Source organism: Mercenaria mercenaria, unplaced genomic scaffold (assembly GCF_021730395.1).
Source record: "Mercenaria mercenaria strain notata unplaced genomic scaffold, MADL_Memer_1 contig_682, whole genome shotgun sequence".
Taxonomy (NCBI): Eukaryota; Metazoa; Mollusca; class Bivalvia; order Venerida; family Veneridae; genus Mercenaria; species Mercenaria mercenaria.
This window is the reverse complement of record NW_026463573.1, coordinates 106-65,100: the sequence shown is the minus strand read 5'-3', so window position 1 is coordinate 65,100 and position 64,995 is coordinate 106. Positions and strand designations below refer to the sequence as shown.

At 36.1% G+C, this 64,995-nt stretch overlaps 1 protein-coding gene and 1 long non-coding RNA gene across 4 annotated transcripts; one reads left to right on the top strand and one right to left on the bottom strand.

The window, feature by feature from the left end:
• Positions 1 to 9,938: 9,938 nt before the first annotated feature.
• LOC128554720 (uncharacterized) lies at positions 9,939 to 62,304 on the top strand. 3 transcript variants are annotated; one of them, XR_008369677.1, is made up of 7 exons: positions 9,939 to 10,005; positions 42,914 to 42,993; positions 45,565 to 49,302; positions 50,160 to 50,194; positions 57,858 to 57,915; positions 59,044 to 59,238; positions 62,072 to 62,242. XR_008369677.1 is itself a non-coding variant. In XM_053536032.1 (6 exons), the coding sequence occupies exons 3-6, from the start codon at positions 49,102 to 49,104 to the stop codon at positions 62,287 to 62,289; spliced, it is 672 nt and encodes a 223-aa protein (XP_053392007.1). In that variant the 5' UTR covers positions 9,939 to 10,005; positions 42,914 to 42,993; positions 45,565 to 49,101; the 3' UTR covers positions 62,290 to 62,304. The 3 variants fall into 3 exon arrangements, 2 of the variants coding, with proteins under 2 accessions (XP_053392007.1, XP_053392008.1); XM_053536032.1 differs by lacking the exon at positions 50,160 to 50,194 and having other exon boundaries at positions 62,072 to 62,304; XM_053536033.1 differs by lacking the exons at positions 9,939 to 10,005; positions 50,160 to 50,194 and adding an exon at positions 19,326 to 19,349 and having other exon boundaries at positions 62,072 to 62,304.
• LOC128554721 (uncharacterized) lies at positions 34,468 to 37,482 on the bottom strand. The gene is made up of 3 exons (XR_008369678.1): positions 37,263 to 37,482; positions 36,763 to 36,858; positions 34,468 to 34,619 (listed from the first exon to the last, which is right to left on the bottom strand). It is a non-coding gene; the product is annotated as an uncharacterized LOC128554721 (long non-coding RNA).
• Positions 62,305 to 64,995: the final 2,691 nt, after the last annotated feature.

Below are 64,995 nucleotides of genomic sequence, written 5' to 3'. Positions count from 1 at the left end.
GATCCAGGTCCCTAGGTCTAAGGTCAAGGTCACACTTAGAGGCCAAAGGTCAGATACAAGAATGACTTTGTCCGAAGCATTTCTTCTTCATGCATGGAGGGATTTTGATGTAACTTGGCACAATTATGCACCATCATGAGACGAAGTGTCTTGCGCAGTTCCCTTCTTTAGAATTACTTCCCTTTGTTGTTACTTTAAATAGCTTTTATTGTAACTTTTTCATTACTAGTCGTAGGGAAAAATCGAGACCACTTTTCTGTAGTACAACATGCATGCTACATCCAATTTTGAGGTGTATTTTGACCAATCTCTACCTGGTAAAGATTTTTGTGTGGACTTACAATTTTTTTTTTTTTTAAGATTTACTTCCCTTAGTTGTTACTATAAATAACTTATATTGTAACATTTTTATAATTGACGGTAGGGAAGAAACAAGACCACTTTTCTGTGGTACAACATAGATGTTACTTTCCAATTTTAGGTGTATTTTAAGGTATCTCTACCTGGTAAGGAGTTTTTTTGTGGACTTCGAAAAACAAAAGACTTACAATGATTTACTAAACAACCACAAAATTAAAATTCCATTTGCAAATACAGCTGCTAGAGTAAAGAAATTTGCTGTGACGGGCGTATATTGTGACATTCTGGCATTGACTTGTTCCCTGTTAGCCTTCCATTCCTTCTTTTTACAGTAGCCATATAGAAAAACATTGTAGCTATACTGTTCATGAAAATTAATAAAATTTAGCAGTAAACCACCTCACCACTGACTTATTCTTTCTTCCACATCTTTAAAACCCCTGATGCGGACCACAACTAAACGTTTCTTCAAAGCTTTCCCCAAAATTAACACTTTCAGACACTAACTTGCCAGGAACTTTAGGGGGTGGGGGGGGATTAGCCATGTCTAACATGGCTCTTGTTAACTTTTGTACTGAGTTTCTTCCCCTTAAATTCCAGGAATTAGTCTATTTTTTAGAAATCCTATTTTTAGATTTTCAATATTTCAGGTATTTTTCTAACTTTTTAGCTCACCTGTCACATAGTGAAAAGGTGAGCTTTTGTGATCACCCTTCGTCCGTGCGCGCGTGCGTCAACAATTTCTTGTCTGCACGATAGTGGTTTCATTTATGATTTGATTTTAACCAAACTTGCACACAACTTGTATCACCATAAGATCTCGGTTCCTTTCTTGAACTGGCCAGATCCCATTATGGGTTTCAGAGTTATGGCCCCTGAAAGGGCCAAAATTAGCTATTTTGACCTTGTCTGCACAATAGCAGCTTTATTTATGATTTGATTTTTACCAAACTGGCACACAACTTGTATCACCATAAGATCTTGGTTCCTTTCTTGAACTGGCCAGATTCCTTTATGGGTTCCAGAGTTATGGCCCCTGAAAGGGCCAGAATTAGATATTTTGACCTTGTCTGCACAATAGCAGCTTCATTTATGATTTTATTTTAACCAAACTTGCACACAGCTTGTATCACCATAAGATTTTGGTTCCTTTCTTGAACTGGCCAGATTCCTTTATGGGTTCTAGAGTTATGGCCCCTGAAAGGGCCAAAATTAGCTATTTTGACCTTGTCTGCAAAATAGCAGCTTCATTTATGATTTGAATTTAATCAAACTTGCACAAAACTTGTGTCACCATAAGATCTCAGTTCCTTTCTTGAACCGGCTAGATCCCATAATGGGTTCCAGAGTTACGGCCCCTGAAAGGGCCAAAATTAGCTATTTTGACCTTGTCTGCACAATAGCAGCTTCATTTATGATTTGATTTTAACCTAGCACACAACTTGTATCACCACAAGGTCTTGATTCCTTTCTTGAACTGGCCAAATTCCATCATGGGTTCAAGAGTTATGGCCCCTTAAAGGTCCAAAATTGGCTATTTTGGCTTTTGCAGCCATATAGAGACTTCATTTATGGTTTTATTTGATACAAACTTCCAAAATATCTTCAACAACAATAAATCTTAGATTCCATGACAAATCAGATCCAATCGTAGGTTCCAGAGTTATTTTATATCTGATTACCTCCCCTGATTGTAATCAAAATGGATTTATATCAGTAAGTACTTATAGGACTTATTTGAAATTTCATAATTGTCATTAGTTGGACTGAGACAATCAGGGTAGATAACTATGGACTTATTTTATGTCAAATTACCTCCCTTTATTTCAAATTAAAATGGGTGTATCTCCGTAACTAGTGAAGATACTGATCTGAAATTTCATTTATGTCAACAGATTTATTTGGCAGAGCCTTCTTTTGTTCATTACAATATTTTTTTTTAATTACTTCCCTTTTACGTTACTATAAATAGCTTATTTTTAGTAACTTTTTTATTATTGGCCATAGGGAAAAACCGAGACCACTTTTCTGTGGTATAACATGGATGGTACCTCCAATTTTTAGGTGCATTTTGACATATCTATACCTTGTAAGGATTGTTTTTTCTTTTTGGTTAAATTTCTTCTCTTTGTTGTTCCTGTCCTTTGGACTTAAATATTTTTACTGAGGATCTTCTTGTCCTCAAGTGCAATGATAACAGGTGAGCGATATAGGGCCATCTTGGCCCTCTTGTTTATTATAAGTCCTATGCAAAAAGTAAATACATTTTTCTGTTGTAATATGGGTTGGTAAGACACTTTTTTATGCCCCCGAAGGGAGGCATATTAGTTTTCAACTGTCCGTCCGTTAGTTCGTTCGTTCGTTCGTTCGTTCGTTAGTCACAACGTTAACTTTTTGCATGAAGGCACTTTACTCGCGAACCACTGCACCCATGACCTTCAGACTTCACATGCTGATAGTACTTATTGAGTACACCACCCCTACTGACTTTGGGGTCACCAGGTCAAAGGTAAAGGTCACAGGGGCCAACGTTAACCTTTTGCATGAAGGCACTTTACTCACGAACCACTGCACCCAGGACCTTCAAACTTCACTTGCTGATAGTACTTACTGAGTACACCACCCCTACTGACTTTGGGTTCACCAGGTCAAAGGTCAAGGTCACAGGGGTCAACGTTAACTTTTTGCATGAAGGCACTTTACTCGCGAACCACTGCACCCAGGACCTTCAAACTTCACATGCTGATAGTACTTATTGAGTACACCAAACCTACTGACTTTGGGGTCACCAGGTCAAAGGTCAAGGTCACAGGGGCCAATGTTAACTTTCTGCATGAAGGCACTTTACTCGCGAACCACTGCACCCAGGACCTTCAAACTTCACGTGCTGATAGTACTTATTGAGTACACCACTCCAACTGACTTTGGGGTCACTAGGTGAAAGGTCAAGGTCACAGGGGCCAACGTTAACTTTTTGCATGAAGGCACTTTACTCGCGAACCACTGCACCCAGGACTTTCAAACTTTACATGCTGATAGTACTTTATGAGTACACCAACCCTACTGACTTTGGGGTCACCAGGTCAAAGGTCAAGGTCACAGGGGCCAACGTTAACTTTTTGTATGAAGGCACTTTACTCGCGAACCACTTCACCCAGGACCTTCAAACTTCACATGCTGATAGTACTTATTGAGTACACCACCACTACTGAGACTTTGGGGTCACCAGGTCAAAGGTCAAGGTGCGGTGGGGGCATTTGTCACCATTAGTGACAGCTCTTGTTTTATTCACTTTTAGTGTATCTCTAATAGAGATTTTTAGCCCACAATCATCAGATTGTGGGCTATTCAAATCACTCTGCGTCCGTGGTCCGTCGTCCTTCCGTCCTTCTGTCCGTTAACAATTTCTCATTATCGCATCTCCTCAGAAACTACCAGGGGGATTTTGACCAAACTTTGTCAGAATGATGTATTGGTACCCTAGTTGTGTCTCCCTGAAAATCAGACTGGTTCAACAATTTTTTAGTAAGTTATGGCCCTTTGTTTATTTCTATAATTTACATAGATTTATATAGGGAAAAACTTTGAAAATCTTCTTGTCCAAAACCACAGAGCCTAGCGCTTTGATATTTGGTATGAAGCATCATCTAGTGGTCCTCTACCAAGATGATTCAAATTATTTCCCTGGGGTCTAATATGGCCCCGCCCCGGGGGTCACATTGTTTATATAGACTTATATAGGGAAAAACTTTAAACCTCTTATTCAAAACCACATGGCCTAGGGCTTTGATATTTTGTATGTGACATCATCTAGTGGTCTTCTACTAAGATTGTTCAAATTATCCCCCTAGGGTCAAATATGGCCCCGCCCCGGGGGTCACATGGTTAACATAGACTTATATAGGGAAAAACTTCGAAAATCTTCTTGTCCAAACCACACAGCCTAGGGCTTTGGCATTCGTAATGTAGCATCATCTAGTGGTTCTCTACCAAGTTTGTTCAAATTATCCCCCTAGAGTCAAATATGGGCCCGCCCTGGGGGTCACATGGTTCATGTAGACTTATACAGGGAAAAGCTTTTAAAATCTTCTTGTCAATAACCTACAACATTCAAATTTGGACCACATGTATGGTTTTGAGTGGCAAGATGAACCTTGACATGAGTTGACCTTGATTTTGACCTAGTGACCTACTTTCACATTTCTGTAGCTACAGCCTTCAGATTTGGACCACAGGCATAGTTTTGTGTACCAAAACAAACTTTGACCTTTACATTGACCTAGTGACCTACTTTCACATTTTTGAAGGTACAGGCTTCAAATTTGGACCACATGCATAGTTCTGTGTTCAGAAATAAAATTTGACCTTGATTTTGACCTAGTGACCTGCTTTCACATTTCTCGAGCTACAGCCTTCAAATTTGGACCACTTGCATAGTTTTGTGTACCGAAATGAACTTTGGTTTTAAGATTGACCTAGTGACCTACTTTCACATTTCTGTAGCTACAGGCTTCAAATTTAGACCACATGCATAGGATTGTGTACCGAAACAAACTTTGACTTTGACATTGACCTAGTGACCTACTTTCACATTAGTAAAATTCTTTTTAAGTATTAAGCTTTTTTTGACATTTTTGTATTATTCTAAGTATTTTTAACATTTCTTATGGTTGCCATTCTTCTGTGACAAGACCGTATGGTGGGGGTATGAGTCACTCCTGTGACAGTTCCAATTTCACCTAGTTTTTTTACCATGAGTGCACATATTTGAGCTGACTAACGATGTGCCAAGAAATTAATATTTGTGCTATGACAGGTTTTATTGTTTCAATGTAGACACTACATGATGTATGCTTTTTAACTACAAAATATTTTTTAATATTAGGAAATGATCATAATCCTTATATTTTTACTGTAAATACTATTGAAATTTAACAGTCAGTTTGTTAACTCCTGTTTACAAGGTATTCATTTACATGTTCTGGGTGTTTCCTGAAGACAGAACAATTGTCCTGAGATTTCCTGACATCAGGAATTCGACTGAAATTTCCTGACAACAGGAATTCCTTGGATTTCCTGAAGACAGGACAATTGTCATAGGATATCCTGACTTCAAGAATTCCTGGGATTTCCTGAGAACAGGACAATCAGGAAATCCCAGGACCTCCCTGGGATTTTCAGGATAGCAGGATTTGAGTTCTTGGCCCGTATTCATAAAGCTCCTAAGGAAAAAACTTAGGAAAATCCTTAACTTTGTAAAATTTCCTAAACAACATACTATAGCACAAAAGTAAAATGTAAACTTTATAAGATTTATTGATAATCTTCATTACTATGCCAGACTCAATGAGGCAATATTGTTAGACATTCCAAATATCTCGACAATTGTCCACAAAACGCTTTGGAACTTTTTCTCTCAGTTAGTCCCTTAGGGAAAAATTTCCCTTAGGAGCTTGATGAATACAGGCCCAGATGTCCAGTTTTTTTCCTATTCATAGGAAAATTATGGGATTGTCCCATTTCCATTTAACGGCGTGAAAAGTCCCTGGACTATCCCAGGAATTCCTGAGATATTTTTAGGACATTATCCCAGGATTTCCTGTTCATTTTTCGCATGTGTGTTTTGGACAGTTTTTAATTACAAAACATACAATATTCTGTCATAAGATTTGTGTGTTGTTTACCATGGTTGCTGAACGGCATTTCTGCCTTGATACCATAATAATTATATTATTATATTATATATATCATATACAAAATTGATTAGTACACCCTACCCATCCTGAAGGTGTGCAATGTTTAGAAGACATTAAAATTACCTTTTAATCCATGTATAATAAGTGGTGTCACATTCCCTGACAGTGTTGAAAATACCCTAACCATGATTTACATTGCATGCAAGCTAGACCATAATGTATAATTTGAAAATTCACTGTTAAATACATAATTTCACCCAGAATCCTTACTTTGCGCTAGGGCAGCCGTTTTGTTACTGTTTGCCAGCTACGTTTGTGTTCTACTGATTATCATGACAAGAGTTATTTCTCTCACTGTCATGTGATGTTTGCAAAGTGGTTGCCGAACGGAATCCTGTTTTTATGTCCCTGCCATACCGCCATAAAATGTGGGGGGTGGAGGCATATGGTGTTACTGTCCGTGTGAGTGTGTTTGTTTGTCTGTTCGGGAAAGGATGGTGTTCGTGTCCGGGCCATAACTTTGACATGCATGGTCCGATTTCAGAATAATTTCACTCAATAATAAGAATGGATAGACTATTGTGTCATGCGCAAAACCATTTCACTAGGCCAAAGGTCAAGGTCACAGTCCTTGGTTGAACTTTGCCAATTTTCGCAACATAAGTGGTCTTCGTGTCCAGGCCATAAATTTGACATGCATGGTCCGATTTCAAAATAATTTGACACAAATGATAAGCATGGATAGACAATGTGTCATGCGCAAAACCATTCCACTAGGTCAAAATTCAAGGTCACAGTCCTTGGTTGAACTTAGCCAATTTTTAGCTCATCTGATTTTTTGAAAAAAAATGATGAGTTATTGTCATCACTTGAGCGGTTGTCGGCGTCGGCGTCGGCGTCGGTGTCGGCGTCGGCGTCTGCGTCGGCGTTGCCTGGTTAAGTTTTATGTTTAGGTCAGCTTTTCTCCTAAACTATCAAAGCTATTGCTTTGAAACTTGGAATACTTGTTCACCATCATAAGCTGACCCTGTATAGCAAGAAACATAACTCCATCTTGCTTTTTGCAAGATTTATGGCCCCTTTTGTACTTAGAAAATATCAGATTTCTTGGTTAAGTTTTATGTTTAGGTCAACTTTTCTCCCAAACTGTCAAAGCTATTGCTTTGAAACTTGGAATACTTGTTCACCATCATAAGCTGACCCTGTACAGCAAGAAACATAACTCCATCTTGCTTTTTGCAAGATTTATTGCCCCTTTTGGACTTAGAAAATCAGTTTTCTTGGTTAAGTTTTATTTTAGGTCAGCTTTTATCCTAAACTATCAAAGCTATTGCTTTAAAACTTGCAACACTTGTTCACCATCATAAGTTGACCCTGTACAGCAAGAAACATAACTCCATCCTGCTTTTTGCAAGATTTATGGCCCCTTTTGTACTTAGAAAATATCAGATTTCTTGGTTAAGTTTTATGTTTAGGTCAACTTTTTCTCTTAAACTATCAAAGCTATTGCTTTGAAACTTGCAACTCTTGTTCACCATCATAAGCTGACCCTGTACAGCAAGCAGCGTAACTCCATCCTGATTTTTGCAATAATTATTGCCCCTATTGGACTTAGAAAATCATTTTCTTGGTTGAGTATTATGTTTAAGTCAACTTTTCTCATAAACTATCAAAGCTATTGCTTTAAAACTTGCAACCGTTTTTCACCATCATAAGTGGACACTGTACATCAAGAAACATAACTCTATCCTGCTTTTTGCAAGAATGATGGCCCTTTTTAGACTTAGAAAATCATGGGTAGGACAATATTTCTATTACACAAAAAAAATCAGATGAGCGTCAGCACCCGCAAGGCGGTGCTCTTGTTACTACATAAGTGATCTTCGTGTCAGGGCCATAACTTTGACATGCATGGACCAATTTCAAAATAATTTGACACAGTGACACATTTCTAGTTTATAAACAGAAACCCTTGTCAGAAATCGTAGACGAATGTTTTATTGTAGATACATAGGAAAACAACTATTTTCAACAGAATTCGATGAAAAGAACAATGTTGTAACATCAAATATGCGACATAAAGATGAATATAAAGAGGAAAAGTTTTATTTTGTAAAATTCTCACACCAAAATGTGCAGGCTGTAGTTGCTTTAAGGGCAGAAATGGGAAGATTCAAGTTGAATAGTTGCATTGCCTTTGTATTCACTCAATTTGGACAACAAAGTATGTAACCATCATGATAGATCTACACCTCACACTGTTGCATACAGATAGTTTTGAGACAGTAAGGTGGTTTCTGCTGCCTGTGCTATGATTAACTTTACTTGACACAAATATTACTTAATACCTGTAAGCATATTTGTGTTCATGATCAGAAAGTATTGCTCTTAGGATAACTTTAATTTTTGGGAATACAGTGAAACACCGCTCGCTCGAGGTCGCAAGGGGATGAGCAAAATGCTCGAGTTATCCATGGTTTCGAGTGACCCAAACATTGACCAACATACTAAGAAAATTGAAGTTTGTTTTACCAATTGTCATCGAGACCATTTGCAGAGGAAACGGTGATGCGTAATAATAACACACTCGTGACATTTTCAAAAAACGTATTACAAACGTTATTTATGATAGATCGTAAATGGCACATATGAAGAAACAACTGACATTTTATTTATTTTTTTTATTTGAAATACTGTAATAGAATTCGCAATTTTCTTCTCCAAATTAAGATCTCATAATTATCGTCTCAATTTTATGAAAAGGCTATCTTATTTCCTTTATTTGAATGCAAACAACTGTTGATTGAAATATTAAGATCTCATAATTATCTTCTCGATCCCGCAGAAAAAAAGTAATAATTAATAACAATTTTGATCAATAAAATTTTTCATTCACCTTTCATCAATAATTAATCTCATTATCAGATCAAATATACCGACAAACATTTAAGATAGTCAGGGAATAGACCATGCAATTCTCACGACGAGCGAAAATTTTAAATTAACCGATACATTCTGACCGCCGAAGGTGTGAAAAATTTTGACACCTCTGCTCGAGTTTGCCATAAGCAACAGAGAGTAAATTAATCCACAGGGACCAGGTGTCATGCTCGAGCGATCGAGTTATCGATGCTCAACCCAGCCATGGTAATTTTACATAGAAAATAGAAGGTAATCGGCCGGGACCACATGAATTACTCAAGCCAGCAAGCGGTGTTTCACTGTACTTCTACATTTTAATATCACATAACCATATGGACTAATTATGAGTACACTGATTGTTGTGGCTGTATTTACATATGGCAGTGGCTAGGGGCCTGGTAAACAGGCTAGGGGTCATTACCAGACCCGTAGATTCTGGGTCTACAGTCCGACCCCTAGCCTTTTCCTTTAGACATACTGTTCATGGGGGCCATGTTATTAAAAAGGCGCTGATTTGAAAATAGAAGCCTCATATAATATAATGTAGGCAAGACTACATAACTAGGACAAGGACTTTAGCTCAGTTACGGCCCTTTATTGACATAGAAATTAGTTAAATTTTGCATACCATTTCATATTTTGTCTAAACTGTTTGATATATGGCTTTGAAACTTTGAACACTTGCTTCCTATCATTGTCACTCATTGCCATATAGTGCAAGACTTATCTAAATCCACAAATACAGGTACAATGTTAACTTTGTCTTATTTATTTTTCTTTTGTTTGAAAATCTCTGGTTATTTTTTGACCCTATACTTCCATCAATTCTTTGAATAGTTGAGCACGCTGTCAACAGACAGCTCTTGTTTCCCCCACCCCGATATTCGGCCCTGTGGAACAGATGGAAAAGACCTCAAGTTAGCTGAACTAGTTAAGCTCTGCTTCAAATATTCTTTTAAATTTACAGGAGAAGGCGATGCTGTAAGATGTTTCTATTGTGATATTCATCTGATGCAGTGGCAAAAAGGTACATATTTAAATACTTGCAATTAGAAACATTGTCTAAATCTGTAATAAGCTTTAATCTATTAGTTTGTACATCAATTGCAGATTTGCAGTGATTGTATTATAACTTTATACTTTTTTCAGAGTATCTAACCATTTTCATGCACATTTCTGTTTGCTTAAATTCCAAGTTAGCTTTATTTTGCATCGCAAAATTTCTGTCAGCTTTACTTGTTTGTTTGAGGTAATATCAATTTTATCAGCTTTCGCACAAAAATCTCTAGCTTGATAAGTTACTTCATTTAGAGGTCATTTTTGATCTCTGTCTTTTTCATTTATTATTATATCTGTTTCATGATACAAACAGTACTGATACAACTGGCCTCACTGCAACAGAATTATTCAAATACAAATGATGTCTAAAGTAATAAGATTTATATTATGCAATCAGGTTTGGGTCTTTTATTATCCCCCGCCGATGAAATCGGGAGGTGGGTATTGAAATATGGCATTGTCCGTGCATGTGTGCATGCGTCCGTCCGCAGCCATTTCTCAGTAACTAGCAGGTAGAATTTCATAAAACTTGAAATAAACATGAACCAACATATTGCGATGATGCTCATCAAGTTTTTGTCTGGGTCTGCCCCTTATTTCCAGAGTTATGGCCCCTGAAATAGGAAAAAATGCACATTTTTTCCGTCCGTCCGCAGCCATTTCTTAGTAACTAGCTGATAGAATTTCATGAAACCTGAAATAAATATGAACTAACATACTGCCCGCCAAGTTTTTGTTTGGATTGGTCAATTTCCGTCAGAGTTATTGCCCTTGATTTAATGAAAAATCCACGTCTGCAGCCATTTCTCAATAACAAACTGGTAGAATTTCATGAAACTTGAAATAAATATGAACCAACATACTTCGATGATGCCCGTCTATTTAACGAAGTGCTCTAATGTGAGCTTTAGTGATCGCCCTGTGTCCATCGTCCGTCCATCCGTCATTGTCAACAATTTGACTGTTTACACTCTAGAGGTCACATTTTTGGCCCAATCTTAATGAAACTTGGTCAGAATGTTACCCTTAATAAAATCTTGGACGAGTTTGATATTGGGTCATCTGGGGTCAAAAACTAGGTCACCAGATCAGATCAAAGGAAAAGCTTGTTAACACTCTAGAGGTCACATTTTTGGCCCATTCTTAATGAAACTTGGTCAGAATGTTACCCTTAATAAAATCTTGGACAAGTTTGATATTGGGTCATCTGGGGTCAAAAACTAGGTCACCAGGTCAGATCAAAGGAAAAGCTTGTTAACACTCTAGAGGTCACATTTTTGGCCCATTCTTAATGAAACTTTGTCATGGGATCTTTATGAAAGTTGGTCAGAATGTTCATCTTGATGATATCTAGGTCAAGTTCGAAACTGGGTCACGTGCGGTCAAAAACTAGGTCAGTAGGTCTAAAAATAGAAAAACCTTGTGACCTCTCTAGAGGCCATATTTTTCACAAGATCTTCATGAAAATTGGTCAGAATGTTCATCTTGATGATATCTAGATTAGGTTCGAAACTGGGTCACATGCCATCAAAAACTAGGTCAGTAGGTCAAATAATAGAAAAACCTTGTGACCTCTCTAGAGGCCATATTTTTCATGGGATCTAATGAAAGTTGGTCTGAATATTCATCTTGATGATATCTAGGTCAAGTTTGAAACTGGGTCAACTACAGTCAAAAACTAGGTCAGTAGGTCTAAAAATAGAAAAACCTTGTGACCTCTCTAGAGGCCATATTTTTCAATGGATCTTCATGAAAATTGGTCAGAATGTTCACCTTGATGATATCTAGGTCAAGTTCGAAACTGGGTCAGCTGCGGTCAAAAACTAGGTCATTAGGTCTAAAAATAGAAAAACCTTGTGACCTCTCTAGAGGTCATACTTCTGAATGGATCTTCATGAAAATTGGTCAGAATGTTCACCTTGATGATATCTAGGTCAAGTTTGAAACTGGGTCACGTGCCATCAATTACTAGGTCAGTAGGTCAAATAATAAAAAAACCTTGTGACCTCTCTAGAGGCCATATTTTTCATGGGAACTGTATGAAGGTTGGTCTGAATGTTCATCTTGATGATATCTAGGCCAAGTTCGAAACATGGTCAACTGTGGTTAAAAACTAGGTCAGTATGTCTAAAAATAGAAAAACCTTGTGACCTCTCTAGAGGCCATATTTTTCACAAGATCTTCATGAAAGTTGGTCTGAATGTTCACCTTGATGATATCTAGGTCAAGATCGAAACTGGGTCATGTGCCTTCAAAAATTAGGTCAGTAGGTCAAATAATAGAAAAACCTTGTGACATCTCTAGAGGCCATATTTTTCATGGGATCTGTATGAAAGTTGGTCTGAATGTTCATCTTGATGATATCTAGGTCAAGTTTGAAACTGGGTCAGCTGCGGTCAAAAACTAGGTCATTAGGTCTAAAAATAGAAAAACCTTGTGACCTGTCTAGAGGCCATACTTTTGAATGGATGTTCATGAAAATTAGTCAGAATGTTCACCTTGATGATATCTAGGTCAAGTTTGAAACTGGGTCACGTGCCGTCAATAACTAGGTCAGTAGGTCAAATAATGAAAAAACATTGTGACCTCTCTGGAGGCCATATTTTTCATGGGGTCTGTATGAAGGTTGGTCTGAATGTTCATCTTTATGATATCTAGGTCAGGTTCAAAACTGGGTCACATGAGCTCAAAAACTAGGTCACTATGTCAAATAATAAAAAAAAAAACACGTCATACTCAGTTCAAAACTGGGTCATGTTGGGACAGGTGAGCGATTCAGGACCATCATGGTCCTCTTGTTCTGTTTTTCAAGTGGGATGTCTTCCTTGAATGCTGGTTTTTTCAAAATTTTGCAGTTTACATTAATTTCACAGCATTGTTCCAAAATTATTCAATCTAGATGTTAATGTCGGATGAGCGAGCTAGAGCCATCATGGCCCTCTTGTTACATGACATAGCAGGAGTATTCATGTTTTAAAATTTCCTTTCATATTTTCATAAAATGTACAAAAATTCTAATAAAATATTGATTTTAGTATGCAACTGTAGCAGCTTTTTCTTGGGAGCAACATGGCTCTTTTTGTTTCTATAATTATGAATATGGTATTTTGGGCTATATTCATAGACAATACTCCAACACCACTAATTGAGTAAACTCAAACAAATTTGCCTAACGGTCATGTCTTTACTGAGGAAAGATTCCATTTGTATTCATAAAGGTGAGTGACAGTCGAGTCAACTCCCAAGAGTGAGTGACTGTTGAGGGAGGTCCTGGGGACCCTTGAGTGTTTCTCAAGGTCTCATAATATAAGTTTAGATGATAAATTTACAGTATTTAATTAATTTGAAGGTAAGATAACAGTGTCATGTTAAAGCAGAAGGTCATATTTGTGCAAGGTATTTTGGAAAACTATATTATGTTGTTTTTAGCTCACCTGTCACAAAGTGACAAGGTGAGCTCTTGTGATCGCGCCGTGTCCGTCGTCTGTCCGTCCGTGCGTGCGTCCGTCCGTAAACTTTTGCTTATGACCACTCTAGAGGTCACATTTTTCATGGGATCTTTATGAAAGTTGGTCAGAATGTTCATCTTGATGATATCTAGGTCAAGTTCGAAACTGGGTCACGTGCCATCAAAAACTAGGTCAGTAGGTCTAAAAATAGAAAAACCTTGTGACCTCTCTAGAGGCCATATATTTCATAAGATCTTCATGAAAATTGGTCAGAATGTTAACCTTGATGATATCTAGGTCAAGTTCGAAACTGGGTCACGTGCTGTCAAAAACTAGGTCAGTAGGTCAAAAAATAGAAAAACCTTGTGACCTCTCTAAAGGCCATATTTTTCATGGGATCTGTATGAAAGTTGGTCTGAATGTTTATCTTGATGATATCTAGGTCAAGTTCGAAACTGGGTCACGTGCGGTCAAAAACTAGGTCAGTAGGTCTAAAAATAGAAAAACCTTGTGATTTCTCTAGAGGCCATATATTTCATGAGATCTTCATGAAAATTGGTCAGAATGTTCACCTTGATGATATCTAAGTCAGGATCGAAAGTGGGTCACGTGCCTTCAAAAACTACGTCAGTAGGTCAAATAATAGAAAAACCTTGTGACCTCTCTAGAGGCCATATTTTTCATAGGATCTGTATGAAAGTTGGTCTGAATGTTCATCTTGATGATATCTAGGTCAAGTTCGAAACTGGGTCACGTGCTGTCAAAAACTAGGTCAGTAGGTCAAATAATAGAAAAACCTTGTGACCTCTCTAAAGGCCATATTTTTCATGGGATCTGTATGAAAGTTGGTCTGAATGTTCATCTTGATGATATCTAGGTCAAGTTCGAAAGTGGATCACGTGCCTTCCAAAAATAGGTCAGTAGGTCAAATAATAGAAAAACCTTGTGACCTCTCTAAAGGCCATATTTTTCATGGGATCTGTATGAAAATTGGTCTGAATGTTCATCTTGATGATATCTAGGTCAAGTTTGAAACAGGGTCATGTGCGGACAAAAACTAGGTCAGTAGGTCTAAAAATAGTAAAACCTTGTGACCTCTCTACAGGCCATACTTGTGAATGGATCTCCATAAAAATTGGTCAGAATGTTCACCTTGATGATATCTAGGTCAAGTTTGAAACTGGGTCACGTGCCTTATAAAACTAGGTCAGTAGGTCAAATAATAAAAAAACCTTGTGACCTCTCTAGAGGCCATACTTTTCATGGGATCTGTATGAAAGTTGGTCTGAATGTTCATCTTGATGATATCTAGGTCAAGTTTGAAACTGGGTCAACTGCGGTCAAAAACTAGGTCAGTAGGTCTAAAATTATTAAAATCTTTTGACCTCTCTAGACGCCATATTTTTCAATGGATCTTCATGAAAATTGATCTGAATGTTCACCTTGATGATATCTAGGTCAGTTTCGAAACTGGGTCACGTGCGGTCAAAAACTAGGCCAGTAGGTATAAAAGTAGAAAAACCTTGTGACCTCTCTTTTTCATGAGATCTTCATGAAAATTAGTGAGAATGTTCACCTTGATGATATCTAGGTAAAGTTCAAAACAGGGTCACGTACCTTCGAAAACTAGGTCAATAGGTCAAATAATAGAAAAACCTTGTGACCTCTGTAGAGACCATATTTTTCAATGGATCTTCATGAAAATTGGTCAGAATTTATATCTTTATAATATCTAGGTCAAATTCAAAACTGGGTCACATGAGCTCAAAAACTAGGTCAATATGTCAAATAATAGAAAAAACGACGTCATACTCAAAACTGGGTCATGTGGGAAGAGGTGAGCGATTCAGGACCATTATGGTCCTCTTGTTTAATATATGTTTTTTGAGGACGACGAAAACGCAAACAGACCCAACAAATTAAAAGACCGTTTGTTTAATTAATAAAAACAGTTAAAATAGATATACGAAATCAAATATACATCTATGAAACCTAGCCTAACGGGGTTTATCAGTCACTCCCAGAAACACACGTCGTAGTAACAAATATTTACATTTCACAAGCCTAGATATAGGTTAATTCATACTGAAAAATATAAACAATCCGTCAAATTAAATGTCATGAGGAACCTATCATTATTAAATCTCATTGTTTAAATGACAACAGAAACATTTATTTCATAAAAAGATATGAGCCGCGTCATGAGAAAACCAACATAGTGCGTTTGCAGTCTGGTCAAGATCCATGCTGTTCGCTTTCAAAGCCTATTGCAATTAGAGAAACTATATTAGCGAAAAGTATGGACTATGACCAGACTGCGCCGATACGCAGGTTGGTCTGGATCCATGCTGGTCGCCAACGCACTATGTTGGTTTTCTCATTGTGTGGCTCAATTATGTGTTTAGTGATGGAAATTTAAAAAAAAAAGATATATTTGCGGGCTGGCATTCAGAAAACACCAACAATTAATGATAGAAACTGGGAAATAATAAAATTGAGGAACAACATGTCAAACAAAATGGATAGTTTTTTGGCACTGTTCCAAAATTTCCTGGCAATGTTTCAGTTGTTTATAAGTGTTAAAAACTAGAGTTTTCAGATATTAGAAAATACCATAAATGTTGGAAATGGAGATAATTAGTTCGTTGTCCTCATGGAACATCCCGAATTCGTCTTGGCAAATTGTTTCTGTGCTTGATGTTGCTGATACATCTTTTGATTTTGGTGAATTCATAATGGGTGATGGTGTTCTACTGGTGTTAGTTGTAGTGATGATATTTGTGTCGGGATATCAAAGTCGCAGAGAGTGATAGGCAGCTTCTTCTCCTTCTGTGTTTTAGGTGTTAATTTAGTGTACGGTTGACCCGTTTTTCCTAACATTATCCTGAACCTCGGTGTTTTCATAAGAGTTTTTTTGCTGATGTTGGTGACTGCTGGGAAAGTTACCTCCGGTTTTCGTTCTTTCTTGATTGTTATATTCTTGAAATTTTTTTCTGGAGATCCGTGTATTGTTAGCGAGTGTGTTTTCAGGTTGTCCTTTCTTGAATATAATTTATCACACCAGGAACACATGAATTTGACCGTTTTTTCATCGTGACTCTTCTTATGGCTGTATTTTTGGTGTTAAGTTGTGGCTGTGTATCCGCATAAAAATATATCACATAAGTATGAGTAAGGTGGTAAGTAGTTTTCAAGCTTGGTTGCTATATAAATTTTGTCGCTCATCATGTTATCTATTGTACTAAATTTAAGCCCTGAGGCGCTCTGGTTTATAATTTCCTGATCCATACTTCTTCGCAACCTTTTGTTTATATGACGTTCTGTCTGTTGAATTATTCTGACGTCGATATCTCCGGTGTTGTGATTAGCGCTATTAAAATGGCGGGAAACTGGTTTGACGTTGTTTTCTGTTCTGACGTCTGCAAGATGTCCATAAAATCTGTCTTTCAGAGCGTTACCCGTTTGTCCAACGTACAGCTTTCTACATGATTTACACGTGATGAGATAAATTACGCTCATTGTGGAACATGTGTAATGGCCTGATATAGTGAATGTTTCATTAGTTGTTTTGCTTGTAAAATGTGTCTAATTTGCCATATATTTGCAGACGAAACATTTTTTACCGCAATTGTAACTTCCCAGTTGTAGTTTGTGTTTAGTTAGGTCAGACCTAACCAACACATCTCTAACATTTCTGGCCCTTTGTGTCACGGCTAAGATTCTTGTGTTTTTGATGAAGGCTGTTGTAACATTTGACGTTAGGATTGTTAGGTGTGAGTCTAAAATGCGTTGTGCTCTTGGGGTGAATGGATTATTATGTTGTAATTAATGGTATTATTTTTCCGTTGTCTTTTTTATTTTGCTGTTTCGATAGAAGAGTGTACCTGTCTAAATTTCCTGCCTTCTTGATTGCTTTTTGTACTAGATTGGTTGGGTATCCCCTGGCTTTTAAATTTTTGAAGAGGTAGTCTGTGCATTTTTGATAAGCCTGGTCATCACTGCATATACGACATATTCTTACCGCTTGGCTCTATGGAATACTGTTTTTCTGGTGTGTCGGATGGTAACTAGTATAGTGTAAGTACATGTGGGTGTCTGTCGGTTTTGTATATATGGAGGTGTGTAGTTGGCCAGTGCTGTCTTTTGTGATCCGTGTGTCTAGGAAGTTCGCAACGTTGGAATCAACCTCGTGTGTAAACCCTATTGCGTCGTTGAATGCCTTCAAACGGGCCATGAAGGAATTCAATTCCTGTCTACTGTGTGGCCAGATTATGAATATGTCATCTATAAATCTCCACCAGACTAGAGGTTTTATTATTTGTGTTTGTAGGAATCTAGATTCTAGATATCCCATGAACAAGATTGCGTAACTGGGGGCACATTTCGTTCCCATCGTAGTACCTGAGATCTGGTCATAAAATTTGTCATTGAATTTAAAGCATGTTTTCTTCAGAACAAACAACATGAGTCTTAGTATGATCCAAGTTTTTGGTTCTTGGTTCTGACGTTTGTCTAAAGCTTCTTTAAGGGCGGCTATGCCGTCTTTGTGTGGTACGGACGTGTAAAGGGCTGATATATCAATAGTGACTAGGAGTGACTGTTTGGGGATCGGACCTAGATTTTGTAGTTTCCAAATGAAGTCATTGGTGTCTTTAATGTATGACTCTACTGATTGTGCTAGAGGTTTGATATAGTGGTCGACAAACTGAGAGAGTTTTTCCGTGGGGCCATTACATGCTGAGACAGTCGCTCTTCTTGGGTTGTTGGGTTTATGAATTTTAGGTAGAATTTTAGTAAAAGACTGGTGTTCTGCAGTATTTAGGACGTAAGAAATTTATTGATTCTATCGGGAGTAGTTGATATTTTTTCAAATGATCCCTGTGTGATCCTTTACCAACATTATTGAAATTATACCAATTCGTCAAAAAACATGGCTGCCAGGGGGCTTGGTCACTTTTCCCTATATGTATATAATAGAAATTTTAAAAATCTTCTTGTGTGAAATTGCTGGCCCGATTTTAAAATGATTTTACACAAATGGTCCTTGTGTGACCCTCTATCAAGAATGTTCAAATTATTTTGATTCGTCAAAAAACATAGGCGTCAAAGGGCGTGGTTACTTTTCCCTATATATGTATATAGTGGAAACATTAAAAATCTTTTTGTGTGAAACTGCTGGCCCGATTTTAAAATAATCTTACACAAATGGTCCTTGTGTGACCCTTTCCCAAGATTGTTCAAATTATATCGATTCGTCAAAAAACATGGCTGCCAGGGGGCGTGGTCACTTTTCCCTGTATATATATATAGTAGAAACTTAGAAAATCTTCTTGTATAAAACTGTTAACCCAACTTTAAAATAATTTCACACAAATGGTCATTGTGTGACCTTCTACAAATAGTGTTCAAATTTTTTTGGTTTGTTAAAAAAATGGCCGCCAGAGGGCATGGTCATTTTTCATCAACACATCTCCTCCAAAATCACTAAATGGATTTTGATGAAACTTTACACAAATGATCTCTGGGTAGCCCTCTTTTAAAGTTGTTCAAATGGTTCTGGTTCATTGAACATATGGGTATTTTTGTTTAGAAATAGGTTTTCAGCTATCAGACTTTAAAAATCTTTCTCTCTAGAGCTTTGATTTTTGGTATGTGATATAAGGGTGTGACTCTGTACCATAATTGTCCAAATTATTGCCCTAAGGTAAAACATGTCCATGCACCTGTGTGTGACATGTACTTACAAGTACAAAAATGTGTGTGACATGTATATATTATACTTTTATTAGGCTACCAATGAAGAAATCTAACTTTGTACTTGTACCAGTATGTTACACAAACACACTTGAAGCCTTATACACAGGTGAGTGCTTTAGGGTCAATGACCCTCTTGTTTTAGGGGTGGGAGGGGGTGGTCTCTGTGGTCGAGTGGTTAAAGTCGCTAACTTCAAAGCACTTGCCCCTCACTGATGTGGGTTCAAGCCTCACTCGGGGCATTGAATTCTTCATGTGAGAAATGGCTTACAGAAGGCCGGTGGTTCTACCCAGGTTCCTGCTCGAGATGAAATAATGCACGGAGGGGCACCTGGGTCTTTCTCCACCATCAAAGCTGAAAAGTTGCCATATGACCTGTAATTGCATTGGTGTGATGTTAAACACAACAAAACAAAAAAAATGGTGTATTTTTATGTGCATGTCATCAGCAATTTTGAAAACTTTTGATATTATCACCTGATAGTATGAACAAAAATCCTAGGATCACAAATAATGATATTGTTTTTGTCTCACATTTTTGTTCTATTCACACAGATGTTGCCACTGTCATTGGTTAAAGTTTTCTTGCAAGGCCATAATGTCTGTATCTGTTGCATGTGTTGGATTGAGTTTATAATAAATTATGGTCCTTTTATTACACTTAGAATTTGGTTAAAATTTTGGGTGCAACTACCTACAGTCACATCATATATTTGATTGAAAGTGTACCCATGAAACCTACTCACAATTACAAAGTTAGATAACTTTTGATTGAATTTATTGTAAATTATGGCCATTTTTTACTTTGAAAATTTAGTTGAAGTGCATGTTATCTGTCGAGCTGTAATTCAGTAACCTTTATATATTATGGGTTGAAGCTTGCACAAAATTTCATAGTCTTCAAATGGTTTGATGCAAACCTACTTTAATAATCAAGTTGAATAACTGTTGATTGTGCAAATTATGGTACTTTTTAAAACTTTCGATATGTAAGAATGTATGTAAGCTTGCAACTAAGTATTATCAGTGTCATCATCACTGTGGTAATTTCCTGTAGTCAGTTGCACTGTTTTATGGACACCTCTTGACATGCAATAGACTGTCAAAGGATAAGGGTAAACTTGTAACAGACTAAGTACAGATCAATGTAGTTACCCCGTTACTAATCCTAACTATTACGTATTACAATTTCTGTGACATTTTATTACAAGCTAAATTGTAGTACCTTCAATATCAATGTAATTTAAAATGTAATGTCCCATTATGAATGTCATGTCATGTCACAATGTAATTAAGAATGTAATTTGGAATGTAATGTTATATTACGAATGTCATAAATACTGGCAGATGACCCCTTCCTTAAATTTCTTGATGTACAACTTTTACTTTTTATTTTTAGCTCATCTGTCATAGTGACAAGGTGAGCTTTTGTGATCACGCAGCGTCCGTCGTCCGTGCGTGCATGCGTGCGTGCGTCCATAAACTTTTGCTTGTGACCACTCTAGAGGTCACAATTTTTGTGGGATCTTTATAAAAGTTGGTCAGAATGTTCATCTTAATGATATCTAGGTCAGGTTTGAAACTGGGTCATAAGCCCTCAAAAACTAGGTCAGTAGGTCTAAAAATAGAAAAACCTTGTGACCTCTCTAGAGGCCATATATTTCACAAGATCTTCATGAAAATTGGTCAGAATGTTCACCTTGATGATATCTAGGTCAAGTTCGAAACTGGGTCACGTGCGGTCAAAAACTAGGTCAGTAGATCTAAAAATAGAAAAACCTTTGACCTCTCTAGAGGCCATATATTTCACAAGATCTTCATGAAAATTGGTCAGAACGTTCACCTTGATGATATCTAGGTCAAGTTCGAAACTGGGTCACGTGCCTTCGAAAACTAGGTCATTAGGTCAAATAATAGAAAAACCTTGTGACCTCTCTAAAGGCCATATTTTTCATGGGATCTGTATGAAAGTTGGTCTGAATGTTCATCTTGATGATATCTAGGTCAAATTTGAAACTGGGTCATGTGCGGTCAAAAACTAGGTCAGTAGGTCTAAAAATAGAAAAACCTTGTGACCTCTCTAGAGGCCATATATTTCATGAAATCTTCATGAAAATTGGTCAGAATGTTCACCTTGATGATATCTAGGTCAAGTTCGAAAGTGGGTCACGTGCCGTCAAAAACTAGGTCAGTAGGTCAAATAATAGAACCTTGTGACCTCTCTAGAGGCTATATTTTTCATGGGATCTGTATGAAAGTTGGTCTGAATGTTCATCTTGATGATATCTAGGTCAAGTTCGAAAGTGGGTCACGTGCCATGAAAAACTAGGTCAGTAGGTCAAATAATAGAAAAACCTTGTGACCTCTCTAAAGGCCATATTTTTCAATGGATCTTCATGAAAGTTGGTCTGAATGTTCATCTTGATGATATCTAGGTCAGGTTTGAAACAGGGTCATGTGCGGTCAAAAAATAGGTCAGTAGGTCAAATAATGAAAAAACGTGACCTCTCTAGAGGCCATATTTTTCATGGGATCTGTATGAAAGTTGGTCTGAATGTTTATCTTGATGATATATAGGTCAAGTTTGAAACTGGGTCAACTGCGATCAAAAACTAGGTCAGTAGGTCTTGAAATAGAAAAACCTTGTGACCTCTCTAGAGGCCATACCCTTGAATGGATCTTCATGAAAATTGGTCAGAATGTTCACCTTGATGATATCTAGGTCAAGTTTGAAACTGGGTCACATTCCCTAAAAAAGTAGGTCAGCAGGTCAAATAATAAAAAAAACCTTGTGAACCTCTCTAGAGGCCATACTTTTCATGGGATCTGTATGAAAGTTGGTCTGAATGTTCATCTTGATGATATCTAGGTCAAGTTTGAAACTGGGTCAACTGCGGTCAAAAACTAGGTCAGTAGGTCTAAAATTATTAAAATCTTTTGACCTCTCTAGAGGCCATATTTTTCAATGGATCTTCATGAAAATTGATCTGAATGTTCACCTTGATGATATCTAGGTAAAGTTCAAAACAGGGTCACGTACCTTCAAAAACTAGGTCAATAGGTCAAATAATAGAAAAACCTTGTGACCTCTCTAAAGACCATATTTTTCAATGGATCTTCATGAAAATTGGTCAGAATTTTTATCTTGATAATATCTAGGTCAAGTTCAAAACTGGGTCACATGAGCTCAAGAACTAGGTCACTATATCAAATAATAGAAAAAACGACGTCTACTCAAAACTGGGTCATGTGGGAAGAGGTGAGCGATTCAGGACCATCATGGTCCTCTTGTTTACCTTTTATTTTTATGCTTTGAAGTGAATTAAATTCGGACACATTACCACTGGATGAAGTTTTTGATACGCAGTTTAAGAAAAGGAGAGAAAATTGTTACGTAGGTTTAAGGCACTGCCCCAGTAAAATTTCTGAAATGTTCTGATTTTATCCAAACTTTTGTTTCCTTCTGACAGCTGAATGTTAAAGGCAGGTTGATATTATGTATTGTGGCATGGTTTGTTTGAGCAGTATTCTGTACTACTGGCGCACGTTATTTTAATGATAACATGTTTATGTTATTATTGAGAAAAGGGGAATCGGGTAGTGAAACCATTACCTGTGACAAAGTAGTTGTACTACTATTGAATTGTATTGACTATAAAGGAAATCCTTATTTACCAATAAAGACATACGCGACTTTTCCGATAACGTTTTCGTTATCGTTTTCTATTTATATGTAGTGAAACCATAAATTTGAAAATTCATCTGGAAATGCAGTGTTGTTGATGTTTGTGAACTGTACCTGTAATTTCTATATGATTTTTGTGCCCCCCCTCCCCCCCAAAAAAAACAAAACAACACAACATTTAAATTTTACCAATAATTGTGTCAATGCGACATTTAACTCAACAAAACAATTATTTAACAAACCAAAAAGTTTTTTTTTTCACACAGTCATCAAAACTCACAGGATTGTTTTTCAGCACCTGATGTTTTAACTGGGATCTAGCCAGACTAGAGTCATGGCCCTTGACTTGGTCAAAAATTTGCATAGAAAGGGCCTAAAAGTTTGTATCTGAAAAAGGTGTTGGACCTAGGATTATGAAACATCTTATGATTATTATTCAATGTGTGAAGTTTTGCACCTGAGGTTTTGATAGAGATTCGGTACAGTCAGACAAGGATTATGGCCCAGAATGTCTTAGTAAATGATATGCATGAAAGTGCATAAAAGTTTGTGTCACATGTATCTTAAAACATGTTTGACCTAGGGTCATGAAACATAATCGGAATATTATTCAGCATGTGAAATTGTGCACCTGGTGTTTTGTTTGGGCTTTTTTTTTTGTTAGACCAGATTTATGGCCCTTTATCAAGTAAAAATATATGCATAAAGGGCATTCAAGTTTTTATTGCATAATTATGTCTAAGAAGTATTTGGCTTCGAATCATAAAACATAAGGGGTTGTTATATAGTCTATGAAGTTTTGCGCTGGGTGTTTTCTTTGGGATTTCACTCAGCTAGACCAGAGTTATGGTCCTTGACTTAATGAAAAATATACATAAAGTGCTTGAAAGTTTATGTTGCATATACAGTTGAAACTCAGTATCTTGAATTCCAAAGGATCCAGCATTGTACTTTGAGAGAACCAAAATTCAGCTTTAAATGATATTTTGTGCATATGCTTCTGGAACAGGATTTGAAAATATCTTTGAGACAGCCAGAATTTGAGATTGAGATTTCGAGCTTCAACTGAATCTTAAAAACTATTTCACCTGTAGTCATGAAACCATTGTACAGTAACAGGAAGTGGGGCCACCTGTGTCCTGTGGACACATATCTAGTTTTAGTCACCTACTAGTTGAAAACCAGTTTTGGGAACAAGTATTTTGGTTTTCTGTCCATCTGTCCGCTTGTCTGTCCGAGCAAACATTCAGGGTTAGGTACAGAGAGAAAGTAGCTCATAAGCTAACAAAAGAAAATAACAAAAAAATACCCCATAAACCTGAAATGTTAGAAGGTACATCTGTCATGTCCATCTGGTCCATAACTCTGTCATTTCCCATCAAGGGATTTTACTTTTACATGGCACAAATATTCCCCATGATGAGACGACATGTCATACTCAAAACCCGGACCCCTAGCTCAAAGGTCAAGGTCACACTTAGAGGTCAACAGTGCTTTTTTCCTGTCAGGTCTGTAACTCAAATTTAATATAACTTGGCACAAATGCACCTCATAATAAGACAAAAAGTCATGCACAACTTTCAGGCCCCTAGCTCAAAGGTCAAGGTAACAAGTGCTAACATGGCATGAACACCGTCAGTTTAGTGTCCAGTCCAGAACTCTGTCATCTGTCAATGGATTACAATATTACATGACTTAAATGTTCCCCATAATCAGACAGTGTGTCATGTACATCTTCTAGGCCCCTGGCACAAAGGTCAAGGTCACACTTGGAGATCAAAGGTCAATAGGTTTTTTTCATGTCTGGTCCATAACTTTGTCTTGCAAAACAGGATTTTAAATATTAGTTGGCACAAATATTCCCCTAAATGAGACAACGTGTTTTGCACAAAACCCAGGCCCCTATCTCAAAGGTCAAGGTCAGACTTGAAGTACAAAACTCTGGTCTGGTCTGTAACTCGAATCAGGATCCGTAATGGGATTTTGATATTACACAACACAAATGTACCCAATAATAAGACGACATGTCATGCACAACACCCAGACCCCTAGCGCAAAGGTCAAGGTCACACTTGGAGGTCGAATGTCCAATAACTTTTAGCTCCACTATGCAGTGAATAGGGGTGCTATTCTACTCGCCCTGTTGCCAGTGTGAGCTTTTTGGGTTAAAATTTTTCGGCAGCCTTTCTTTTTCTTTGTTACTATTGTTTATATCTTACTGTAACTTAACATTAACATTGTTCAACATGCGAACAAAGTATGCAGGCTGGCCCATTATACCCAAGGTCAAGGTCACCAAGGTGTTATACTTAGGTTATTTTTAGCTTACCTGTCACAAAGTGACAAGGTAAGCTTTTGTGATCAAGTGGCGTCCATCGTCTGTGCGTCTGTGCGTCCGTGCGTGCGTCTGTGTGAAAACTTTTGCTTGTGACCACTCTAGAGGTCACATTTTTCATTGGATCTTTATGAAAATTGGTCAGAATGTTCACCTTGATGATATCTAGGTCAAGTTTGAAACTGGGTCATGTGCGGTCAAAAACTAGGTCAGTAGGTCTAAAAATAGAAAATCCTTGTGGCCTCCCTAGAGGCCATATCTTTCAATGGATCTTCATGAAAATTGGTCAGAATTTTCACCTTGATGATATCTAGGTCAAGTTCGAAACTGGGTCATGTGCGTTCAAAAAAATAGGTCAGTAGGTCTAAAAATGGAAAAACATTGTGACCTCTCTAGAGGTCATACTTTTCAATGGATCTTCATGAAATTTGGTCAGAATGTTCATCTTGATGATTTCTAGATCTATTTCGAAACTGGGTCACGTGCCTTTAAAAACTAGGTCAGCAGGTCTAAAAATAGAAAAACCTTGTGACCTCTCTAGAGGCCATATATATTTCATGAGATCTTCATGAAAATTGGTCAGAATGTTCACCTTGATGATATCTAGGTCAAGTTCAAGGTCAATAAAGGGGCTTTGATTTTACTTGGCACAAAATGTTCTCCCATAATAAGATTACAATGTCAAGCACAATACCCAGACACTATCAGAAAGGTAATGGTCATATGTATAGGTCAAAAGTCATTACGAATAGGTTTTTTGTCCTGTTCAGTCCATAACTCTGTCATCCATTAAGGGATTTCAGTTTTTCTTGGCACAAATGTACCCCATATTGAGACAACATGTCTTACATTAAGTCTAATCCCTAACTCAAAGATGAAGGTCACAGTTGGAGGTTAAAGGTCTGTATGTTTGAGTCGGCTAAACGCTGAAAGCGTTTGACGAGTCCTTGCTATCGCCCGATTTCTCATTCACATTAAATGGCCTCACAACACAGCGAATTGATGTAGTTCCATTAGATTGTCTTTAATTTCAAAGAGTTCATTGATCGGATGAAGTTCAGTTATGTCAATCCCATTTGCTATGACCAATATACGATGTAATCTGTCAAATTTATGAAGTGTAATTGTGCAATATTCGAATAAAGCCACGTATTTTCTTCCGCGGTAACTCATTAAGCATAAACACGCATAACGATTCTGCGGGATTTGGTAATACATTTGCGCATATGATTATGGTGACTAATTTTATGCCCTTTTGTCACAAAATAGCAGATATGATGTTCACAAATTCAAATAAAAACTGCATATTAACTTATTAGCCAAATTATCCATTTGTTACCCTGTCCGTTTCAAAAACTAGCCTTTAGAATCATTGCGCAAATAACAAATTTATTGCGCTGTGCATTTCATGAATTGCGCAGGCTTAACAAGCTTGCGTAACATCCAGCGAAAGACAAAATATAGTTCCAGAACATAGTGCTAGTATTTTATTGAGTCGGGTACCTCTGAAAGCATTGGAATGTCTTATCAAAGAGTTTACCACATCGAAGATTTAAATTATGACAGCTTCATTTTAAATGACCCCAATAAGATATGTGCAGTACGTTAATTCTTCCGCGAGACTTCGCGGATGAATCCTAACTACATTCTGAGCACTTGTCAGCAAACACATGTGACCTGTTTATAACAACGCTTCTACGACTTTGCGTTTGAAAATTTGGACTTCGATTTACTGAAAAAATACTACGAAGATCGGCCAGATAAAAATGATGCAAAATTGCCAGTGGCGAAAATACAAACGTCTATAACTTCGTTCTAAATCGATCGTAACCTTTCTGGAATTTTGACTGGTACGGATAATTTGCTTACGATTCAGGCCGCAAAAAATTGAAACCATCACCCATTCATGATGACACATGGTTGAATTTTGCAGACAGTAAGCGGATAAATTATCGGGAGAAGAAGCTCTTACTGGTTTGTTTAATTACTACTGATTTTGAAAATGATTTTATTCCTTATTTTTCGAGAAATAAACAATCGGCGAAACATTAAATTGTATTTTCTTGTAGTTTTCAAAATCAAAAATAGATCGTCTATGTAAGACTGCTTTGACAAAAGGAAACAACTTTTTTATGAAATGATTTAAATAAGAGGTAATTTCACCGTAAACTTCAATGTCAGGTACTGCCAATTGCTGCTAAACTGTCTTCGTATCATCACAATTTATAAAACATATTGTTGAAACTGGAGATTTTGGCGGTATTAAGAAAAGTGTACGTATCCGGATATAATATTTTTGGTAAATATCGAGCTGTGTTATGAAATTTTAACATTCAAGTAACTGACATGATAGATATTATTGTAACAGAAATGATTCTAGAATTTATTTTTATAACACATACATAGAATCTATATCAGACTTATATTCTAGTCCTGAGGCATGACCTGAAAGTAAAAATATGAAGTGACAGTCATTTATACTTTGGATACTGTAATACTAAAAAGAATCTAGTAGGTAATATTTAGAAATTGAAACATAAAATTTTCAGTTAGAAATCGCACCAAAGGCTGTATCAAGGGTGTACATTTTCAATTTTTTCTTGTGGTGATACCCCAAACCCTACTTGTAGGAGGGGGTATCCTCCCACACCCTCCCCCATATTGCCACTTTACAATTTGATACATTTGCCCTTTTACCACCTGCCACAATGCCCATTTCAAAATCTGACTGCTATTCAAAGGAACACCCCTCCCCACACCCATCCTGCTACCGACCACGTAAAAATGGCTCAAATATTTTTCAGCCCAGTCTGGGCCCGTCTGTCTACATGAATCAAAATGGATAATTGAAAGTGCATGGACTTGGGGACTACTGACATGGTTTTGAAGGGGTTAACAGGTCTGAAATAGAATAAATGATGGTTTTAACTAAAAAAGAACTGCATTTATTAATATCGGTTTTCTTTTCCGAAATTGGTAGCTAGTCCGAGTAACTTCCCTTAGTTTCGAATGCGCAATTTTCCTGTCAGTGTAAACATTCATGACACTATATATTGACACTCAGCGACATTTACATATATTTAAACGCAAAAGTAAGTATACTTTAAATTCACATCACTTATAATATGATTGAACAATACCTAAAGTATGACACAGTTATCACCAGGCCTGTTATCTGTAAAATATCTGAACAGTTCTTTCGTCCATCCGTTACAAATTGTATGTGGCAGTCCGCTCTATAAAATTTCAATATATAAATTGTCATATTCAAATTTTATCATGTGCGAATATATACCAGCCGATAATTGCCTGTTTTGGTAATGCCGGAGGCAAATGTTTACTGGAAAAATATATGTAGTCATGGGCAGTATCTTAGTGTCAGCTGTCAAATTGTAGTTTGTACTTTCAACATTTTTATTTTTGCGAACCACTCTTCAATTTTAGAGAAATATATTGGGTTTAAATACGTGTGTAATCTCAATCAAAGTTTTACTAGGCATCGATTGAATGTCCTTTTCATCTATTGTAACAAAATCTCTGTTCTGTTGGGAAAAAAAAACAACAACAAAAATGAAACTGGTAAACTATACTACCAGTACATCAATCATTAGCCGACTCTCAGGCCCTTCAGGCCTTTGATTTTTTTCCTGTCAGTCTATAAGTCTGTTATCCATTAAGGGATTTTGAAATAACTTGACATAATGATCTCTATAATGAGACAGTATGATATGTGCAATACCCAGACCCCTTGCTCTAAGGTCAAGGTCACCTTTGAAGGTCAAAAGTCAACATTGATCTTTTCCTGTCAGATCTGTAAAGTATTTTGATATACGCTCATGTGTCATTATGGACCCAATGAAAAATTGTTGGTGTATTTTCTTCAGAATTTCTTCTTGTTTATATGAGGTCTTACATTTTTAGCTGGACTATTCGAAGAATAAGTAGAGCTATCCTACTCACCACGGCGTCGGCGTCGGCGTCACACCCTGGTAAGTTTTTCGTACCAGTCCACATTTTGACAAAGTCTTTTGAGATAAAGCTTTGAAACTTTCAACACTTGTTAACCATCACCATGTCCAGTTATAGGCAAGAGTACATAACTCTGTCAAGCATTTTGACTGAATTATGGCCCCTTTTGACTAAGAAATCTTGGTTAAGTTTTTCGTACCAGTCTACATTTTGACAAAGTCTTTTGAGATAAAGCTTTGAAACTTTCAACACTTGTTTACCATCACCATGTACAGTTGTAGGCAAGAGTACATAACTCCATCAAGCATTTTGGTTGAATTATTGCCCCTTTTTGACTTAGAAATCTTGGTTAAGTTTTTCGTACCAGTCTACATTTTGACAAAGTCTTTTGAGATAAAGCTTTGAAACTTTCAACACTTGTTTACCATCACCATGTCCAGTTGTAGGCGGGAGTACATAACTCCATCAAGCATTTTGGTTGAATTATTGCCCCTTTTTGACTTAGAAATCTTGGTTAAGTTTTTCGTACCAGTCTACATTTTGACAAAGTCTTTTGAGATAAAGCTTTGAAACTTTCAACACTTGTTTACCATCACCATGTCCAGTTGTAGGCGGGAGTAGATAACTCCATCAAGCATTTTGGCTGAATTATGGCCCCTTTTGACTTAGAAATCTTGGTTAAGTTTTTCGTACCAGTTTATATTTTGTGTAAAGTGTTTGACATATGGCTTTGAAACTTTTATATCTTGTTCAGTATTATAGCCTCTATCAATAGGCAAGAGTACATAACTCTGTCATCTTTTTTGGCTGAATTATGGCCCTTTTTGAACTTGGAAATTGGTTCTGTTTTCGTATATGTCCATGTTTTGTCAAGACTATTTGACATATGGCTTTTAAACTTTAAACACTTGTTTATCATTATGATTTCCATCTGTAGGCAAGAGTACATAACTCTGACAACTATTTTGGCTGAATTATGTCCCTTTTTGGACTTTGAAATTTTTGTCAAATCTATTTGCACTGTGGCTTTGAAACTTTTAACACTAGTATATCAACATGATTTCCATCTATAGGCAAGTGTACATAACTCTGTGAACTATTTTGACTGAATTATGACCCTTTTTGGACTTGGAAATTAGTTAAATTTTTCATACAAGTCCATATTTTGCCTAGCATATAACTTAACATATTTGCCATCATGGTCACACATTGCCATTTAGTGCAAGACTAATTGAAATCCACATATACAGGAACATTTTTTGTTTAATCCATTTTTTTCTTTTTTCTGAAAATCTATGGAAAGACCCCATTCTTCAATCAATTCTTCGAATAGTCGAGCGCGCTGTCATCTGACAGCTCTTGTTTCTCATATCTTCCAACAATTTCAAACTGAAATGTTATCAAAATGGAAATTAAATACATTGTATGTTTATAGATGTTATAAGCAATCAATAACTGTAAATTTTAAGATTTGCAAATTTTAATATAATATATTGTATATATATTATAGTACAATGTTGTTTATAAATCATTGACAGAATTATCTGATCATTGTGTTATACTGCAGTAGAGAAAATTAGTTGGCCTTGTATTGCTGGTGGTAATACTTAATTCACTTGTTGTTTCTTGTATCCAGCACATCAAAGGAAATAACAATAATTGATAAAACAATAATTTTTTCTGTAGCTTGGTGAATATAACTCATTATTTCATGACTTTTCTCTTATCTTACTGGTCAGCAGCTGGTCCCACGGAGGTCCATATAAAGTAATATTCACCACAAAAGTGATATTTTTGTAAACAAACTGAATGCAGTTGGTTTAATTACATTAGTACATGGTAATATTTTGTACATTTATCTTTTAAAGATGGTTAATCAGATTTTGATCAAATAAGGGATGTGGTCAAAAGTTTTAAAAATTTGGTTTTCCTGTCCCGGTTGCCCAACCATTGGATAGAAATATTTTAGCATATGTATAAATATAGTAAGCTTACTTAGCCAAAGAAATCATATGAATGTAAGAAATTTTGAATTATATTTATCAAATATTTACACTGACAAATATAATTATGTTTAGCTAAAATTCATTAGAAATGCAAGTTTGTAAAAGTATTTTTACCTCCCTTTCTCTAACTTGGTTGCACAACCAGGATAGACTGGAAATATGTGAATTCCAAAGCTATACACTAGCTGTTTTTAAAACTTGCCTTTATTTTCAGATTGTTAAAATATTCCAGTATCTGTCAAATGCAAATGTAAAATTAGAAATTAGTTTGAAATCTAAAGTGATAGTCCACTTTTTAGCTCACCTGAGCACGAAGTTCTCATGGAGAGGTATTGTGATCACGCTGTGTCCGTCGTCCATCGTCAACATTTGTGTTTAAACGATATCTCCTCCAAAACCACTGAATGGATCTTGATGAAACTTGGCCTTGATGTTCCTTGGGTGGTCCTCTACCAAACTTGTTCAAACGGTTCCACTTGGTTGCACATAGGGGCTGCCAGAGCTAAAAATAGAAAAAACTTTAAACGACATCTCCTAAACCAATGGTCCGATTTTAAAATAATTTTACACAAATGGTCCTTGTGTGACCCTCTACCAAGATTGTTCAAATTATTTTGATTCGTTCAAAAACATGGCCGCCAGAGGGCGTGGTCATTTTTCCCTATATGTATATAGAGGAAACTTTAAAAATCTTCTTGTATGAAACTGCTTGTCCAATTTTAGAATAATTTTACACAAATGGTCCTTGTGTGACCCTCTACCAAGATTGTTCAAATTATTTTGATTTGTCAAAAAACATGGCCGCAAGAGGGCATGGTCACTTTTCCCTATATGTATATAGTTGAAACTTTAAAATCTTCTTGTGTGAAACTGCTGGCCCGATTTTAAAATAATTTTACACAAATGGTCCTTGTGTGACCCTCTACCAAGATTGTTCAAATTATTTTGATTCGTCAAAAAACATGGCCGCCAGAGGGGCGTGGTCATTTTTCCCTATATGTATATAGTGGAAACTTTAAAAATCTTTTTTTAGCTCACATGTCACAAAGTGACAAGGTGAGCTTTTGTGATCACGCAGCGTGCATCCTTCTGTCCATGCGTCCATAAACTTTTGCTTGTGACCACTCTAGAGGTCACATTTTTCATGGGATCTTTATGAAAGTTGGTCAGAATGTTCATCTTGATGATATCTAGGTCAAGTTCGAAACTGGGTCACGTGCGGTCCAAAACTAGGTCAGTAGGTCTAAAAATAGAAAAACCTTGTGACCTCTCTAGAGGCCATATTTTTCAATGGATCTTCATGAAAATTGGTCAGAATTTTTATCTTGATGATATCTAGGTCAAGTTCAAAACTGGGTCACTTGAGCTCAAAAACTAGGTCACTATGTCAAATAATAGAAAAAATGATGTCATACTCAGTTCAAAACTGGGTCATGTGGGGACAGGTGAGCGATTCAGGACCATCATGGTCCTCTTGTTTTGTGAAACTGCTAGCCCGATTTTAAAACAATTTTGCACAAATGGTTCTTGTGTGACCCTCTACCAAGATTGTTCAAATTTTTCTGATTCGTCAAAAAACATGGCTGCCAGGGGGTGTGGTAATTTTTCTTCTCTGAATCAATAATAGCTAGAGCCTTGATATTTGGCATGTGATATCAGATTTGTAAAGTGTTCCATAATTGTTCAAATTATTGCCCTAGGTTCAAAAGTGTGTGTGACATGTATATAATATAGGCTTATTAACGTAGAAGAAACCTATCTCTGTAATTATACAAACACACTTGAAGCCTTGTACACAGGTGAGCGCTTTAGGGTCAATGACCCTCTTGTTTTTAATACTTTTGTATTAAAGGGGAGTAATTACAAATTCCATAAAAATAGTAAAACATACATTTCTAAATGGGATCTAACTCAGCGAAATGGATCTTTCTGTTCTTTAATAAATTTCTAACAGAAAATACAGAAATATCATAAAATGTTGCTCAGCTGTGGGGGATTGACCACCTTTAAGATTATCTGAAAAGTTTAAGTTTAAGTAACTGTCTGTAACCATTTTTAGCTCAACTATTTGAAGAATATAGGTAGAGCTATTGGACTCATCTGATTTGTGCCTTCCCACCCGCAAAATCAGTACATTTGATGTATATAAGAAGTATAAATAAAGCTCCCCTCTGGAGTACCAAGTTAGCATTAAAACTGAAGTTGGTGCTTTAAATGTACTTCAGTTTGACGGCAATAACTATGTATTAGCAATCAATAGGAAGAAGTACACTTGAAGGCCCGTCTAAAATATGCTAATTATGCATCAAATGTGCTTCGTCAGGGAAGTATCTTTGAAGCTTCTAATGAAGCACAACTGAAGTCCCAGCTGTAAAAAATATGGAAATTATGCCTCAAATACGCTTCGTTCAGGGAAGCACAACTGAAGTCTCACCCACTAAAGTACATTTGAAGTTCCATCTTAAATAAGTAGCATTATGTGCCTCAAATGTGCTCCATGTAAAGAAGTATCTTTTAAGTATATCAAGAAGCATGGATAAAGTCCCATCTGAAGTACCTTTAAAGCACTATCGAAGTAATTTTAAGCCCCTTGAAGCTGTTATTGAGCATGTACCAGACAAACCTGACTAACAAGCTAAATGTTGACAGACAACAGACAGACAGACATTGAGCGATCACAATAACTCACCTGAGCAATTCACCCGGCTGAAAAAATGCCACGTTTTTCTGTGAAAAACTATGGAAATAATCACTGCGGCTTTTTTGCGGAGTATTCGGACTCCCTTTTCCGTAGTTTTAGCGGAAAATGATAAAGTAGAGACTGCGGAAAAATGTTTCTTCCCTAAGAAAATAACTGCGTAAATCCGCAGATATAAACATGCGGAAAAATTTAGTAGAAATATAGTTTGCGGAAACCTGTGGACATAAAAAAAATGTGCGGAAACCTGCGGACAATGTTTTTGGAAACCTGCGGACATTTGTGCGGAAATTTGTTAATAAGAAACTCGGGTACATAATAAGTGTGTTAATTTTCAGAAGCCTTGAGTTTTGTTTTTTTTGAAGAACACAATAATTACCTTACTTTTGTTGAAATTTTCCCCATCAAATCATACTTCCATTTTCAAATAACAATGCATATTCTGGGCCTTATATGAATGAATGAACTCGATGATAAAAGTCGACAGAACTCTGCAACTGTAAAACAATAAATTTTATTTTGCACTGTCTTGTTAATCACAATTCACAATTCAATTGATTTCCAAATGTCAATTTTTACTTAGTTTTCACTTGGCCCCATCCTTGAAGGTTTCAACATGTTCAACAAGTCCCTGAGACGAAACTGAACAAATGATTCTCCAGTACCAAATTTCTCTTTGATGATTTCTGAAATTAAATCACAATGGATTATTTAAAAGGAAATGAGACTTAAAATTGAGAGAATTAAACAAGAGATCCGCCAAGCAGGACAATGTACATCTGAAGGGTTACATCAGAGGACGGGAGAAAAATTAATAGATCTATTTATAGTAACATAAAAGGGGAGTAAACCTAAAATTTCTGTTGTAAGTGCTTGGCCTCATTTTATTTTCAAGTGTCTTATAGATTTTATTAGAACTGATTAATAGATCCACCATATATGTTGTACCACAGAAAAGTGGTCTCAGTTTTTCCCTACGGCCAATGATAAAAAAGTTACTAAATAAGCTATTTATAGTAACATAAAAGGGAAGTACTAAAAAAAATGTAAGCGAACAAAAGTAAGATCTGCCAAATAAAAACAAGAGCACTGCAATGCAACGCAAATGCAGAGCAATATTCACATAAAACAAAGTCATATGACCTTTGACCCCTAAGTGTGACCTTGACATTGAACTTAGCAATCTGAAACATTCGTTCTGCACATCCTTTCAATGAGTGAACATTTGTGTCAGGTTTCTCTGAAATCCATCAAGGGGCTCAAGAGTTACAGAGCAGAAGGGAAATTGCTAACCAACACACAGACAGACGGACACCAAGGCGATAACATAAAACATTGGGCGTATAAAAAAGAATCAAGATCTTATGGTGATACAAATTGTGTGCAAGTTTGGTTAAAATCAAATCATAAATGAAGCTGCTATTGTGCAGACAAGGTCAAAATTGTCGATTTTGGCCCCTTCAGGAGCCATAACTCTAGAACCCATTATGGGATCTGGCCGGTTCAAGAATGGAACCAAGATCTTTTGGTGACACAAGTTTTGTGCAAGTCTGATTAAATTCAAATCATAAATGAAGCTGCTATTATGCAGACAAGGTCAAAATAGCTAATTCTGGCCCTATCAGGGGCCATAATTCTGGAACCTATTACGGGATCTAGCCGGTTCAAGAAAGGAACCAAGATCTTATGGTGACACAAGTTTTGTGCAAGTTTGGTTAAAATCAAATCATAAAAGAAGCTGCTATTTTGCAGACAATGTCTAAATAGCTAATTTTGGCCCTTCCAGGGGACATAACTCTGGAACCCATTATGGGATCTGGCCGGTTCTAAAAAGGAACCAAGATCTAATGGTGACACAGGTTTCTTGCAAGTTTGGTTAAATTCAAATCATAAATGAAGCTGCTATTATGCAGACAAGGTCAAAATAGCTAATTCTGGCCTTTCAGGGGCCATAACTCTGGAACCCATTATGGGATCTGGCCGGTTCAAGACAGGAATCAAGATCTTATGGTGACACACGTTGTGTGCAAATTTGATTAAATTCAAATCATAAATGAAGCTGCTATTATGCAGACAAGGTCAAAAATAGCTAATTCTGGCCATTTCAGAATCATAAATGAAGCTGCTATTATGCAGACAAGGTCAAAAATAGCTAATTCTGGCCATTTCAGGGACCATAACTCTGCAACCCATAATAGAATCCAGCCAGTTCAAGAAAGGAACCAAGATCTTGGAGTGATACAAGTTGTGTGCAAGTTTGGTAAAAATCAAATCATAAATGATGCTGCTATTGTGCAGACAATAGCTAATTTCGACCCTTTCAGGGGCCATAACTCTAGAGCCTTTTATGGGATCTGGCCGGTTCAAGAAAGGAACTGAGATCTTATGGTGACACATGTTTTGTGCAAGTCTGATTAAATTCAAATCATAAATGAAGCTGCTTATACAAGTTTGATCAACATTGCTTGCAAATTGTGGTCTCTACTGTGTTCACAAAAATATTGTGGACGGACGGACGAAGGGCAATCACAAAAGCTCACCTTGTCACTATGTGACAGGTGAGCTAAAGACAACTCCAATTTGAAATATTTTATCGAAGTTCATTGTCTCAATTCAACAAACTTGGAAAATTTGTTAGAGTGGTCAGTAATTCGAGTCTCAAACAATAGTATAGATTGTGCAGGGAATTTGCGTGAGTTTGAGCCAGGCAAGTTTGATTTACTTTGTCTTTTTAGAACCATGTTTTTTCCCCATAATAGTACTTTAAGTGTTATAAAGTGAAATTTTTGTATAAATCATCTGACAACTGATGATCAAAGACTGACTTACTTTTGTGAATCCGCCTTATGTTATACTAGATGATAAAGTCCTGAACTACAGCTGGCAAAGCTGGCTCATCTAAATTTGAAGTTGGGCAGCTGAACTCTGAAAGCAAAACAAACCAGATTGTCAGGTTTAACATACAAGAGGGCTATGATAGCCTTGTATCTCTCACCAATGTTTAGTTGCAAATTGCGCACTAGACACTCAGTTACGAACAATTGTGCCAAATAACATCAAAATGCCTCAATGCATGAAGTTACAACTCTCGACAAAGTAGTTGTCAGTAGTTGTATCTGAGTGTCACCTATGGCATCTAAGTGTAACCTTGAATTTAGACGTAGGACCTGGTTCTTGTGTATGACACTTCATTTCATGATGGCGAACAATTCTCTTCAAGCACAAAAAAGAAATGCTCCAGACAAAGTAGTCATTCTTGTATCCTGATAGCTCATCATGAACACTTTGCTCTTTCACAGATGAGCTAAAAAAAATACACATGCACTCACCAAGTTCTTGTTTTCAACTTTTATTGCTGCAACAGTCATGTAGTCTGTGTGGAGAGCCGTAAGCTTCTGACAGATGTCTTCTAAGCTCTGTTGCTGCCAATTCTGATGCATCATTTAATTAGCCAAATCTTGGCTCATATATGTGCGACACTTCTGTGCATTCGATCGGGATCTGCAATAATGATTTGATTTATTATTTATACTGAAACTTTGCAAACCTTTTAAAAACGATGTGTCAGACAAAACTTTGATGATACTTTTAATTAACAAGTGTTATATACATCCATGAAACAATAATCTGTTAATCTACCATAACAATGACTACAGGACAAATCACCGTTAAATATATTTCATATGCAATCCATATAATGCCCGAGTTAATTTAATTAAAAATAATGTAGACGTCTTTTTAGTCTACTAAAAAAAAAAAAAACGCAATGGATAGTTTCCATTTTAGCGGGTCCCCATCGACTTTGACTATTTATTTTAGAAGGGTAATGTTAGATACTGCGATGGTGATAAACAACTGACGCTGCAAATGTCAGAAAATTAAAAGCAGCCACTCAGCGACAGTAAGTTTGTCTAGTCACACCTAAAGACTCCATCATCCATGTAAAGATCCAATTCATTTTCTCGCGGGGGTGGGGGGCGGGGTCTTTGGATCCGCTAAAATGGAAACTACCCGGATCCGCCGTGTCAGCGTGACAACATTAACATCATATACCACCACAGCAGAAGCCATGACAGTCTTCCCCGAAAATAATAGATAACAAGATTTTTTTTATAAAATTTAGTTACGACTAGAATCTACGTACCCTGAGTTGTTCCTGGTCGTTAGTTTTTCCACACTAAACATTTTCTCTTGACTTCTTTTCCGACATCAGGCATGTTTTACTTCTGGACAAAAGGCAAAAGATTTCTCGGCTCCAATTTCTCTACGATTATCTTTTGGTCAACGTGATATATACAGACTAAAACTGTCGCAAAACAGTCACAAACATCTTCCTTCTCTCAATCTTTAAAAATGCCGCCAAATAAACCCGACCGCTTTGACAACCAATAGAAATACTTCAAACAATTTGCCCTTGGTCTTATAGCCAATCAAATATGTCATTACAAAAATACAATATTCGTCGATCTCCTGATTGGCTGAGAGACCTTGGTAAACAAACATGGCGGCTACTATGTGATCGAGGATTAATTTTCTCAAGAAAATTGTTTATTTGAAATAAATACAGCCGAACAGGCAGTTAAATGTATGTCGTTTCATTGAAATGTTATAGTTTTACTGTTCTTCATTGTTTTTCTAATGTGAATTGGACAAAAGTCCTAAAACAACGCGTAAAATGTTGTCTTACAGTTCATTCGTCCTCGGTCCCACTCGTTCCCATTTTGACAGTTCGTGTTCAAGTAATAATTTATTCGTAACATTCACGGTTAAAGTTCATGCAAGCTTAATGTTTCATAGACAACTGTTTTCTATGCAATTTAAGTTTATAAATTCAGTTAAAAAGAAATAGAGTGGCATTTTAGTATACTAATAATTCTTCAAATAGTCAGCTAAAAAATAATATATTATGAAGGCCGTAGAACTGAGTGATATATTGTTTCGCATAAGAACGAAAAACTCTGGTTATTCTATGATGAAACAGGCACTTCGGAACTTATTATTTTGATTCTAACACGACAATGTTTTAAAAATATGCAACTACTTTCTATGACTGTGCTATGCATCTTGATGGGATGACGTCATTGCACGCGAATGGTTTATTGTAGAAATTTTAACCAGATATAGATTTTACTCTTCATGAGTAACGTAGGTTATTTGCTGGTTGTGTTAGAATGGATTATTTAAGGAACAAGGATTTTTAATTTACAAAAGCATGCAATTGTTTGAGATACCAATTGATATGTGAATATAACCATTTTGAGCTCACCAGAACACAAAGTGCTCAAGGTAAGCTATTGTGACCAGTCATTGACTGTCGTCCGTCATGCATAAACATTTGTCTTATTGACACTCTACAGACCACATTTGTGATCCAATCTTTATGAAACTTGGTCAGAAAGTTTGTCTTGATGATCTGTAGGCCAAGTTTGAAACTGGGACTTGTAGGGTCAGAAACTAGGTCAGTAGGCCAGATGAAAGAAAAATCTTGTTACATCCTTAAGAGTCCAAAATTTAATTTGAAAATCATGAGGATTGGTCAGTGTTTGTCTTGATGACCTCTAGCTCAAGTTTGAATCTAATTAATGATAAGGATATGTAAATTATCTCATTTTGCTCTCCATGTTTGGAGATAATAAAATTAATTATCTCGTTATAGTCTTTGTTTAAGGGCTTTTTGGAAATGTTGAAAATTTTATTTTGTGAGAGAAAAAACAGTGCTTAAAAATGTCTGTTTTCCGCACATTTTCCAGCATAGAAACTGCCCCAAAAATAACTAAGTCGAAACTTTCCGCAGGTTTTAAGTCTTTTCCACCTTTTTATACGGACAAACAAAACTTTCCGCAGTGTTGTCCAACAACTTTTCCACATTAATTTCAAAAACATTCCACAAAAGAGATTATTTCCACAGTTTTCTACAAATCTTCCGTAGGTTTCCACAATATTCCACATAAAATTATATTTTAATCTTAATTCCGCAGACCGATGTGGAAAATGTACAGCCGGGCTGAGGTGAGCTTAAAACAGGCTAGGTAAAGCACAAAAGTCAGTCTAGGGTATTTAACAAGCACAAAATTGCATAATATTTATTAAGCTCTATGTATGTAGGAAAGTAACAAACAATACTATTTATTTATTTATTTACTTGGGTTTTACGGCACACCAACACAGTAAAGGTTATATGGCGCCTAACAGGACTACAAATTTTGGTTTCACGTCTCATTTACATCGAAATAAAAACATGAGGTATGGAATCAAAATTTGCATATCTGTCCACCTTTGCTCCGGTCCTAACAGAAATTTTTTTGATCTATTTTATGTATGCTTTCCGTTGCCAGTGCCTGGTACCTCCTATAAACGGTTATGTACAGTCCTTGCCAGTAGACTTGTCCCCCATGGTACCTATGTACTTAACTAACTCATTTCCCAGTTTAAATATTCTTATACTAATCTGCAGAAAATACATGGTCAACTTCTTCTATGGCATCTAGTCTCTAACTGACTCACAAAAATATCATTATAAATTTTGAACAACTATTGAAAGAAACAGACAAGTTCACCCCTAGATGAAACCCGCTTCAGTAGGCCAACTCCATGCTACCAGTGCAAGGGTTAAAATGGTACAAGTATGGTAAGCTGTACCCCGCCACTGCTGATATCTTATGGATATGTGTGGGACCACAGAATTGTCAAACTTGGTATTGGAAATAAACAACTTGTTTTCTAGCAAAAACTGAGAAAGGGACTATTACACTTTACACAAAGTGCGGCTGAAATTGTCAGGTGTCAACCCTAATGGACAAAGCTGACTTTCATTTACATGGAATTATTCTATTCTTGTGTAATTTACATATAGGCGTTTTGAGTATTACGTAAATGGTATTTTTTTCAATGATATAACAAAAATTAAGGAGGGTATGGGATAGTGTCAAAAAGCATGAGCTAGAATATGCAGATACTATTTTTAGTGCGAAAAGAATCCAGTTGAAATCAACTGTAAAATTTACACAATGTGGCACTGGGGCTTTAAGATTAGCAAGACAAAATATCTGTACAACTTTAATTGTTTATTACAAATATACAAAGTTTAGCACTTTCATAGTATAAAAAACCACTACTGCACATAAAATGAAGGAGTCACTTTAAAAATAGAAAGTCACAGAAGTACATTTTAAGTTCCTTAGATGCAGGTATTTTTCAAAGTTAAGAAAGTATATTTGAAGTTCCACTTGAATCCTCAATTATTGTTTATTAAAGATTCTAAAGTATCATTGAAGTCCCCTAGTACTTCCTTGAAGTCCCATGCTCAAAAGTGGAGCACAATTAAGGCCCCGGAGACTTCAGGGGAAGTATGAGACAAGTACAATTGAAGTCTCCGGGACTGAATGCGAAGCAGGTCTATGTGATTGGAAGTACCTTTAAAGTACATCAGAAGTGTATTTGAAGCAGAGGCCTTTTTTGAAGCTCCTACTACTTTTGTGGCTGGGTTGGTGTCAATGTCGGCGTTAAGGCGTCATGATTTGGTTAAGCTGGTATCTCAGTGACCACTTGTGGGAATGGATTGAAACTTCACACACTTATTCACTGTGATAAATTGACTTACATTGCACAGGTACCATAACTCTGTTTTGCTCTTTTACAAGATTATGCCTCTTTTTCAACTTAGCAGTTTTTGGTTGTTTTTTTGTATGTAAGCTGGTATCTCAGTACCAACTAATGGGAATGAATTAAAACTTCACACATTTGTCCACTGTGATGAACTGACGTGTATTGTACTGGTACAATAACCCTGTTTTGCATTTTTGCAAAATTATGCTCCCTTTTTGACTTTTACTCATATATTCATTCAATTGACAATGCTGTTGAATAATCAAGCATTGCTGTTCTCCAACAGTACTTGTTTCTTATGAACAGTCTAGCATTAAATTTTATTAGATATTAACCACATGATCGAAAAAGTACTTGATGTTACTTACTGGTGAATGTTCAAGCCTATTGACCTGACCAAGGTCCTATTTACCTCGACCTATCAGCATCAGGGAATATTACCTTGGTCCATCGATGCTTGGGCGTTCTGATAGTATTGGTTACTTGCCTTTGTTTCTAATATAATGCAATTTGCATGTAAATGCAAACAGAATGCTGTTATTTTCAACCTTTACATATTTTTTTTAACCTAAAGGTAAGAAGGTATACTTTTAAGTCAGATCAATTAAAGTTATGATTAAACAGTACGTAAGAGGTAAAATGTTAGTCCATATAAATTATTTGATGATAGAATAGAAATTGTTATTTTGTTACCTGATTACTACTGTGTATAACAGTTAGACTAGCCACAAGACTGATAATAAATATATTTTTACATTTTTCTCCTTTTTGTTGAATTCATTTTCATAGAGACAATTAAAAGTCAGTCTATTTTAGAGATTTTCACAGAGAACTGACTGTAAAATTATTATTATGATATTGGACATAGGATATAGACTGGCTCAGTTCACTACATTCAATCATAAAAATGTAAAAAGATATTTCATAGTCTAGGACCTAGTCTGTGTAACAATGTACCCAGATATTCCAAACTAGATTGTTTGAATTGGACCAATGCCTCAACATTTTATATATATTCATGAATAGACCATTATATTTAAATTTTCACAACATTCTTATACTTCACTGTTTTAAGTCACTTCTGGGAATTCTGAGTCACTTTTATTCATTTCTTCCTTCAAATGTCTACCTACGGTACTAACACTTTAGTTTGGTAAAATGAGCTTTTGAATGCTTTATCAACTTTATGATCATGCTGTCCCCTGGTGATATAATTACTTTGCATCTGAACTTGAACAATGATTTTATTCAATGAAAAATCACTGCTTGTTTTTTTATTATATTTGAAGTATATAGTAGTACAGAAAATATCCACTGAAACAAATACAAATTCCAAAATAAAACTAATTTTATAACAACATTATTATATTTCCAGATGATGATCCCCTGGTAGAGCACATCCGTAATTCACCAGATTGTGAATACATACTAAATCAGCTGCAAGATAATCCGCAGGTACGTTAAATGTTTTAATGTAATTTTTTGTTTTTATAAAAGACTTGAAAGTCAGTTGGATATTTTTCATTGAAATGTAAACAAAATGAAAACTAACGAAGACTACTATTTTATACTCTCTAAACGGGAAGCATTTAGTTGCTGCTTCATCTGTCTGTCTGTCTCAGCATCTGTCTGTCCATCCCTTCATCCAACAAAATTTGTCCAGAGTATTTCTCAGCAACAGTCTGGTTGGAACTTAATGAAACTTCACAGGAGATTTCGATCCCTCTACGGTAACATGTGATATATATACCGAATGAGATATATACTATCAAATTCAAAAATGTAGTCTTCCGGCATGTGCACAAAGTGTCTGTTTTCAGATTTTTTGGAAGAAAACGCTTTATCCTTGTGCGTAATAAGCGTCCACATAACTTGTCCGAACCGCAATATTTTACACATCAGTACAAATATGGGCAGTATTGTTTTTTTTTACCCAAAATTTATCTTTAAATTGATACAAACGCATATTTCTGGGCAAGCTGATGGACTGTAATGATTCCCGATTGAGGCATTGCCTTATTTCATATTATGTCTTCTATACAATGGCGGGAAATATATTGACTTAGCATTGTCCATGTGTTAGTCTGTCTATATGTTACAAAGTTTGCACCGTGCAACTCCTCTCCGCGACACCACAAGGCAGATTTACACCAAACTTCCCTGAAATGACCATTGCCAAGCCTAGTTGTGGATTTTATTGGTAATTTTTAGTCTGGTTCATTGGTTGATCGATAGTGGAGTTATGGCTTTTGATTTGTCATTATAGTAAAAATCTATGGACCCCATTGAAAATAAGTTGGGACCCCATTGGAAATAAGTGAATAGTTTTACTTTAATGGGTCGTCCCAGGATCATATCTTTTTTCTATGTCATAATATACTTGACTTAATCTTTTGTTTTTATCTCAATGTAAATGAGATGTGAAACCAAAATTTATAGTCCTGTTTGGCGCCATATAACCTATACTGTGTTGGTGCGCCGTAAAACCCAAATAAACAAATAAATAAATGATTTAATCTGCCATGTATTAATTAGCTATCTATTTTTAAGATTTTTATAAAATTCTAATAAAAGCATTTTAAATATATTGATTATTGTATACATGTATTTTTACTGTATAAGTTATATATAATGTTTTATGATCTTATGCCTGAATAAATTTGAATTGAATTGAATTATTGCTTAGAAGCTTCTCTTTTGTTAATATTGGCAGATTTTCATCAAATCTTACAGCAATGGTCAGTGCCAGCCCTTATATGTATATTGTTGGCATGTTCTGGTTCAGTGATTTTCAGTTGAGTTATAGGCCGCAATTTGTCACATTTTACCTTGGCCAAACAACTAGTACTTTGATACCTCAAGATGGAATTACATCAAACTTCATTAAAGCTTTGTTTTATACGGCATAGACATACTCCTGTTCAGTGATTTTCAACACAGTGTTATGGCCCTTCATTTGTCAAACTTAATGATGTTTTTGCAACTTCTCATACACCATTGGGGAGATTTTCATGAAAAATAAAAGTTGCAAGAGTTATCAGTGCCAAGCTGAGTTTTTATGTCTCCGGCATGTTCCCTTGTAGTGATTTTTAGCAGAGTTAAATCCCTTGATTTGTTTTATTTTACCATGTTAACACTGCTTGCTGTAAAGCATTGGACTGAATTTCACTAAACCTCAGGAGTTAGATTACTGCAAACCATAGTTGTGCATATCATCAGCATATTCTTGTTTAATGATTTTCAATGGAGTTATGACCCTTGATTTGTCACATTCTTCAGTGCCTGTGCTACTTCTATACAACTGGTTGTAATTCCACCAACATTAACAGGATTGATCTGAGTTCCAAGCATAGATGTTTATATCATTGGAAAGTTGCAGTTCAGTGAAATAATTTCTGGCATTTTGGGATATCTGCATGTTGTGTTTTGCTCAGATAATTTTGCAAGTAGTTTCTTTACATTTTATTTTGATGTCACATAATATAATATACAGTCGAACTTCGATGGCTCGAACTCGAACTCGAAGTTCCTTGGAAATAAGTTCAAGTTTTCCGTTGTTTGAGTCACCCAAATGGCGGCCATTTTGAATTTGGGGGCATGATGTGTTACAGACCTTACATCATAATATATTGTACCTAAATGTGTGTATGATATGATGATAAATAAAAAAAAGGAAGTTCAAGCGATCCGATTTATATCTGTATAGAATAAAGAAGGAATAAATTCGGGATTGGGCGAAGAGTTCGAGCGGTCCCGGGTGTTCGAAAGATCCAAGTTCGAGCCATTGAAGTTCAACTGTAATAAATTATGCTTTTAATGGAGTACCTTACAGGTGTAACGGTCAGATTTTTCCCCAGTCAGTTTTTTCCCCGGTGAAAAAAACAACCGGTTAATTTCTTCCCCGGGGAAAAACCAACCTGGTATTTTAAACATAATAATTTTGTGCAAAATAAAAGAAAACGGCGTCAGTTTAAGAAACAATTGTAGTAAAATGTAATAATATTTGTTCAAATACTTGAATTCTAGAACTTTGGTGCAAGCGGTAGAAATGATGCAGCTCAAGAAAATAATGCAGTGTTTGATGATCATAACAGAGCTTATGGTTCAGTACATGAGGAAGGCAAAACATATTATTCTATTTTTGTTATCTCCCTTCAATTGAAGGCTGATGTGAGAAATTGTGATCAGTCTTTGTCTGGCATCAGTCTCTCATCTCTTGTGAATCAGCATTTGCTTCGATAAATATTTCTAAAATGTTTGGCCAATATCACTTAAACTTGTGTAACTATTAATGAAAAGGGGTGATCATTGCAGAATATGTTACTGTTATCACCAGACCAATGAAAAGAATTGAAAATGATTTCATAGAAATAATCTTAAAAATCTGCAACCTGGCAGAAATATTGCTAGAAGTAATCTAGAAGTTTGTATCTTTTAATTTTTATGACAAATACAATTAGCACTGAATAGTAGATCTTTTCTTCCTGTTGTCTTCATTGTCTTTATTGTAACCAATGAAGAATTTGGTCACCAATGCAATAATCTGACGGTATGTAAGGAAATGTTAAAGTCATTCGAAGCATTTCATTGTGATCGTTCAGCATACTTGAACATTATTTAAGTCATTTTAACCAGTAGTGGGAAACTTCCAAAATGGGAAAATTGTTACTAAATGTAGCATCAGCATTGTTTTGCTTGCTTCATTTAAAAGGCCAGTTGTATAAGAATATACAAAGTATCTTTAAATAAAATATTTATTAAAATTTATTAATAAAATAAAATAAGTCAACCCAAGTTCCTACTTTTCAAAAATAATTATTATCTTAATAAATTTTTTATTCAGCTTTTATGCTTCTGAGATTCAAAGTTTTAATTATAAGAAACTATTTAACCATTTTTATATGGCCATTTTTGATAAACACACTAAAATTATGCAATAGTGCATGTCCCTTTCCTGTCCAGAGCATAGCTTAATTAATAACCATTCAGGGTATTGAATATACATAGGTGGTGATGTGACAATGTACAGAGTACATGACCCAGAGCATAACTTAATAACCATTCCAGGTATTATATCTCCTACATGTAGTGTGGGAGATATATTGATTTAATGCTCTCTGTCTCTCTGTCCATCTTTCACAAAATTTGGCCACGCAATTCCTCCAACACCACTGGAAGGATCGACACCTAACTTCACGAGTGATTATTGCCAAGCCTAGTTATGTAAGTTTTCAGTATTTTCCAGTTTGATGATTTTCAGCAGACTTATGCCCCTTGATTTTTCAAATTTTATAATGTTTTGGCCACTTCCCTTATTTGAATTGGCAGATTTCCACCAAACCTTACAGGAGTGATCAGTGTCAAGCCTCATTAGGCATTAGGTGGATGGATAGCTCAATGGTTTGCACACTCCAGGCCTTCCAATCCTGAGGTCGGGGGTTTGATCCCCAGCAGCTACTTGGGAATTTTCAGAAACGCTTTTCAGTGTTTCCCACCCAACTAGAGGTGTACTGGTCAGGAACCCAGGCAATCCTTGCGTGTATCAGTGCTATATACACTGGGCACGTTAAAGAACCAGGCTGTCTATTCGCAACGAGCTAGGCTAAGTTAGCTGGACAAGCCTGTATCTGATTTCTGATCTCTCTGTCGTGGGGGCTTTGTCTCACTCTGTTCCTCTGGTCAGATCGCTCTGTGTCTGTACTAGTAGAGGATGAATTATGCGCCCTGTGTGGCTGCATTTGAACTATGTAAAGCGCCTTTGAACGTGAAATTGGTCATGAAAAGGGCGCTATATAAATCTGGTATAATGATAATAACAATTTCTGCATTTTCGATGATTTTCAGCAGAGTTTTGGCCCTGGATTAATGAAGTTTTATAATATTTTTGGCCACTTCTTTTACATTAGGCAGGTTTTCACAAAACCTTACAGGAGTGACCGGTGCCAAGTGTCATTGTGCATATTGCCAGGATGCTCGGGCTCTGTGGTTTTCAGTGGAGTTATATATGGCCCTTAATTTGTTGTATTTTACCTTGTCCAGGCAACTGCTCTGATACCATCAGGAGGAATTACACCAAACTTCACCTAACCTGACAAGTGATTAGTGTGTAGCATAGCTGTGCAAATTATCGTCATGTTTGATGAAATGATTTTCTGTGGAGTCATGACCCATGATTTGTCAAATTCATTTATCTGTGCTACTTTTCCTATACCACTGGTTGGAATTCAACCAAACTTCACTGGAGTAAGCACTACCAAGCCTAGTGGGTATGTCATTTGAATGTTATGGTTCAGTAATTTTCCCTGGAGTTATGGCCCATAATTTGTAGCATTTTACAATTTCTGCATAATAAGTGGTGGGAGACATTTTTTGTGAAAAAAACCCCTCTAGTTGACTTCAAACTTGGTATATAGGTAGGTCGTGAGAGGATATACAAAGTGCATGAACCAGGCTGGTACATCAAATGTCAAGGTCACAAATTGAGCTCAAATGTAAAATCTGTCACATTTTGTGTCCAGAACACAACTTAAAAACTATTCAGGGTATTGACTTGAAACTTGCAATATAAATAGGTGATGATTATGATGGTATAATTTGGTAAAAAAGCATTGAAAAGAGTTCAGAAGACTTAGAAAGAACATTTAACTGTTTTACATGTAAGATCAAACATTTTTCACTTGTTAACACCAGGTTTTGACCTTACACTGAAAAGAAAATATCATGTAACAGCTGCTCTTGGCTGTACATATGTTATATCATGAAATTAAAGGTTTTTAATCAAAGAACTAATAATATAAAGATTATGTGACATTGGTATGAATTAACCCTGTTGATGACAAATTCTTAAAAAAAGGGGTAAACAATTTTACAGGGTATAAAACTCATCCTGTTTGTAAATGACAAATTTAAGCCATTCAGAGTCTTTGAATGCCCTGAAAAAATATCCCCAAATTACCCTTAAAGTATGTTTTTTGCTCAACTATTGGAAGAATAGGCAGAGCTATTGAAAACACATATTTGTTGGGGTTCAAATCAACATCCGTGTCCCAGATTTGTTATGTTTTGTATGTAAGCTGTTATTTTAGTTACTGCTTGTGGGATTGGATTGTTCTTCATACACTTGCTTACTGTGATACGTGGACATGCAGTTCACAGGTTCCATAAAATTTTCTTGAAATTTTACAAAGTTATGCCTCTTTTCAACTTAGCAATTCTTGGTTAAGTTTTGAATTTAAACTGGTATGTCATTGTCCACTGATGGGAATAGATTGAAATGTCACACAATCACTGTGATATTCTGACATGCAATGCACAGGACCTGTACACTTACTTGCTATTTAGTATTGAAAAAATGAGACAGGGGGTCAACAAAGTTTTGTTCCTAACACAAGTTTTTGCTACAATAAATTATGATTGTCCAAAAAAAGCCATACTAACAATAGTACAGGGATTTTATTGGCACATTTGAAATTTCTGCATGACTAAATTCTGTCATTTACAGACAGTTAAGAATGAAATCTAATATCTTGTAAACTTGTTTTGCCCTTTTCACTTTTCAATTTTATGGGGACTTATTTGGACCAATGTCGCACATACTCCTTTGGAGAAAGGGAAGTGTATTTTTCAGGTGTGCATCAAACAAGGTTTCGATATGCTAGGCTTGTGCAAGAAAATGGTCGCTGGAGGTTAGAGATAAAGAATACCAATAGCGCCAGGGAACAAACACAGTCTACCCAAAACAATGCTAGCCAGAAACCTTTGAAGGTATTCTTTCTTGTGCAACTTATGTTTTATTGAGAATTATGCCAGACAATTGGAAGAATTGCAAGAAATTTAGAAAACCTGTAACATTATCAAACAAAATAGATGAATGTGATAAAAGTATAATTTGGTTATGTGATTAAATTGCTAAATCAAGACAGTATAATGAAGGGCACATGTTATTTTGCTGGTAAGTTTTAATTGGTGGTAGTTTAGATAATGAATAATTCTGCTAGCCCAAATTAAAATGACAACACAAAAGTTGCCATTTAGCAGTATGCAAATAGATGTTTATTCTTATTGTTTGATTTTAAGATGCATAGATGACATAAAAACCCAAGTAAGTGCTAGTATTGTGTTTGTGATTGTAAAGAGCAGCTTAGCTCAGTGAGTGACTTACAACACATACAGCTTTGTAAAGACAGCTAGTGTACCTAAATTGACTTTATGTCATCAGATAATTGATATGATCAATAGTTTTAACTGCAAATTCAAATCAAAGAAGATGTAATACATTTTATTACTAAGTATTGTACTAGTCATGATTTAGATAGGTATTTAGCTTACTTGAGTATAAATTGCTGAAGGGTGAACTGTTCGGTAAAAGCAAAGTAGCTTATGGAAGCAAAATAGCTTATGGTAGCTATGAAAGTTTATAATGCTTATCATAGAAATGTTTTGATAAGACTGTCAGCTTCATGCTAAGTAATTTTAGATTTGTTTAAAATGAGAGCTAGATATATATGCACATTCATCCATTTGTTTGGAACATGCATTGCTGGATTTTATTTCTAACTTCTGGTATAATTTGAGCTTAGAACATCAGTAAATTTTAGTTTCCATTTTTCCCCTGATTCCAGCTCATGTCAGCTTTGGAGAATGATACTTAATATAGGTATTATCATAACTAGTATATGTCTGCTTTATATCAACCTACATATCATCTGTCTGTTTTGCCTGATGTCTTTAAATGTAATTGAGAGAAGTCAAGGTTAAATGATAAACATCCTATATTATGGACCACTTCATCATGCCCACCTTCCAAGGAGGGATATATTGTTTTGCAGATGTATGTCGGTATGTAGACCAATCCGTTTCTGGCTGTTTCTGATTGATAACTCAAGAATGCTTGGTACTAGGATCATTAAAGTTGATAGGGAGGTTGTTCATGATCAGCAGATATACCCTATTGATTTTGAGATCAGTTGGGCAAATGTCAGGGTCACAGTGACCCAGTACATTTAAACAGTTTCTGGATGATAATGCAAGAAATTTTGGGACTAGGATCATGAAAGTTTATAGAGAGGTTGATCATGATCTATTGATTTTGAGGTCAGTAGGTCAAAGGTCAAGATCAGATTGACCCATAACAGTTAAACAGTTTCTGGATAATAACTCATGAACACTTGGGCCTAGGATCATGGAAGTTAATCATTACCCCTATTGATTTTGAGGTCAGTAGGTCAAAGGTCAAGGGCACAGTGACCTGGAACGGTTAGACCATTTCCAGACGGTAACTTGAGAACACTTTGGCCTAGGATCACAAAACTTGATGGGGAGGTTGATCATGATCAGTAGATGACCTCTATTAATTTTGAGGTCAGTAGGTCAAAGGTCAACGTCACAGTGACCCGGAACAATTTAACGATTTCTGGATGATAACTTGAGAATGCTTTGGCATAGGAGCACAAAACCTAATAGGAGATTGATCATCACCAGGAGACAACCCCTATTGATTTTGAGGTCACATTGACTAAGAACAGTAGAACTATTGTGTACAGTGACCAAATGATTTCTGTTGCTTGTGCAATTTCTGAATGCATCAGTGGGGGAGTGCATTTCGTGTTCTACCAGCTGTTGTCTTTTAGTCATGTTGATCAGTCTGTTTGTATGCCAGCATTCGCTTTCCAATCAATACCATGGGACTATCTGTTCTTATGGCTGTCAAACAGACTAGAATAATTGCCAGAAGGCAGTAAATGACCATTGTTGACATGGCTGTCAGCTTGTCAAAAGTCTCGTTCAAAATAACATTGATACTGACTATAGTAGATGCAACTTGACCCCGATGGTTGACCTTTGTATTATAATACATAATGAGGCACAACCAATTTTGAAAAGGTGTGTGTGTAAAACACTGTGTACAAACTCATTCCATATAAATATACAATGAAATAATCGATATGAATAAGCAGCCTAAGGTCAACCATCCTGGTCAAGTTGCGACTACTATACAGTTCTCTGATATCCCTTGCTGGAGAATACTTTGGTGTCTTATATTCATTAAAGTCTTGCTCTATATTTCTTCGCCTTCTCCCCCTTATACTTTGGTGTCCTATATTTGTTAAAGTCTTGCTCTATATTTCTCCGCCTTCTCCCCCTTATACTTTGGTGTCCTATATTCATTAAAGTCTTGCTCTATATTTCTCCGCCTTCTCCCCCTTATACTTTGGTGTCCTATATTCATTAAAGTCTTGCTCTATATTTCTCCGCCTTCTCCCCCTTATACTTTGGTGTCCTATATTCATAAAGTCTTGCTCTATATTTCTCCGCCTTCTCCCCCTTATACTTTGGTGTCCTATATTCATTAAAGTCTTGCTCTATATTTCTCCGCCTTCTCCCCCTTATACTTTGGTGTCCTATATTTGTTAAAGTCTTGCTCTATATTTCTCCAACCCCCTCTTATTCTTAATGTGCTCTCCTAATCTGCAGAGAGATTTGTTTTAAAATTCATTATAGATCTGTAGGTTTCACAATGTAATGATTAACTTGACATTGACAAATGTATATGAGCACGGTGAAACCTGGGACGTTTTTTTTTATCTGTAAAACTTAATTTACAAATAAACTGGTCTTTTGTTCTTAAATGCTTTTTAATGATTTGTTTTTAATAACAGAGGTGTAATTAACAGAGATTCATTGCTTTACATTTCCAGGCTTAATCTAGTGTATTATTGTATTATTTGCCATACGAAAATTATAAATATAAAAAAGACAGCACTTTAGGTATCCCATGATATGTGTTTATCAGAATAAAGTTATACAAAGTATTTTGATACCAAGTATTTGCTTGGCTCACAAAGTCTGCGATGCAATTATGCCTTCAATGTATGGAGTGACTGCTTCTCTGAAGCCTTGTGCTGTACAATAACAGACTTCTCAAGATGCTTGACAGCATTTTCGGATTGTTGATTCTGATGTGTAGTTATTTTTCTCATGGAAACAATTTTGCCATTTATTGCAACAGAAGATATTTTATGTTTAACTTATAAAACAAGATACCCAGGCAATTTAACAGTACTCAACACTATGTAAATGATGTATTTAAGGAGGTAGGTTACCTTCATATTTGTATATGCGCATGTCCAACCGGAAGCTAACGTGATGATTTACGACGGCGTTTACGACAAACTAAATGTGTCTGTATATTCATTCTTATTGCTGCAGAAATGCTTCAAAACAATGTTGCCTTAAAATGACGTCATTGACGTCATGACGTTAGTGTCAGTTACCGCGCAAAATTAATAGCTTTTATCTTGAAAGTACGTAATTCTGTGCATTTTCTTTACTTTAACTGTTTTCAAATAACCATTATTTGCTGAAATATTTTTTATGAGTCTTTTGCTCTGAATAATAATCAATATTTTGCTTCTTTTATGTAGATATATTGAAATGTTATGCGGAATGTAAGAAAATGGATGATGATAAGCAATGTTATTTGGAATATAGTTGGGTGAAAGGTTACTTGTTACGGCCATTTTCAAATAAAAAATCTAGCAGTTTGATTTCTAATACCTGTTTTTCAGGTTCTGTTGATAATTTGTTACTTATGTACTAAAACTAAGATTTAAAATTGTTGCAATTTCAGTAGAAAATTGTGGTTTCTTGAATTTAATTGATGTTACCATGGAAACGAAGCCCGTGACCTATGTATCTAAATGTAAAATTTAAAAGCGTTGACACTGGTCTATTTAAGAAACACAGCTTCAGCTTTTAATTTTCATTTCAACAATATCCATGAGAATAAAAGCAGCATGCTGAACGATTTTTCCATGAAAAATTCCAGACGAGGGGTACTGCTGTAAGTATTCTAAGCTGTGAAATTTGTTTGAATAAATGCAAATAACACGAAAATATAACTTAACGTTAGAAATAATATGTTTTAAAGCTACATCAACTAGAAAGATGATCTTATTCAATACTTTTTATAAAAAATTAGGACAAAAAGCAAGATATAAGCTATTTTAAACATCTCTGTTGCCATGGTTACTTTAAACTTTAAGAAAAATAAGGTACCATGTAAAGTGCTTAGTATTTTGCTAATAATATTACCCAAATATTCCATGTTGGTCATTAACAGAATAGCACTGAGGCCGTCGAAAACCCCTATTTTTATACATAGTTGTTTAAAAATGAGAGAAAATGCATTACCATGGAAACACGAGCCCCGCGACATATACATTTTAAGCTTATATTAGAAAGCTAACGTGCATATTAGTAAAATTATCAATTATGCAGACTTCTACAGATATCGATGAAACTAAAATACACTGAAAAGTGTTAAATATCCGTATTTTCCTTCTTCTTTCAATATGAAATACCTTTGGAGGGTCATGTTCTTCAAACCTGGATAAAAATTTAACTTGAAGGGACAGAGACAAACGAAATTGAGATTGTAGCAGTTAAAACTTCATATTACACGAAATACAAAAGAATGCTGCGGTTCAACTAATTTGAATTTACCCTTGTAACAAGGTAACCTACCTCCTTAAGATGGATAGTGGTGTTAAGCTCCTATGGCTGGCAATACATATATCATAGTGGGCTCCAGTTAGATAAGTACTGTCACAGTTGCATCTGCATTAGATTTACATCACTCAATTAATAATGGTTCTATACTAAAATATATGATTACTGATATTAATCTTATTTTGATTTTAAATTTTGTTATTGTCCATAAGTACTGACCTGGTACTCTTGAATATTCTGTATATTTTAGTGAATTAATTCTTAGTGCCCAAAGCTAAATAGCGATATAACTATTGCATATATACTAGTATATATTTCTTTATAATTTACACAATGCTGCATGTGCAAGTAGTTGTGCTGACAAAACGTTTAGCTGCCATAATCTCAGTGTTGTGGGTTAGAGTCCTGTGTAGGACCATTTTATTTTTCAAATTTTATTTGCAAATTTAGCAGGTAGAAATATTGCCACACTTATCTGATCAGACTTTATGGTTCATATTTGGAAAGAAATACACTTGTAGCTGAGTTTACCATTGTAGAAACTGTTGTGGGACTTTTATCCTTGATTTTGTTTTCAAAATTAAAACTGCAGTCAGTTTAAAAACAAACATCCATTTCATTTTATCCATTTCATTTTAACTATTTTCATATAAAATTTTAAGTTTTAATAAGTTAAAGTGATGATCATTCTGTTCTGTCAGTATTACTTTATTTATGTCTTTTCCCCCCTCCCCCCCCCCCACACACACACACCCCAAACCCCACTGGGGGAGACATATTGTCTTTGCCCTGTCTGTCTGTACTTACGTCACACTTCATTTCCGGGCAATAACTGGAGAACCATTTGACCTAGAACCTTCAGACTTCATAGGATAGAATGGCTTATGGAGTAGACGGCTGCTATTGTTTTTGGGTTCATGTCATCAGAGGTCAAGGTCACAGGGGCCTGAACATGGAAAACCATTTCAGATCAATAACTTGAGAACCACTTGACCTAGAATGTTGAAACTTCATAGGATCATTGGTCATGCAGAGTAGATGACCCCTATTGTTTTTGTTTTTTGGGTCACTTTGTTAAAGGTCAAGGAGGACATGAGGGGTGCGGAACATGGAAAACCATTTTGACCAATAACATGAGAACCACATTAGTCAGAATGTTGAAACTTCATAGGATGATTGGACATGCAGAGTAGATGACCCCTTATGATTTTGTGGTCACTCTATTAAAGGTCAAGGCCACGGCGGACAGAACATGGAAATTCATATTCGGTCAAAAGCTTGAGAAATATTTGACCTTCAAACTTCATAGAGTGATAGGACTTGCAGAGTAGATGACCTTGATGTCTTTGGGGTCACTCCATCAAAGGTCAAGGTCACAGGGTGCTGAACATCTTTCCAATCAATAAGATCAAAACCACTTGACCCAGATTGTTGAAACCTAATAGGATGATTGGACATGTAGAGTAGATGACCCCTATTGCTTTTGGGGTCACTCTGTTAAAGGTCAAGGTCACAGGGACTTGAACATGGAAAGTCATTTCTGATCAATAACTTGAGAACCACTTGACCCAGAATGTTGAAACTTAATAGGATGATTGGACATGCAGAGTAGATGACCCATATTGTTTTTGGGGTCACTTTGATAAGGGTCAAGGTCACAGCAGACAGAACATGGAAATCCATTTCCGGTCAATAGCTTGAGAACTATTTGACCTAGAGCCTTCAAACTTCATAGGTTAATAAGACTTGCAGAGTAGATGAGCCTTAGTGTCTTTGGGGTCACTCCATTGAAGGTCAAGGCCATAGAGGGCTGAACATTGAAAACTTTCCAATTGATAACTTGAGAACCACTTGACCCAGAATGTTAGAACTTATTAGGATGATTGGACATGCATGATAGATGAACACTACTGATTTTGGCATCACTCAATCAAAGGTCAAGGTCACAGGGGCCTGAACATGGAAAACTGTCTGCGAATTCATAACTTGAGAACCACCAGGCCCAAAATGTTGACACTTAGTGGTATGAATGGACATGCCAAGTAGGTGATCCTAATTGCAGCCAAACATCAGTGTCTCTTTGACTTTCACTCCTGTCCCCTATCTACTTCTTGCCTATACAACTATGCACTGGGGGAGACATGCGCTTTTTTACAAAAGCATCTTCTAGTTGAAGCCTACTATTTTCTGGTGCAGTTTCATAGTTTGATTTTTTAATGGTTTTCAAAGCCAAAGTCATCAGATGTAGCAACATGAAAGGTATTCTTGCTGCTGTCTGTTAAACTATAAGTTGTATGTAAAAGTATATGTTTTATGTTGTTTGTTTTTTTGCATGTACATGACTTTGTTTTGTTGTTGTTTCTTTTCCTTCGGTGAAATTTTGTATTTCTATTAATCTTTTTAGCTCACTTGAGCAAACTATGCTCAGTGTGAGCTATTGTGATACTCTCATGCCGGTTGTATGTTTTCTTCTGTCATTAACATTTCTCTGTTTGCATTTTAGAGGCCACAGTTTTAGCTCAGACTTAATGAAACTGTGTCAGAATGTTTGGCTAAATAAAATCTTGGACAAATTTGAATCTGGGTCATCATGGGTCAAAAGCTAGACCACTACAACATATTACAGAATGACCTAGAAAAAATATTAGAAAAACCTTTTTAACACTCTAGAGGCCATATTTTCATCTTGATCTATATGAAACCTTACCAGATTCTTTGTCTTTATCAAATGAAGGCAGTGTTTGAAACTGAGCATTCTGATTTTTAAAACTAGGTCACTAGGCCAAATTTTAGATAACTTGTAAACACTCAGTCTCTAAAGACCATATTTTCTATCTGGTCTTTATGAACCTTGTATGCTTGTGAAATCTTGGTCAAGTTCAAAACTGGGTTTTCTGTGCTAAACAATTTGGTCACTAGGTCAACTGTAGAAAAAAACATTGTCTTGTTTACACACGTACGGGTAAAATTCTACCTGATATTTATGAAACTTTATCAGAATGTTTGGCTTTATGAATTAGGTCATATTCAAAACTGAGTTATCAGAGGAACAAAAACTAGGTCACTAGGCTAAATCTTAGAAAAATCTTATCAACACCTCATCAGGCTTGGTCTGTAGTGTCATTGTATTGATTCTGCTTGAAAGCTGAAATTAGAAAAAATGACAAACAACCTTTTGTCATGAAGTTTGTTCTAATGGCCTTTAATATATATTATGCATTTTTGAGGCATCACAGCAAAATGTAGAAAAACATTAAATTACTTTTTCTAATAAATTGCTTAAAGGATTTTCACTAAATCTGGTTAGATGGTCACAGTCTTCTTCAGGTGAGCAATTTAGGCCCATTTGGGTCTCGTGTTTTATTTTCCCGGACAATTCTTGCAGGGTGTAGCTATTAGGCTATGTGTAAAATAAAATCAGGTGTCATTCTTTTTTCACAGCAGTTTTGGTATGTTAATAGAATTATGCAGAGAGTCTTGAATAAAATTGACTTATAGTTTTGCAATTAGAAATTTAAACTTTGGGCAAACTTATGCCTAACTTTGTGGCAAAATGATTGTATGACATCCTCTAAAAGCTCCATAGATAACTCTTGTGTTATAAATATGGTCATCCACTGTATCATTATGTGTTGGTAGTGACATATAATTAATACAAAATTCAGAACATACAATAAGAATAAATCAAAGTAGAAGCAGGTACACTGTGAATCAATTCTTCTTGCCCTAGTAGGTGATACAGAAATGTCAAAGTAACACCTTGCAATGATATAATTTTATGATAAACTTGTAATTTCACTTTATTGCAGTGTGACACACAAAGAAGACAGTACCCACATGGGGAACGAGGAAATAATCACCTCGATAGTAAGATGACTTTTATTTCTTTACTGATATATCAGAATGAAAAATTCAAGTTCTTTCTCTTATGGCAGTTTCTAAGAATGTCTTACTTCATTTTGTGAGTTTTGCATCAGCCTGATAATTCAGTAAAATGAATATTTGCAATAGATCAGTATGACTCTTGTTTAGGTAGAAATGACAAAATACCTTTAAAATCAGACTAAAAGGAGAACATTTGAGTGTGTCATGAGAAAACCAACATAGTGCATTTGTGACTAGTATGGATCCAGACCAGCCTGCACAGTCTAGTCAGGATCCATGCTGTTCCCTAACAGTTTCTCTAATTGCAATAGGCTTAGAAAGTGAACAGCATGAATGGTGATCCGCGCAGTCTGGTCTGGATCCATGCTCCTCGCAAACACTATGTTGGTTTTCTCATGGCGGGGCTCATTTTAATGCACAACCCTCACACTAATAGATGGTTAGCTGTTATAAAGCATATAAGTTTTTAGCTCGATTTTTTTAATAGTAGAGCTTTTGTTATCAACCTTTCGTCGGTGTCCCCCTTCGCATCACAAGCATTTTGCATGTAAGCAGGTTTCGAATGCTTTCAAACTTCACACATATTTTGGATATCATGAAATGACTAAGCTGGAAAAACAAAACAGATTTTTTATGGACTAACTTCCCTTCCTTGCTACTATAAATAGTTTATTCTTGAAACGTTTTAACCTGGTTGTTAGAATTGGATATGTCATTGTTTGGACTTATTGTCTACCAAACATATACAGAATATGTTTTACTGTAACATCTACATGACAGGCGTATATTGTGACATTCTGGCACTCTTGTTTTAGATTGTAATAATTGAAAAGAGAAATTCTACACTATACTAATTTTTGTGCCAGTAGGTATAGATCAATGGCACAGAAAATAGTTTCCAATTAATTCAGTTATCACATGTCAAAGCATCATAGTCTTGTTTGTCTGATTTGAATATTCCCATTTGTTTAGGAAGCAGTACTGGCAGTTGTTATTAAAAGTGCTACTATAACTGGGTTGATACAAGTATGCCGATGTGAAAACACAGCAAGTTTTTATACATTATATATAAACAGATTTTGATACCTACCTTATTTTGTATAATTAAAGGAAACCACAGTGAAGCAACTAGTGAACTATCATGCGAGAGGTATTCCCATCAAGCTGAATCCAGTGGAATACAGGAAACTGTACATCTACAGGAACTGAACTACAGGACACCACATGGGGACCAAGGTTGGCACGCTGCAGGTCCATATATGCACGAGTTTCATGACCCAAGCTCATCAACAACAGCAGCTATAGGTTTGTGTTGTATACAAAATGTTTCAATGATACAATATTATTAACTTTCAGCGTAATAATTGTAATGTTCTCAAAGAGTTCACGCTCTCCCCTTAAAAATGGTTAGTAGGCAAGTGTTGGAAAACATTTGAATGACAAGCTTATATTGTCAGTTGCTGTATATATGTGCTTTTTTATCATGCATTCCAGACTTTAAAACACACTTGGGGTAGGGGCTGGGTGAGGTAGCCAATTAAATAAAATCAAAACAAGGCAGAGGGAATTGATGTTTTGACATTTTAAAAGTGAGTTGTTCCAGTTTAGTTCTGTAGAAGCGTATTATAAGAAACAAAGCAAGGCTGTATGAAGGTTTTTCAGTTTTGTACAGTTTTATGAAAAGAATGAAAAATTATAATGTCATTCTACTAGCCTGATACAACTTGGAATATATCAGGCTGTAGATTAATGCTGTATTAACCTAGTACAAATTGTTTGAGATGTGCTTACAGCAGTTATTGTATAATCAGATATTTTGCTAGGTTGAAATTTTGCTATGTTTAGGAATGGAACATTTTGCAGGAGGTAGAATATGGGCAATATAAGACTAATTGATGAGACATTAAGGGCTAATTATTATAATGATGTAACTATAATATGTTTTCATGAAAACAAAAAATTATTGAATATAGCAAAAAGTCCTGAATTTACTGTATATAAATCATTGTAGAGTTCCCTGAAATGCTTAGAAATGTAATGCTTCAAAAAAAAAAAGTCATCAAAGAAATCCGGTACAAAAACTTCCGCTCAGAAAAAAATCTGAGGAAACTGCCTAAGTTGTAAGGTGGATTTCACTTAAATTGCATTCAGATTGATATAACACGGATTTCGCCTTAAAGCAAGAATACGCAGCGAAACATTCAGATTGATATAACACGGATTCCGCCTTAAAGCAAGAATACGCAGCGAAACATTTGCTAATGCGGAAACTGGTTAAAAATCCCAGTAGCCAATATTAAGCAGGAAAAAATTTTCCTTAAAACTTTTAAAAAAAAATTTGCTAGAAGGAAAACATCCACCTTCAGAAATCCTTAACAGGAAAAAATGTTAGCCATTTGGTTAATGAAAGAAAGTTTGGATTAGAGGGTTTTTTTGATAAGAAATGTTTCTATTCTAGACTGAAAATTTATGCTGTTTGTTATGCATGATGTGTATATCCATCTGCTTGTGACAGGATTAATAAACAATTATTGTGTAAGCTCTATAAAGATCTGTTTAGTATGATGTCAATTTTCATGTTAATTTAACTTTTCAATATCAAATACAGATATTGATTTCATTATATCTACATTCACAGAAAGTAGCTAAAAAGAGAATATTTTACATGTCTGATGATCCCATTAAGTACCACTTACAGAGAATAAAGTGCGTGCTTTAAATGACCACATTACATAAATATGCGTGGAAAGTACAAGACAAATAAATTTATAAGTATCTATAACATTTGCAGCACTTATCACAAATACAAAATGTATATCAATTCTTATGAATTTCTGTTTAAATATACTACACACATATGTCATGCATGTTGTAATTGCATGCATCTACAAAGCAAACATCTGACATGACTTGACTGATAACCAGTGTTAGGGAGCCTTATGTTTGTTGACAACTTCTTATAGAGCAATGATTAAAACTGTAAACAGCCTCAAAGATGTCAAAAATGAGCAAGATTATGGTCAGAATCATTGATAATTATGACAAAGGTTCAGATTAGAAGGGTAAATTTTTATGTAATTTGATACAAAAATCTCAGAAGTATGTTCGGTTTTCGGAATAGAAAGGTTTACATTACAACGATATTTTTGCAATAGAGAATGAATTAGAAATATTAGGGACCAAACAATTTGTTCAGTTTAGAAAAGTATCTGGATTAGAGGAGTTTTGGATTAAGGAGGTTCCACTGTATACAATCAAAAGTCATGAAAACCAATAATATGTATGCATCTGACCAGAATTATATGAATCAAATAAATGGAAAGAGTTATCACATTTTACTTTCAATTTACATGTCTTGTGTATATAATATATATAAATGCACTTATTGTAGCTGATACCATGCTATTCACATAAATCTGCTGATCTCCACATGGTCCAGAATTTCAAACTACACAAACCATCATTTTCCCACAAAAACTGGTGCTATATTATTCACAAATCATGAATTACATTAAGTCAGCCTAACTTTTCCGCCTAAGCCCTAAAGGGGGAATACTGTTAAACTTAGGAGGATTCCATGTCTGTCTTGTTTTAGCAGGAAAACCTTTGTTAGACAGATTTTTTTAAGGCAGTTTCCTGCTTATTTAAGGCAGAATGTGGATAAGATGAAAAGAGTGTAATAATTGTGGTGCCTGTTATTTTAAACTTCTGAATTGGGAAATACCATGCATCATGTAAAGATATTTCAGTACAGATATTTTCACAATGTCTTTCCTTTTCATTTCTTTTGCCCGCCCGCTTAATTAGCTCAGTAGGTAGAGCGTTGGTCTACGGATCGTGGGGTCGTGAGTTCCATCCTCGGGCGGGGCGTATGTTCTCCGTGACTATTTGATAAACGACATTGTGTCTGAAATCATTAGTCCTCCACCTCTGATTCATGTGGGGAAGTTGGCAGTTACTTGCGGAGAACAAGTTTGTACTGGTACAGAATCCAGGAACACTGGTTAGGTTAACTGCCCGCCGTTACATAACTGAAATACTGTTGAAAAACGGCGTTAAACCCAAAACAAACAAACAAATTTTCATTTCTTTAAATGATTAACAATACTAATGTTGTGCCCTATACTAAATATTTCAGACCGGGAGTTGGTCAACTATCATCTTGATTCAGATGAAGTGAGAATGGTTCTTTCAGAAGGATACTCTTTGACAGATATGACCTATGTTGTGGAAGCCATTTTGAGAGGTTCAGATATCTACATTTTTAAGCTCGACTATACAAAGTATATGGAGAGCTATCCTACTCAACCCGGCATCGGCGTCCTTCCGTGTCCCCATCATTGCTTAAGTCTTTAGCTCAACTATTCGAAGAATAAGTAGAGCTATCCTACTCACCACGGCGTCAGCGTCACACCTTGGTTAAGTTTTTCGTACCAGTCCACTTTTTGACAAAGTCTTTTGAGATAAAGCTTTGAGACTTTCCACACTTTTTTACCATCACCATGTCCAGTTTTAGGCAAGAGAACATAACTCCATCAAAGATTTTGGCTGAATTATTGCCTCTTTTAACTTACAATTTTTGGTTAGGTATTTTGTACCAGTTCACATTTTGTGTTAAGTGTTTGACATTTGACTTGAAAACTTTTATCACTTGTTCATTATGCCCCCCTTCGAAGAAGGAGGGGTATATTTTTTTGCAGATGTCAGTGGGTCAGTATGTCTGTTGGTCGGTCGGAATGTAGACCAGTTCATTTCCGGATGATAACTCAAGAACCCTTGGGCCTAGGATCGTGAAAGTTGATAAGGTTGTTGGTCATCGCCAGCAGATGACCTCTACAGATTTTGAAATCAGTAGGTCAAAGGTCAAGGTCACATTGACCAGGAACAGTAAAACAGTTTCTGGACGATAACTCAAGAACACTTGGGCCTAGGATCAGGAAAATTGATGGGGAGGTTGGTCATGACCAGCAGATGACCCCTATTGAATTTGAGGTCATTAAGTGAAAGTTCAAGGTCAAATTGACCAGGAACAATTAAATGGTTTCCGGACGATAACTGAACAATGTTTGGGCCAAGGATCATAAAAGTTGATAGAGAGGTTAATCATGACCAGCAGATGACCCTTATTGATTTGAGGTCAAAGGTCAAGCTTACAGTCACCTAGAACAGTTAAACCATTTCCGGACGATTACTTGAGATCGCTTGGGCCAAGGATCATGAAACTTGATCATGATAGGGAGGTTTGTCATGACCAGTAGATGACCCCTATGGATTTTAAACCCTTTCCAGACGATAACTTGAGAACGCTTGTTTCAAGGATCACAAAACTTTAAAGGGCGGTTGATTATGGACAGCAGGTGACCCCTGTAGAATTTGAGGTCAGTAGGTCAAGGTTAAGGTCACATTGAACCAGAACAGAAGAACTTTTGTTAACAGTGAGCAAATAATTTCTGATTCTTGTTATAACACTCTCTATCTGTAGGCAAGAGAACATAGCTCTGTCAACTATTTTGGCTGAATTATGGCCCTTCTTGGACATGGAAATTGGTACAATTTTTGTACAAGTCCATGTTTTGTCAAAACTATTTGACATGTGGCTTTGAAACTTTGAACAATTGTTTATCATCATTATTTATATTTATAGGCAAGAGTACATAACTCAACTGTTTTGGCTGAATTATGGCCCTTTTTTGACTTGGAAATTGGTTCAGTTTTCACAAAAGTCCATGCTTTGTCAAAACTATTTGACATGTGGCTTTGAAACTTTAAACAGTTGTTTATCATCATGATTTCCATCTGTAGATGAGAGTGCATAATTCTGTCAACTATTTTGGCTAAATTATGGCCCTTTTTGGACTTGGAAATCAGTGAAGTTTTTCGTACCAGTCTGTATTTTGCCTAACCTGTTTGACATATGACTTTGAAACTTTGACCAATTGTTTACCTTCATAGTCCTAGGACAAGGACTTTAGCTCAGTTATGGCCCTTGTTTGGACATAGCAATAAGTTAGGTTTTGCATACCATTCGATATTTTGACTATTTACTGTTTGATATATCTCTTTGACACTTTCTTACCAACATGGTCACACATTCTCATATAGTGCAAGACGTATCCAAATCCACAAAAGCAGGTACATTGTTTGTCTTATCTGTTCCTTTTCTGTTGTCTGATTATCTCAGGAAATATTTTGACCCTATACTTCTATCAATGCTTCTAATAGTTAGCACGCTGTCAGCTGACAGCTCTTGTTTTACACTTTCTCTTTTTATACGCCCGAAGGGACGTATTATGTTACGACGCTGGTGTCCGCCTGTCCTCCGTCCGTTAGCAATTTCGTGTCTGCTCTGTAACTCTTGAACCCCTTGAAGGATTTCGAAGAAACTTAACACAAATGTTCACCACACCTAGATGACATGCAGAGCGCATGTTTTGGATGTCTCGCTTCAAGGTCAAGGTCACACTTAGGGGTCAAAAGTCATATCAGTTTGTTTTTTGTCTGCTCTGTTATTCTTAAACTGCTTGAAGTATTTCAAAGAAACTTGGCACAAATGTTCATCACACCAAGATGATATGCAGAGCGTGTGTTCAGGATGACTCACATCAAAGTCAAGGTCACACTTAGGGGTCAAAATTCATATATGACTTTGCTTTATGATATTGCTCTGCATTGTAGTGATCTTGTTTTTAGCTCGACTATTCGAAGAATAGTCTAGCTATTCCACTCACCCTGGCGTCGGCGTCGGCGTCACACCTTGGTTAAGTTTTTGCATGCAAGTACATACAGCCATCAATTAAAGGCATATAGCTTTGAAACTTATTTTTTCTTTTTCTAGGTCAATTACCAACCTCTCTGGGTCAAGTCCCATAACTCTGACATGTATTTTGAGCAAATTATGCCCCCTTTTGGACTTAGAAAATTTTGGTTAATGTTTTACATGCAAGTTACTATCTCCAAAACTAATGCAGGTATTGATTTGAAACTTCACATGTGTCTTCGGGGTTATAAAACTAGTTGATAGCAGCAAGTCCCATAACTCTGACCTTCATTTTGACCAAATTA

Bases quoted from the DNA above. Each gene is read 5' to 3' on its own strand.
- LOC128554720 (XM_053536032.1), top strand. From the start codon at position 49,102: ATGGGGACTTATTTGGACCAATGTCGCACATACTCCTTTGGAGAAAGG. The intron at 57,916-59,043 runs GTAAGATGACTT...GTATAATTAAAG, and splicing joins AGGAAATAATCACCTCGATA to GAAACCACAGTGAAGCAACT. The intron at 59,239-62,071 runs GTTTGTGTTGTA...TAAATATTTCAG, and splicing joins ATCAACAACAGCAGCTATAG to ACCGGGAGTTGGTCAACTAT.